The sequence below is a fragment of the Nesoenas mayeri genome (assembly GCF_963082525.1).
Source record: "Nesoenas mayeri genome assembly, chromosome: Z".
NCBI classification, from domain to species: Eukaryota; Metazoa; Chordata; class Aves; order Columbiformes; family Columbidae; genus Nesoenas; species Nesoenas mayeri.
Window position 1 is genome coordinate 23,543,672 of NC_137542.1, and position 65,403 is coordinate 23,609,074.

The 65,403-nt window shown below is 39.1% G+C and overlaps 2 protein-coding genes across 4 annotated transcripts; one reads left to right on the forward strand and one right to left on the reverse strand.

Annotated features, from left to right (window-relative positions):
• Nucleotides 1-15,113: 15,113 nt before the first annotated feature.
• On the reverse strand, nucleotides 15,114-30,051 carry LOC308052073 (uncharacterized protein C9orf85 homolog). Its single transcript, XM_080362836.1, has 4 exons — nucleotides 29,834-30,051; nucleotides 19,503-19,609; nucleotides 16,649-16,762; nucleotides 15,114-15,896 (listed from the first exon to the last, which is right to left on the reverse strand). The coding sequence occupies exons 1-4, from the start codon at nucleotides 29,933-29,935 to the stop codon at nucleotides 15,719-15,721; spliced, it is 501 nt and encodes a 166-aa protein (XP_080218962.1). The 5' UTR covers nucleotides 29,936-30,051; the 3' UTR covers nucleotides 15,114-15,718.
• A 213-nt stretch (nucleotides 30,052-30,264) lies between these two features.
• Nucleotides 30,265-48,105, forward strand: ABHD17B (abhydrolase domain containing 17B, depalmitoylase). 3 transcript variants are annotated; one of them, XM_080362584.1, is made up of 5 exons: nucleotides 30,265-30,494; nucleotides 31,143-31,215; nucleotides 36,667-37,141; nucleotides 45,441-45,620; nucleotides 46,515-48,105. In XM_080362584.1, exons 3-5 carry the CDS (start codon nucleotides 36,675-36,677, stop codon nucleotides 46,732-46,734), a joined length of 867 nt encoding a protein of 288 aa, XP_080218710.1. In that variant the 5' UTR covers nucleotides 30,265-30,494; nucleotides 31,143-31,215; nucleotides 36,667-36,674; the 3' UTR covers nucleotides 46,735-48,105. The 3 variants fall into 3 exon arrangements, with proteins under 3 accessions (XP_080218710.1, XP_080218709.1, XP_080218711.1); XM_080362585.1 differs by lacking the exon at nucleotides 30,265-30,494 and adding an exon at nucleotides 30,694-30,767; XM_080362583.1 differs by lacking the exon at nucleotides 31,143-31,215.
• The last annotated feature ends 17,298 nt before the right edge of the window (nucleotides 48,106-65,403 follow it).

Sequence of the window (65,403 nt, forward strand, 5' to 3'; positions counted from 1 at the left end):
TATCAGCATCATGTTATGGAGCAGCAGTTATTTTGGCAAGGTAATCCTTTTTGGGAGGCTAACGAGGGAGAAAAGCTCTGAGAGATGACAATCTCAGAATCTGTGCAGAAGTTAAGCTTTTGCAGTCACCATGGTTACCTACTTTTAAGTCAGAAACAGAGAGATGAGATATAATTTATTTCTTAAAACTGGCCTGCACCATTGAAACTATATTGTGTTCTGGGTTGACCCCACTTCAGGTCCTGTGTTAGATGTGAAACACGCCAGGCACTTATCAGAGTGTTCCTGCACTCTGCAAACAGCAATTGTAAAAAAAAAAGGAACTGATAAGAAGAGCAAAAGAAAATGAACCAACCAAGTCAAGGCTTTTTTTTTTTTTTTCTTTTTAAGGTGGCACTAAAATAGATTTCATTCTTTTCAAAAGGTGAAACTAAACTCCAGTTGATTGTCTCCATATGACCAAGAGGACTATTTAGGCTTTTAAAGCAAGGCTTTGTGGTGTGTGGAACATTTTCTTGACCTTCTGCATTGATGTGTTTGTTCTTGTAGCTATCAGGAAAATTTGCTAATAAGGAAGTTAGTGCCTGAAAGTTATGATTAAGTGAGTATTAATGACAACAGTATTTCTGTTTATGAATTTCTATCTACCAGCCGAAGGAAGGACTTTCTCTCTTCTTGTCCACTTGCTCAAATTCACATAAATTCACTCCTAATTAGGAAGGAAAAAAGTTGGTAGTTCTGGGAGAAGGATTTTTCTTCCACATTTATTCTACTTGAATTTAGGAAATTCTTCAACAGCAGTCACTTCTTAATTAAGTGGGAAATACCTGTCTACAAATTAAATCTTCACTACCAGTTTCAACCAACTCATGTAAGCAGCAGTAAGTCCACATTGTAGTTGCATCATCAGCTTATTTAGCTGCCAATTAAGGCACTTATTAATAAACAACATTGTCACTTTGCTATACATTTTCTTAATTAACTAAGAAACAATCTAGAGAGGAGAACACAGTTTTCTTTCACTATTTCCTATTTGATCAACTATATTAGACAAGCAATTTGATGCTAGACCACCTTGGCAATAGGCAGGGTCTGGCTGCACAAAACGATGCAAGGATAAAACTGTCAGTCTAGGCCTGTAGAGAGATATATTATCTTTTATTAGATAAAAATTAAGTGAATGACCAATACAAATGTCTGCCATTTGATAACCTGAAGTCCTTCTGTTACACATTATTTTATGTAAACCTGCAAGAATTTGCACAGAGAAATAAATTGCCTGTTTTACATCCAATTGCTAAAAAGTTATATTGCTTCTCTTTACGGAATATGGTTTGCTCCATCTTCATGCACTTAATGTAACAATATTCTGTTCCATATGCAGTTTACTTATGTGATCTCCCATGTCTTTTACTACAGTACCAGCCATTTGCCACACAAGAAGCACAGTGGATTAAATTCAAGTATTTCTTGAAAAAAATCTGCTTTCAACACTTAATAGAGACCTAGCCACTGCATTATCCATTTGTAAAAGCATTAGAAATATGTCTACTTACTATATCTGATAAGACACTGGTAGATTCATTCTGTGATAAAAATATTAATTTTACATAATTTTAATAGTAATGATTTTATTTGTACATTTACTACTAATACTAACACTAAATCAGAACTGCATTGTGAAAGCTGTAGCTTTCATGTGCATTTTAATTTTGTGCTTTTGATTTGGTCTTTGGTTATAAATGCTTGCATCATAGCTCCTGGTACAAACATGGTGACATCATCAGCTATGACTGTGACCAGACATTTGATTTTGACACTTTTATGATTTCCATTATGTGAAGGAAGAGTTATTGACAGCTGAACACTGCTAGTGTTGCTAATCCAGTCATCACATTTACTGCAGTCAAGGTGAGTGATTCACGAGCTAAATTGTGAACAAGAATGAACTTTTTGTCTGCTACATCTCCCCTACAAATTCAAACAATAAAAAATGTAGCATTTGTTTTAAGGAAGTCTTAGACTTTACCTATTATGGTTCAATGGCAAACACGTTTCAACAGAGAAAAGCACTGATGCCCACCCCCAGTGTGATGTTATAAATATAGAAATACTGTTCTGCCGTTACCATAGAAATCGTTTAAGAACACGACAAAAAAATATTGTGGAATTTAGGGAAGATTTAACTGATGCTGTTAAATTTCACCTATTTTGCTTTCAGTGCACCAAATACCCTCAGAGGCAAAAAACAATCAAGCCTCTATTCATTGAGAGTGTCATAACAGGACCTAGAGATTGTTGTGACAATGTGAAGTTGTGTAGATAGTGGCCACTGGATAGTACACAGAGGTGTCAGGAGGCCTGGTCAGCAACAGAAGGGATGTTCTCCCTTCTGGAAATTTTTGGTGGTATCATTTCCCCAGAAAGGGCTAGAAAAACAGAAGCATGGCTGGCAGCCATCTTATCCAACTCCTCTCTGCCCATAAGCCTTACACCATTGGAAGATGGATCCTTCAGCTCAAATTTCCTGAGATTTGGGTCAGAGAATACGCTTAACAGATCAACAGGAGTTATGTGAGTTTGTTGGGTTGGAAGGAGCTTCGCCTCAAAATCTACCTCATTGGAGAGTTGAGACCTCATCTGGAACAACAGCATCTCCGAGAAGAAGACTTCACATCAGAAATATATACTGATATAATAATTTTTCAAAATAGTTTATTTGTCACCAGTTTGGATAAACAAGGTTGTAACCATTTGTGTGCATACACCCTTGTGAATCATCACCCTGTAGTGAGGCTCCACATGCCAATGAGATCTCAGCAGAAGGAAGTTCCATTCTAAGTTTCTGCAACTGCCTGAAGCTTTAAAGTCAAAATCACCATTAGCACAGTACAAATTCTACAATGCCAGCTCCAGAGACCATTAGATTTAGTAGCAAAACTGACAATGATTTTTATACAGTCTGTATTTGACCCAGGATAAATGAACAATTCCATATTTCTCAGAAAATGCTTCGGTGCTTCCAGAGCAAAAATCTTCCGCAGTGCTCATCTGTGAAGACCTTTGATACTACTTAAAACAACATGCTGGTGCAGATCTTAATGCTCTTACACACATGGCTAGCTGCCAGAGAAAAACAAACAGAGTACGAAAAGAATTGTGAAAGGAATAAAAAAGGAGCTGTCTTTTCAGGAGTAGCCAAGAAGTAATTTCCAGATTTCTATTCCCAAGCACTTACAGTTGTAACTTGTCCTGCTGATGATCACCCTCATATTTTAACTTCTCCAGAACACATACATCTGTGAAGTGATCCACAAACTCCTAAAAAGAGAAATCACCTGCTCTCCACAAACTCGAATGTCAGTCATTGATTCCTAATATTCAAATCCTAAACATCCAGCAACTTAAAAGTATTTTTTTCCCAGAGTCTTCAAATACCAAACTAATGATGAAGACATTGACTTTTTTTAAAAAATACAGGTTTAGATCTTCCTTTCACGAAAATAGTTACTTATGCATTTTACTCCTTACTGAATTTTACCCCTTAGTGAATTTCTTCAAGTAGATCAGAAGCAGAAGGAAGGTTAGGGGATATGTAGGTCCATGGCTGAATGATGAGGGTACCCTGATGGTGGGTGATACAGAGGAGGCAGAGTTACTGAATGCATTCTTCATTTCCATCTTGACTGCTAAAACCAGCCCTCAGGAATCCCAGACCCTAGACATGGAAGAAAAATTCTGTCAAAAGGAAGACTTGCCCTTGCTTGAGGAAGATCAGGTTAGAGATCATTTACATAAACTGGACATCCACAAATCCATGGGCCCCAAGAGGATGCACCCACGAATGCTGAGAGAGTTGGCAGATGTTATTTCAAAGCCACTCTCCATCATTTCTGAAAGGTCTTGGAGAACAGGAGAGGTGCTGAGGACTGGAAGAAAGCCAATGTCACTCCAGTCTTCAAAAAGGGCAGGAAGAGCAGAAATCCAGGAAACTACAGGCCAGTCAGCCTCACCTCCTTCACCTGGAAAAGTGATGGAACAGCTCATTCAGAAGACCATCTCCAAGCATGTGGAGGAAAAGAAGGTCATGAGGAGTAGTCAGCATGGGTCCACCAAAGGGAAATCATGTTTGACCAAACTTCTGTAATGGTATGACTGGCTGGGTAGACGAGGGGAGATGAGTGGATGTTGTCTACCTTGACTTCAGCAAGGCTTTCAGCACCATTTCTCACAACCTCCTCATAGGCAAGCTCAGGAAGTGTGGGTGAACGTGCTGGGAAGTAGAACTGCAGAGAAGGATTTGTGAGTTCTGGCTGACCATGAGTCAACAATGTGCCCTTGTGGCCAGGAAGGCCAATGGCATCCTGGGGTGTATTACAAGGGGGGTGGTTAGTAGATCGAGAAAGGTCCTCCTTCCCCTCTACTCCGCCCTGGTGAGACCACATCTCGAATATTGTGTCCAGTTCTGGGCCCCTCAGTTCAAGAAGCACAGAGAACTGCTGGAGAGAGTCCAGCGTAGGGCAACAAAGATGATTAAGGGAGTGGAGCATCTCCCTTATGAGGAAAGGCTGAGGGAGCTGGGTCTCTTTAGTTTGGAGAAGAGGAGACTAAGGGGGGACCTTATTAATGTTTATAAATATATAAAGGGTGAGTGCCATGAAGATGGAGCCAGGCTCTTCTTGGTGGCAAACAATGATAGGACAAGGGATAATGGGATCAAGCTAGAACAAAAGAGGTTCCACTTAAATTTGAGAAAAAACTTCTCAGTGAGGGTGACAGAGCACTGGAACAGGCTGCCCAGGGGGGTTGTGGAGTCTCCTTCTCTGGAGACATTCAAAACCCGCCTGGACATGTTCCTGTGCAACCTCACCTAGGCGTTCCTGCTCCAGCAGGGGGATTGGACTAGATGATCTTTTGAGGTCCCTTCCAATCCCAAACATACTGTGATACTGTGAGTCCAGCAGCGGGCTACAAATATGATTAGGGGCCTAGAGCACCTTTCTTATGAGGAGAGACTGAGAGAGCTGGGTCTGTTCAGCCTGGAGAAGAGAAGGCTGAGAGGGGATCTCATAAATGTTTATATCAAGGGTGAGGGTCAAGTGGATGAGACCAGACTGCTTTCAGTGGTGCCCAACAATAGGATGAGGGACAACAGGCTTAAACTGAAGCACAGAAGGTTCCATCTGAATATGAGGAGAAACTTCTTTACTTTGAGGGTGACAGAGCACTGGAACAGGCTGCCCAGAGAGGTTGTGGAGTCTCTTTCTCTGGAGACATTCAAGACCCACCTGGACACATTCCTGTGTGATCTGCTTTAGGTGAAAATGCTTTGGCAGGTGGGTCAGACTAGAAGATCTCCAGAGGTCACTTCCAACCCAAACCGTTCTGTGATTCTGTGAACCCAGCCCCAGTGAGAGGCAAACATTTCATCAGATTGCTGCATATGGATCCCCATGTGTATACTCATAAATTTTCTCATGAATTTCTTCAGTCTGTGCTTAGAAAGGTTTGTACTGACAATTTAACAATAATTAATATTTTTGACACTGTCACAGACACACCCAAAAATTACTCCAAGCAAATGATAAGCTTGAAACAATTTTAGTTAGCAACCAAAAGCAAAAACAAATGACAGAAACTGATGAGAAACAGCAGTAAACCAAAACCAATCAACTCTCCAATAACATTTATCAAACTACCAGTTTGATATATCAGTCAAGGTTATTATTACTACATGACAACACACAGAACGATGATCCAAAGCATGCACACACTCATTCCCAAAGACAAACTCTCACTCAAGGGTACTCAGAAGACAGATCACTCACCCATGGGCAGGAGGGGGCAAGGGCGCCCACAAGGATATATCCAGAAGAAATAATCACTCACCCAGGGGGTGGTGGTGAGTACACTCAGTCCGAGGAATTTTCCTCAAATGGTGTCCCTGACCTGAAGGCAGAATCTCTGATTGCAGTCCCACTGCTCCAAGGAAACCACACATAGAGGGCTTCTGGTGTGAGCCCCCTTTATAACCCAGTTGGATCTGAGCTGTGGTCATTTATGGGCATGATCAAGAAGCTTCTCTGGGCTGGGGCATCTTGTTGGCTGAGGACCCTGTCAGTCAACCAAAGGGGCCTCACCTCTGCTCCTCCCCAAGCTGAGGGGTGTATGTGACTGGAGCTACTGTGCTCCAGGAGGGTGATGTGATGGTCAGCAGCCAACCGAGGTGCACACATGACAGTAGCCATGGTGGGGTACGAAAGGTGCCAAATAGTGGTAGGAAAGATCCAGAGGCTGGTATGTTGAAAGCCCTTGTCCCTGTCATGGCAGGTGCACCTGCCACATGCAGTCAGAACTGAGGTTGCTGTAACACTGAGACAGTGCAGAAAGCAAACTCACTACATAAATGTACTGGATCTGGCTGGGATGGGGTTGGCTTTCTCCACAGCAGCCTGTATGGTGCTGAGCTTTGCATTTGTGACCAAAACAGTGTTGACTGCACACCCATGTTTTGGCTGTTGCTGGACAGTCCTCATACAGAGTTAAGGCTCTCTCTCATTCACACTCTGCTCCCCATCAAGATGCAAGCCAAGGGTGAGCAGGAGGCTGAGGGAGGACACAGCTGGGACAGCTGAAATGTTTGATGGTGTTTGTCTTCTCAAGAAACTACTACGTGTGTTAAAGTCCTGCTCTACAGGAAGCAGCTAAACATCCACCTGCCCGCAGAAAGTGGTGAGTTCCTCTTTTTGCTTTCCTTGCATGCACAGCTTTTGCTGTCTCTGTTAAGCTGTCATTATCTCGATCCACAAGTCTCCTTGCCTTCTTTCTACTTCTGCCATGCTGTGGGAGAGGGGAACAAGCAAGCAGTTGTGTGGATGTTCAGATCTTAGCCGAGTCTGACCTACCATGGTAAAGAAAGGGGTTCTTATTAAGGTGGAATTCAACACAGGAAGCCAAACTAACTCATTTTCATCTACTGTTGTTCTTGATTAACTGAAGAATAAAAATTCTGTTGACCCTGACACACACCTGCTTCGATGCCCTGTTGACCAGCAGCTCAGAAGTGCCCTTGAGAAGCTGCTGTTCTGTGACAAATGTCATTTGCTGGCAATATTTTTCATTTTCAGGCATCTTCCTCTCTCAGCCACTCTACACCAGTTTTCCAAGACTTCTGAGCTGAGCTTAATATATCAATGTGAAATCCTATCTTTGGTGTGATTTATACGTGGTTCATGCTGTGCTGTTTTGTTTGGTTGGTTTGTTTGTTTTTGTTTTTTAATTCACATGACAGGGGTTCAGAGTACTGAATGAGCACTTCAGCTCTGACTTTTGAAAATTCAGTATTTGGCTACTTCTGGTATAGCAGCTGCAGGTGTGGAGACCAGGCTGGGAAGTACAGCCTTTTAAGCTTTCCCTAAAAACAAACTCCAAATTAAAGGCAGAATTCCCAGTTCAGGGGTCCACCCTTGATCCCAGCTGCTCTCCTGAGTAGCCTGCTAGTAGTGCAGACCATCTGAGTGGCAGCTTGCTGGGCACATCAGGGAGGGCTGCATCCCTCCTAGACAAAAGCTGGTCAGCCTTTCCGGAGCATGAAAGCAAAGCTCTTTCCATATACCCAGCCTGAAGCCGTGAGGTTCGCTGGAAGTTTTTAAAGCCGTTATCACCATGCAGTGTGAAGCCGTCTTCAAATTCAACTTTTTCACTTTGCTATAGTGACACCTGGTGTTGCACGGGAGATTTTTCGTAAGAGAAGCGAGAGGACCTCATCAAAAGCCGCACCAGAAGGGTTTGCATCTTTGCTCAGCCATTCACCATATATCACTGGCAAGCAAATGTGCCGCTTTTGGAACACAAAGAGGTTTTTTTCAGCGCTGTTTTCTCTGTTTCACACCTAAGGGCCAAGAAAAACCGTAACTTTTTAAAAATATATATTTTTAATATTATTATTTAAGATTCTTAGTCTACACAAGGTCATACCTCTCACTTGTACATTATGTGTAGAAGTCACATGGTGGGCAGCAAAATCAAATGGTTAAGGCACACAAGTAAGAGGATGTAAGAGTTTTGTGTTCTCTTCCTAGTCTCTCACTGACTTTGTAGAGCTTGTAACCTCATGCATCTACCCTAACTGCTTTATGCAGTACAATCCGTAACAGCAGCTGCCACACAGATTTGGGGCCCCACTCTATAATGAAGTAGGAAAGCACTGCTGTAAACAAATCCACACACAAAAATAAAACCTACACCTCAGTAAAGTCAAACATGAAGCCCAGTGGGCTATTTTGATGTTAATTATGGAACATTTATTTAATGACCAGTATAGTTTACTCAAGATCAGCAGATGAAACTTCCTTGTAACACTACTTACCTTGAGGAAGGAGCAAAGCAGTCCCAATTGCAGAATCACATGATTCAGTAGTCTTCTTAAAGCACTAGCTTTGTGCAGAACAGAGCTACACTAAATAGTGTAACTAATGGTAAACAGCTTTAACATGATCAAAAAAAAAAGGGGGGCGGGGAGGGGATTCATAAAAAGCCCATCAAATTACAGAGGTAAAATGGTGAGAACTCTGTATTTTGTCACTAAGTTCTAGCCTCAGTTCCAGGAACGGGATTCTTAATCTGAACTACTCTTTTTAGGTAACTTTGATTTAGGCCCCGGGAGAGCAAGTACATTACAGAACAGTTATGGTCCATTACAAAGTTTCATTTAAGTTGCTTTCATTTTCACATAAAATTAACAAAGTCGAAGAGCAACAAGGTATTTCAGTCCTTGGAGCCTGCTTGCAAATCTCATTTAACATGCTAGGGGGCAATAAACACTAACTTGTCAGGCTAATTATGGTAGAGCTGTAGGTCTATTATGTGGATTAATTTCCATGCACATTACAGTGACAGCTGGTGACTGTGAAGTTGAAGAGAGAGGCAGTTGCAGGCTCTGTGAACCTCTGTATTTCCATACTCACAAGCTCAGTGCTCTATTTTGGTTAGAAGCTTTTTTCTTTTTTCCCCCTTCTAAATGGCATTTTGGACAGACATGGCTTGGGCACCTCGCCTGACACCCTCAGATATTTGGCAGAGACCCCTCTCTCCATGTAAAGACAAGAGGCATATACATTACCCTTCCTTTTGACTCATACACTTTCTCATCAATGATAAGCAAAACGTCACTGCTCAGTGGGGGAACAATGCACACTTTTAATTCGAGCCTCTGTAGTAGAGAGACATCTGGACTGCCACTTGCTTGGAGTGGCAGGGGAGAAGAATGCCCAAAGGGACGCATTTCTGAAGTGCAGTGGGTAAGCACTATAGTCCTCTTTTTGTCACAGCCAGTCAGCTGCTAATGTGAATTTTTGAAGTAACAATGACAGCCATCATGTTTGTTTGGTCTCCACAGACCTTAGAGAGTTCAGCCATGAGGATGTGAAAGGAGCGACTAGCTGAATGAGGTGATCCAAAATGTAATTGTGTCTTGGTGTGAAGACGCCATGTCAGTACTACTTGCACAAAAATGCAATCCAACAAACAAACAAAAAAAAAAGCACAGAAAACTTCCTGCTGAAATACAGTAAAAACAATAGTTCTGAAGTTCCAGTCACTGCATAGTTTTGAGATGGCTTAATCATTCATGTAACACGTTCCTAAATTAGGTAGATTCGGTATAACAGCATCAGCCTTTCTAGACATGTGTGCAAAATTCCTTATGGTCTTTTCAAAGCATAGGATCACAGTTTTATAACAAAAATAATACACTGTGTCTTTTCTCCAAATAATGCATGTACAAGCTTGTTCCATTCTGGAACATCCCATCACTAAATTATTATAAGAAAGGCTGAGCCGCTACTGAGGAGTCATTATCTTTCGAGTACAAAATATCAGCAGTTCCTAGAGAAAGACTTTTAAAATCTTTGTCATGTAAGCAATAGTAAACGTGGTGTTGCTAAGAGAACAGGTGTAGTCTGATATTATAGGGTATATTTTCCTTGAAAATGGGAGGTTTGGGTTTATTCTACATTTCCCTACCATTAAAAATAAATAAATAAGTAAATCTTGCAGTGCCCTTTTTCTGAAGACCTGCAGCTTCATTTCACTTCACATACATCTCACGAACATCACTACTTTGAAGCAAGCAGTTTGTTTTATGGTTCTGGCATCAACTCTGCTGCTGTTACTGGGAATAACCCAGAGTAATCTGTTGCTGCTGTCAGTCAGGGGCTGTATCAGCTCTCATTCAAGCTAGCAACTTCTACAGTTCTACAGCACAGAACCACACTGTGGGAAAAAGACCAACATAATGCTAAAAGGAACAAAAGAGTCAGGAGACAGAGTAAGGTCTACAAGAAAAAAAAAAATCAAACAGTTACACATATAGCTTGCAATTACTGATTCAATAAATGGTACAAATTTCACTACTGTGACATACATCAATATGTAAAATATGGATACTTTTTACAGATTCTTTTTAGACATTATGTCGCGCTTCCTCACACAGGATTTAGGAAACAGCAAGGCAAGTGCAAGGAGCATAGCTGTGACAAACATGAGACTCAGAAATGCAAGCTGTTCTGAAAAGAGAGATTTCAAGTGAGTGCTATTATTCAGGAATGTGCATAACCCATATATATATATATATATATGTACAAAAACATAGTCTTATGGCTACACCAGACCCTTTTAACTTGGGTTTCTAAAGATATATCAAAGTCAAATGAAAGCACAGATACTACACATATCTGAAGTTCAGGTCAGATTTTAATGTGTTTGAAGTGGTCTTCAGCCCCTGATTTCAAATCCTCAAATTCAAGCTTTTTCTTGATGACTGGATTTTGAGTCCTACCTCTATGTTACCAAAAGTTGTTTTCTCACTGATTTCAGTAGGAAAAAATATAACTCCCATGTGATTTTATCTTAACTATTTTAGAGGCTCCAACAAGACAATCTGCTACCTGAAATATGCCAAGTATTTAATTTCCAGTCTGTTACAGGTGATTTGTCTGAGAACATGTTATCAATGCCTAGGCCAATATACCTCACTTCAAATAATACTGTATTTTTCAACTGTTTTGAGGTTTAAGAACCCTACTTTAAACATCCATTCTATGTGATGAGCATGTATGCAGAGCACATTCTTTCTTTTTCATCTATATTTTCGTCTTTTAATAGCTTTCAGGTAAAAGGCAGGCAGAGGAATGAAGTGAAACAGATGCTGACAGTGTGTATAAATAGCTCCCTAAACATCCGATTGTCTCTCCCTGCTACTTACAAACCTTTCCTCATTAACTCTGTAAGTCAGCCTGATGCTTCCTATAAAGAGGCAGCTTTGCATTTTCTACCAGCATCCGTTTACTTGTGAGAACCCCTGAACAAAACATAATTGTAGGCCTAGAGGGTTACAAGGTGGCTCACATTTGATTACCTGCTATATATTCCTCTATTTTCCTTGCTAATTCTATGATTTGCATCTCAGCACCCAAGTACGTGTCCACTGTAGGGAGAAAACAAGCCATGCTTTTCCTAATTAACCAGTAGTCCTGTAAACCTTCAGAAGCTGGTATTATTTTAGTACCTTAAAGGAATATATATTAATCAGTTGCCAAGATAAGAAGAGCCAAGCCCATGCAAAACTAAAAGTACATCATCGAGCAGTGTTTTTTATATCACCTGATACTTCAAAACATTTGATGACTGGATGTCTCAGAGATGCCTGTGTACTTCGACAGAGACGACTGTTAAGGAATTATTCTAGGAGGCACCACTCTGTCTATGCTAGACTCTCCTCATACTGCAATGAATCCAGGTTGTCCTAAGAAATCCTTATATATGGGAATTTGGCTTTCTCGAAACTTGTACAAGTCATCAATGACAAGTTCTAACAGTTCAAGCTATGATAAGCATTTCCCCTTGTGAAGTGAGAAGCAACTTGCATGCCTGCCTTAGGCATGCTGACAGTCCATTATCTAATTAATTACTGTCAGTGTTGAGTCACACTAAATGAGAATTAGTAACACTCTTAAGGACAATCAGTCAACAGGAATCCAAGTGTGACAGCAGCATCACCGCATCTCCCTTTATTCTTTGGATGACGAATTATTAATATCTATCATTCTTTTCTTCAGTAATGTACTCAGTAAGGACCCACAAGGTCCAGTTGAATTCCTAAAATCTCCCATCAGTCATCCTAGCTAGACAGTTTTAAATGCATCTCAGTATCTGGCAGGCATGTCAGTATTACTATTTTACCTCTTTCAAAGTTTACTAACACAGATTAATTATTCTTGGTGAAAGAAGAGTTAGAAACCTTTCAAAATCTCCATTAAAAACTCTAAAGATTGTTCCTTTTATGCAACTACCCTAAAGATTCCTAAAGGAATCTCTTTGATGACTTTTGATCTACTCCCTTTTTTAAAAAATGTATCATCTATGTAACATTTTACTGAAGATCAGAGTTGAAAGGGGTCCTGCCCCTGTATAAGTCTCTGTTCAACACATTCTTCACAAAAAACCCTTTGAAATTCAGAAATAGTACTTAGAAGTATAAGGCGAAAGTCTTATTGTAACTCCAAATTTGTTGTAACTTTAATCAAAATTAAACAAGGAAACTATAATTATTCTTCTATTCCTGTTAGAAGTTGTCTTCAGCAAAATACAAACTCCTTTTTCCTATAACAGCAAATGTGCCCAAACCCTAAGTTATCAATTTTGTGAGCTGACTCACAACCACCGTCATACGTGTGTTTAGTAGCAGCCATCATTTCCAGCAGCCTATCTTTTAGCTGCAGCTACGACCAAAGACAGAATGCACGCCAGAATGAAAAGCTGTCTACAGGGAGGCTGGACCAACACCAGCCAGCCACCACTGCAGCTGTGCTCACCCACAGCCAAGTTCCACCAGCTGGAGCACCAACTGCCCTTGTAAAATCCAAACAAAGCATTAGTTATGCAACATGAAGATGCTAAATTCAGAGGACTTTCCCTAATGTTTGTGGTTTGTTGGTACACGTTGCTCATCTGTGGGGCACTGTTCTTCTCCAGTACCAACAGCTTGTGTCACCACTTTGAGAGCCCTTGCCCTTATTTTCTCACTGTACATCTCCCTCCAGTTCCATGACACGTTTTCCTATCATTTCAGGATTTCCCCTCACCTTTGGGCAACGGGCTAAGCCATTATCTATTTTTTCCAAGTGGAAGAACATTTCCTATACGTGTGTCACTTTCAAAAGCCAAGTTCACTTTTGGTGACAGTCACAGTTTCCCCTCCAGAGACCCGTTCTGAAGCGAACTTCAGATCACTTACTAACTCGCCTCTACACTCCTGCCCAGTCACCTCAGCCCGTGGGAGGGATTTTCTTTGTTTATTCCATCTTTATCAATGTCAACTGGCAGGACAATGGGCAATGTCACATTAAGGCAGACGTCACTGCTGTCCTGTGCACTCCTGTTGGGAGGACTTATCTGTCAATACAACATGACCTTCAGACCAATTTCCAGTCACTTCTAAACATACCAGACAACCTCCTTTTCTGCCGTTAAGCACCTATTTGTCTCACTGAAAAGCCACAAAAGTCACAACGCATCACAGGAACAGAGAAAATCAGTAAAATGTTTTTTGATAGTTTACTGCTAGTGGTTATCACAAAACCTTAGCAAAAATCTACCTATGCAAAATATCTACCTGGGACAAAAAATTCAAATAATCTTAGGGAGTCAAATTCATCAACAGCAGATGGGCAGCATAAAAAAACCCAAACAAACAAACAAAAAGACCCCAGATTACTAGTCCTTAGAGATCATCACAAAATATAAATTTAAGATACAAACCAATAGTTTAGAAAATGCAAAAGGGTACTACAATGTACATTAAAAAGTGAAAGACAAGTATAAATAAATAAAAAATTATTTTAAAACATCTTAAGAGGTCTTATGTGCAGTGACAAGCACACATGGTTAAAAAAAAAAAAAAGAGTAAGAGCTGTTTCATGACTGATTACAAGAACTTTTGTGTTGCCTATTATTGTCAATACTAAATAATAAATTTGTCCTTTAAATTAGAACAGTTTCCAAGGTGTTTACTGTTGAATGCCTTAGTACTCCACATCTCAGTAACTACATTTTTTTTAAAGGCAACTACAGGAGGCACAGGGTGGCTATCTCTACGCAAAGGACAAAGTTTCAATATTTCCCCCATTGCAGGGAGAATGATGTCAGAGCTGAAGTCCCTTACAATTAATTTGAAGAAGGTAGCTTAGGAATAAAATTTTTCCATGCCTGTGCTGGTTTGACTGAAAATGGGTTAATTGTCTTCATGCAGTTGGACACCTTTTTTTTTTCCATAGCTAGCATGCTCATTATTTGGACTTAAGTTTGAGAACAAGAGATAACACCCCAGCACAGAGTTAATGATTTTAATTGCTCTGGTCTGAGAGCCAAAGATATACTGAGCACTCTGCCCACAGGTGTGAGGCATTGAGGTAGAGGCACATGGATGGGGCAGAGCTTCACTGACATCCATACTATCAATGAGAGCATTCCATCCCATTAGTGTCATGTTTCATATATAGTCAGGGCCTTACAGTTGGTTCTGCTCGTCTTGCTTGCTCTGGGGCACAGCTGAGGGAGTTTTTGGTGTGGGACATTTAGCCCAGCCTTTTGCCATTTTGCAGAGGCCTCTGGTCTTTTCTCCCCCCTACTACTAATCAGGTAGAACACCATAGCAGGTGTAGCTGTTATGCAGTTAGTTAAAATAGCATAGTATATTGTCACAGGCTAAACCGTCTAATTACTAGGAAGCACTTACTCAGCTTTATTCACAGAGGTAGCAGGCAATAGAGAAGAGATCAAACCATCTGGAATCACATGAAGACAGCTACTGCACATTCACAGAATCACAGAATGTTAGGGACTGGAAGAGATCTCGAAAGATCATCTAGTCGAATCCCCGCACCAGAGCAGGAAATTCAGCTAAGTTCTTCCTAGAGCTTAATCTACATTGAAATAACCCCCAGGAAAAACTGAAAAAGAGGAGGAGAGTAACTATATAAGCATCCCTACTCTAAAGAAGTGTTTTCATATCAGATCAAACTACCTTAGATCTGCAAAGGAAAAGGTGAGACCTGTTCAGGGAAATTCTAAATAGTCTTCAGATTGTTTATTTTCAAAACATTAGTAGTAACAAGGTCACAAATTTGTAATGCATACTTATATGTTGTACTGGTGATGGCACTCAGGGCCATTTTAGCACAGAAAAGAAACAAGAGGGTGAAGGGTAATGATCACTTGGTATTTTGACCCTGTTTGGAAACTCATTGACGGAAATCACAAGTTCTTCCTTCAGTAAACTATTACAGTTGGTTTAGCTCTTCCTTTGTATGACAAGACACTGTATTTATTCTAGACTTTCACAGAGCTTTCCAAGTAGCAATACAACAGTCATGTAATATCGAATTTATAACAATTACACAAACAGGCTTTATTCCAGAGAAACAGTAAGTTTTTACAGGTAAGAAATAAATATGCTTAAAGATTCAATTTCTGAAGGTTTTCACAAGAAATTCTGCTCTTAATACAAAAAAAACCTATTTATACAAAACTCCCAACATATGTCAAAATACAGTGCCAAGACCCATATGCAGGGACTTCAGAAGTCAAAACAGGTTTTCAGAGCAGTTTAAGGTAAACATTGGTTCACCATTTTTATTGCCTCTCATATAAACTCAACCTTTTAGATCTCTGTCCTTTGAAAATTCATACTTTTAAATCGTTCTTCAAGTACATCTGAATCTTCATCACTGTCTGTACTACTGAAGTTTGCATCAAAATTCAGATTATCCTCCAATCCACTGCTGTCTTGGTCATTTTTAGTAGTCACACTCTCAGTTCTGTCTTGTCCCTTGTTAATCCTGCAGAAAGCAAGAGGATGTTATCACCACACACTTTTCAAATTTACCTTTCTTTTAAAAAAGAATGGGATGGAGAGTAGAATATTCTACCAGGGATGAAAAGGGGTGGGGAGGAAGAGGAGAGGGACAATAACCTAAAGTTGCTTTCACATTAAATAGGAAAGATATAAAAGACAATAAAGGAAAAAGTTTGTGACTGAAAAAGAATAGATATATAAACAGTTTGACCAACTATGCAAAGGCTGGCCAGTTGTCATAAAATTAATACAGGATGTTCAATATGGAGAGAACTCTAGTAAAAGAAGAAGAAAAAACAAAAGCCTGCTAAATATATCGCAGAAACTGCTCAATATCAGCCCTTGTTTAGTTTTTCTGCTCACTAGTAACTAAATCATCAAATGACAGACAAAATGCAAACAGTAAATTGGCTTATGCATATTTTATGGTGCTCCAGACCAAAATCCATTTGAAATGCTTTGTTCCAAAGAAAGATTTCAATTTACCCTTTGGTATTAACACAAAGTGTCTTATCCTTTAAGTCTTTTTTTAGCCCAGCCCCACTATCATCAACAGGCATTTCATCCACAGTTTCAGCAGAAGAAAGTGAGGGTAATGACTCCTACTGACTCCTGTCAAGATTATTCAGAATATGGCACAAAGTACAACAGCTTCTTGGCAGTTTCCAAACAAGCTTTAATAAAAGCAGGATAAACAGTGCAGTAATGAAACTATGTAACCTATGAACTACTTACGGAATTACTATTTCTTCTTCTTTTCCACATTTCGCACAAACTTCTAGTTTACCAGCACATGGTCGACAAATAATATGGTAAGGATCTTTTACAGTCTTCTGGAGGCACTTCACACTGTGAAGAGAAAGAAAATACAATTAAAAAAATATTTGTGGACACTTATTGAACAGTCTGTGTTCAAAGACAAAATAGACAGACTCTTCAAAAGAGGAACAACATGTTACAAGCTGGTTTGATAAGAAACAATTGGTATTTTAACAGCAGCACTATTAAAATAATTGCCTGTCTTCTCTCTCCTGTACCTTTTTCAAGAAGAATTATTAAAACAAGAACTGAAGAGGAAACATAAAATCAAGAATTTTTATGTTTAAAGTAACCAAAGAAACCTTTCCATTAATTTCAGTAAGTAGTTTTACTTCAAAAGCTATGTAACAATTTCTGGTTTAATGATAAAAGAAAACAAGAATATGGTATAAAAAGATGCATACAATTTACAAGCAAAAAGCTTTCAGTTCAAACACGACAATGTCCTTCTCTTGAACTTCTAAATACGCAAGGCCAGTGCTGAAGTTTGCTTTCCGTGAACATAAGCCTCAATGAAACTGTATTCTGAACATAGCCAACATACCCAACCTAATTATGTATAGGGTTTTGCCTATTATTTTTCAAAATACAATAAAACTCTGTAGATTAAGTAACTTCTAAAATGCTACGGCTTAACATTCAGCTGACATTTCTAAAGTCTTGTATTTTTGAAGAACAGAACCCAAAACTATACATCCCATGTAAAGGTGCTGTCCTAAAAGTCACTTTTTCTTGGATCCTCAGGCATTCAAAATCTGTCAGGAAAGACTTAGCATACAGTTCTGAACAGTGGATTTGCAGACTTGGCTAAAACAGGCTGAAGGAAAATATCAAGTGGTTCTGCATGCCTTATAAGGAGAGATGCACTAACTGTCCCCTAGGAAATACCTGCAGTTAGATGCCACTGGAAATGCCTACCTAGGGTTTTGATTTATTTCTTCTATATTCAGTTGTGCTAGTATTAAAAAAATGTTTACAGTTCTTCCCAGCCATGTGACACCAAACAGGGGCACTTATCAATGCAAGGTGGATAAACTTTTTTTTTAAAATACTTTTATTTGTAATAATTAAATACTTGAAATAAAAGTAGAGTAGGGATAACTTGTGGTTTTTCTAACAACTATAATTTTGAAGAGTTAAAAAGCTAAAAATAAGTTGAGGTGTCGAGAAGTCCTCCATTCCCATTGTCTGTGACGTGAAGAATTAATTTTTTTCATATAGTCACATTTTGAATGTCCGTAATGTGTTTACTTAACCTAGAAGCTTTATCCATTGAAAAATCTTCGTACTCTTGTCCTCTCACTATAGCAGCCCATTCAGCCATTGTACTGCTGTAGTATGGCTAGAAACTGCCACCTGTAGAGCTAGAACATTCTGCAGCCCAATTTACTTGCTCAAAAATGACAGAAAACATCACATATTTTGTCATAAGCAGCTTTGCGACTTTTTCTATTTCCCATTTTTCTCTGATATGCATACTTTTTGCCTGCTTTTTTTTCCTTTGGGGATAGGCAGAGAAGAGGTAAAAGAAACAGATCCATCACAACATGATTTGTTACAGCTCAGTACTTTAAAACAGGATGCATACAGTCATTTGAGAAAGAGTTTAAAAAAGACAAATCCCAACTCCAACAGCACTGAATGAACACAGAATATTTACTTTGAGAACCAGTAAGACTTCTATCTAATATTTTCTTTTTACATGAAAGGATGAAATTGTTTACTAAAACCAAAATATTTGTTGCATACGGTTTCATATTAAAAACTGTTCACAAGTGGAAGATATAGCATGAACAAACATTCCTTCCCTTCTAACCTACTGAAAATAGAAAGAAAATACATTGTCATTCAGGGAACCGCACACATACATTTATAGAACCTCTTCAAGCAGTTCCTAGCTATTTCAGAAGTATGTGACTAAGCACAAAACACTAACACAGAGCAAACTACTCTGACAAAGCTGGCTGCATCATATACCATAGCCCAGCTGTAGTTGCTTTGAGTTCACTGTTGCACTGTTGAAACACTGTGCAGCGACAGAAGGTCCTCTGTAGGTGAGCAAGTAAGAAGGGAGCAGAGTGCCCACTTCAGAAAATTAATCCATCACAAACCCACAAATTAATTTAAGATGTTTATCACCTTTATTATGCACTTATCCAAAACCACTTAATACCGAACTGTATGCAAACAATGCTAAGCATTTAATATTTAGACTTATATTCAGTTTCATATACAAAAGGAGAAAACAAAGAGGTAACAAAATGCATGTATGGCAAACATTTTGTAGGAATTGAGGCCTCTGTAATGCTGAGAACAGTGTTGCTGATGAGTTTTGATATGACATAAAATTAAAACTTTCTGCATTTCTCTAACAGATAGTCTTTGTAAAATACAAATGTTAACAGAGGTGCAGATTCCTCTAGTACTGACTTGCAATGAGGCCTTAGAAAACCATGTTACAACTGGTTCACATTTCACTTTTTGTTCAGGAGGACTCACTGATGGTTTTAGAAATCTAGAGGTCCACAATTCAAGCATCTTAACAGCAAAAAGGGAAGCAGTTGCTTTTCCATTGTGTTTTCTTTTCAAAAGTTTTAATGACTACTGAATTAGAAAATTAACATTGCATACATATTGTAATTGCAGACTCCAAATTTGAAGAGCATCATATTGGTAGCAGTTACTACTTATGCATTTCCAAAAATACAATATTTTCTAAAAAGTTCACAAACTACACTATCAGCGATTAATAGAAAGTACATTAACTTACCATTTTTTTGGTTTTGATAGTAGTTTGTACTTGCTGAATTTTACACGCCACTCCAAGATACCTTTGCAATGCTGACACACTCCATCATGCAGCTTAGCATTTATTTTCTGGATAAATAAAAATTAAAATAAGAAAACATTGAAGATTTCCTACTTTTACAAGTATAATCTTGCTCAGAAAGCATTTGCATCCATCATGTGATTAATACAGTATGTAGAAAGTGGTTTGATATTAACATAAGCATTTCATATACATTTACTGCTAGTAATTTTCTTCAGTGGCAAGAGTGTTAAGGTAGTTATTTACCTCAAGGTAGTCTTCATTATTATTATAATAATCTTGTTAACAGTAGTAGTTATTTAGGGTATTATATTGTTAAAAGTAGATTATTATATTTTTTTCATCTCTAGAGATTTTACAAAACAGATTTAAGTAGAAATAAGCCCTTCAATATGCAGTTTTTATCAAAAGAAGACAGCTTCCAAGCTTTAACATTTAACTTGCTGTTGCTCAATCTACCATTGTACTACATACTTCAAGAAAGTAGTCTCAGAATTTTTTCTCAGATCACAATAAAGTAGAACCCACTCATTAATTGCAGTCAAATCATTCAATGTCTCTTTCATCAAAGTTTCATTTATGAAAATGTAACATATTTTTGTGCTCAAGTATCTAAGATAATATCCTCCAAATGATCATTTAAACTACAGTATATTTTCAAGACAATGCAAGGTTTACCTTAAGATCATCTACAACATTGTGGGTTGTTTCCTAAATAATACAATTATGTCAGCTGGCTACTACTCACAGTATCACAGTATGTTTGGGATTGGAAGGGACCTCAAAAGATCATCTAGTCCAATCCCCCTGCTGGAGCAGGAACGCCTAAGTGAGGTCGCACAGGAACATGTCCAGGCAGGTTTTGAATGTCTCCAGAGAAGGAGACTCCACAACCTCCCTGGGCAGCCTGTTCCAGTGCTCTGTCACCCTCACTGAGAAGAAGTTTTTTCTCAAATTTAAGTGGAACCTCTTGTGTTCCAGCTTGATCCCATTACCCCTTGTCCTATCATTGTTTGCCAGCGAGAAGAGCCCGGCTCCATCCTCATGGCACTCACCTTTTATATATTTATAAACATTAATAAGGTCACCCCTCAGCCTCCTCTTCTCCAAACTAAAGAGACCCAGCTCCCTCAGCCTTTCCTCATAAGGGAGATGCTCCACTCCCTTAATCATCTTCATTGCCCTACGCTGGACCCTCTCCAGCAGTTCCTTGTCCTTCTTGAACTGAGGGGCCCAGAACTGGACACAATATTCCAGATGTGGTCTCACCAGGGCGGAGTAGAGGGGAAGGAGAACCTCTCTCGATCTACTAACCACCCCCCTTCTAATACACCCCAGGATGCCATTGGCCTTCCTGGCCACAAGGGCACAGTGCTGGCTCATGGTCATCCTGTTGTCCACCAGGACCCCCAGGTCCCTTTCCCCTACACTGCTCTCTAATATGTAATTTCCCAACCGATACTGGAACCTGGGGTTGTTCCTGCCCAGATGCAGGACTCTACACTTTTCCTTGTTAAATTTCATTAGGTTATTCCCCGCCCAACTCTCCAGCCTGTCTAGGTCTCGCTGGATGGCAGCACAGCCTTCTGGCGTGTCAGCCACTCCTCCCAGCTTAGTGTCATCAGCAAACTTGCTGATAGTACACTCTATTCCCTCGTCTAAGTCGTTAATGAATATATTGAATAATACTGGCCCCAGTACTGACCCCTGAGGTACTCCACTAGATACTGGTCTCCAACTAGACTCCGCACCATTGACTACCACTCTCTGGCTTCTCTCCTTAAGCCAGTTTGTAACCCACCTCACTACTCTATTGTCTAGACCACACCTCTGCAACTTAGCAACTAGGATGCTGTGGGAGACTGTGTCAAAGGCTTTACTGAAGTCAAGGTAGACCACATCCACGGCTCTGCCATCATCCATCCACCTTGTAACATTCTCATAAAAGGCTATGAGGTTGGTCAAGCATGACTTACTCTTGGTAAAGCCATGCTGACTGCCCCTAATAACCCTTTACACAAGAGAAGTTATTCTGAGATGGGAAGTAGCACCAAACTACATGTTATCTTATACAACAAGCAACATACACTTGTATATTCAACCTGCTTATATTTGTTCTCTATCTAAAAATGCCAGCAGCAACTTTATCTATCATACTGTTTTGTGTAGTAATTCAGAACTTCAGATGTAGAAACCTCATAATTTAAAAAATGCATATAGCAAAAAAATTATGTTGTGCCTTTTTTTAGATAGCTTAAAAATGGCTACTGTACCAAAATTACATTATTAACATGGTCTAAAACACATCTATTTCTTAGAATGCCTACAAGTTCATTGGAATACATTCTGCATTAATTGGGATTAGAGTTTTCATTTTATTTGTAAAAGAATAACATAAAGTCATTCTACGCATTCTGAAGCTTCTGAAGTAACTTCCTGGTTTTAGGACCCACAAGAGCTTCTTACTACTCCAAAAAGTTCTACTTCAATACACTAGACAAAAGAACAAGCCTAGCTTTAAAAACATAGTATCTTATTCTACTCCGAAAAATGTATGTGGCAGAGGAAATGCTACTTAAAAATAAGACTGTACCATGGGACTTATTTCCCATTGTTTTCATTTTTATTAAACTTCAAGCATTCAGTATGAATTTTCCCACAGTGTAGTTAAGTAAAGGTGTGATGCTTTTGGCTGGTTCAGTTAAAAGACAGTAAACTTTTTTCAAATGATCAAATACAGACTTGAAAGAAACAAGGTTTTGCAGAATGCTTGAATACTGAATATGAAAAGCTCTGGTTCTGATGTCAGTCATGCATTATGAACTAAATTTTCCAAGAAACACAAACGTTTCACTAATATGGAAACTTTCTGAGAAAAGAAAATCATTGGTAAGTTATCAGCAGATATTTGTTAAATGGCTGGCAATTCAAACTGCTGCCAACACTGACTGTTCATTCTTTCAAAATTCATGCAATTTGAAGATTAGCCTTCTTTTCAGTGCTTAACTAGCACAAAGTAAGGCTCCAAGTAATATAGCCTGAATAAGCTTCTAATAACCTGCAAGCTGTCCCAAACTTCCCAGTTCTCCCTCTCACTCTCCCGATTTGCATTCATTAGTAATGTAGGAGGGGAGAAAGACATAAACACTGTAATTTCTATTCCCAGGTATACTTTATTGTGATCAACGATTTTTACTGTTGCTAAGGCAGAACCAAATAAATACCAAGACTGCAAGAGTTCAAGTTGAAGACAGCTGGCTGTCTTTCCAAAGGGAGTTAGCTTCCTTGCTGAAAACTACCTTGTTTCAAATAATACCTCCTGACATCACAGCTGAGGATGGGAGTGTTGTTCTTAAGTGATGCAGGGACAGGCTCAGCAACACATAATACACTTGGAATGCAAGAGGCCACACTCAGGACTGCATGTGGCATAAACAGTGTCAAAGAAGAAAATAGGAGCTACTTTCACCTCTCATGTAAAGGAAATGCAAAGTTTGTCAAACAGGCAGCCTGCTAAACATTTGCTAAAGGAACAAGGAAATATGCATAGTTATTATTAATGGAGCTTTATAAAGTTCTTCCCTCTCCCGATATGCTTATCATCTGGCTTCAGAATATACAACAATCATACGGTGATTAATTTATTTTCTACTTTTGTTTTTTATCAGACAAACTAAACCACAGACCATCCCAAATTCCAAGGATGCCTTTTCATGTTACTCATACTCTTTGCATGAAAATACCACCTCATATCATGGCCAAGAGACTAGCAATGTGAGATAAAGACTATATTACTGGGACTTCTTCACTTTTGCTTCAAACAATAAAGCCCTACATCTTATTTGATGCCCTCATCCCACTGTGAAGGGACAATTTGTAATGCCTTTAAAGTAAAAGAGGGAAGATTCAGGCCAGACATGAGGAAGAAATGTTTTACAATGAGGGTGGTGAAACACTGGCCCAGGTTGCCCAAAGAGGTGGTAGATGCCCTATCCCTGGATACAATCAAGGCCAGGCTGGACGGCGCTCTGAGCAACCTGATCTAGTTGCACATGTCCCTGCTCATTGCAGGGGGGCTGGACTGGATGATCTTTAAAGGTCCCTTCCAGCCCAAACTATTCTATGATTAGTCCTCCCTCTGCATTAATGCATTGTTTCGCTGCTGAAAAAGGTCTTTGGAAGACAAGTAATATACAACAAGCTCTAAAATAAAATAATGTCATTTTATTGCACAGCAACAATCACATTATCCACATAAAGCCAATGAATTTCTATCAAACTGGTCTGTGTATTTAGATTACATCTACACAGTCACATCTGAACTGTTCCATTTTCTTGGTGACACTTTAAATATCCAGTGCAAAGATAAAGATGAAAAACATTGACCAAAATGCTGCCTAAGAGTTTTTACACCAAATTAGATTGTAGCTATGAAGGTCACATTTATGTGTAACTTAAGATCCTGATCCAGGCATAAAGATGACTGGATTTTTCAACCTAGCCACCTGTAGGATCACAAATATTACACAGCAAGTAAAAAAAATCACATGGGATCTGCTCAAAAGGTAGCAACTGGAAGACAGATGACTTTCAAGTTCTAATTTCCTCCTAACAGGCACATATACAGCACAGTCTCTTCCCCCTCTTCAGCATTTTCCTGTATTTTTTACTCAATGTTAGCACTTCAAGTATGGGGTGGTGTAGTTAAGTCATTGTCCCAGCACATTTGACTATGAGAGAGACTATGATTCTACAATACTTTTACCAGGCTTTTGATTTAGGAAGTCAAAAGAGAATGATGGATTGATGTAAAACAAGCAAACAGGGAGATTTACAGAGTTTGACCTTGACTTGTGTTTGCCTTCTAGGTTTATTTTGCTGAGAAAAAAAAAAAAAACAAAACAAAACTGATATTTAAATATTACTATTACTAAAACAAGTTGATAATTTACTCTGGTTTTTTTACATAAACTCAACACTTCCTTTGACCAAAAAAAGTATCATATCACTTTCAAAACCTGCACAGACCTGAAGAAGCAAAGAAAGTTGGCCCTAATTAAATCATTAGATTTGGATAAGCTGACTTTTCAGATCTTTGCAATCACCACAGAATATGTAAGTTCTCCTAATAAACTGGAATAGAAGCTTTCCTGGTATCCCAGTTTCCAGTCAGAATGGGGAAGCTATAAGTTAAATCAAATAAATCCTTCTGTTGCTTATTTTTCCTATTAATATTTACTTTTTACTATTCTGTACACTGTTTAAACTTTAATATATTCATATTTTCTTTCTTTTGTGCATTTAATAGCTTACTTTCCTTTAAGGGTACAAAACCACAACCTACATAGAGACCTGAACAGGGTTTGTAAATTTCATTATTCTCTTCCAACTTTTTTGACACAGCTTTTATGCAAGTAACTAGCTTTCACACACAAAGAGGTGGTAATGCTTATGGTCTAAAATGGATTTCTCTGAAAGGTTATATTATTTCTGCCACAGAACTTTCTCTTTTTTTTTCTTTTTTTTTTTTTTTACACTCACTTCCCTGTTTCAGCCAATAGATCTTTCCACTTTTCCTCTGCCACACTTCTGTTCAAGTGCAACTCATATAATGCTTAGAGTATGTCTACAAATTCTCCAGAGAAGCTACAATTATGCAAAACATACATACATAAGCAGTCTTAAATTATACAGTCACAAAATATTCCATGTGCACATTTTATATACACTGTCAGGTCAACTGCATTAAGGAAACAGCATCCTCTGTATGCTCATGTAACCCAGTATTAAATGATTTAACAACTCGCCAAAAGCAGTTCAGAATGTATTAAACACATGCACCTACACCTACTAACTTGGCACACAAAATAATCCCTAGCTTAACCCAGCATTAAAGCACTCACAAGCAAGATGTAATGATGGGGTTTCAAAGAAGCTTCACTACCTATTTTGAAGTTTCTAATTATGTGTGAACTCATGGGTATTTTGATTTCCTCTACTGAAAGCAGACTCCTAGTACTGAGCACACATCAGTGGTCTATTCTGCTGTAAATGAATGCCATGTCAATGCCATCCGTAAAATTCCTTGTCAGAAGCACAGGTGATAGTGCTTCAATCAACAAGGCTGAATGCAACATTTCTGAATAACTACACTTCTCAGAAAAACAAAACTCCACAGGATCTCCAGAGGATGACTACAAAGCAGAGTAGATCAGTGCAGACTAACAAACACAAAACTGTGATATGAGACACCAGCTTTTCAGGGTTCTAATACAGGTTTCAAAGCCCGAAATCAAGTCCCCCAAAGTACTTCACCTGATCTTGTATTATATCGGTATTACTTTAAATCCCATTTTCTACACAGATATCTTCTCATTTCTTTCTGAAAGTAAGTATATTTAACATTTTAGCCAAAACCTTAAAGTCTTCCTTGCATCCATTCTAGTCACATATGGATGGCTATACAGCTAGCATTTAAAGTCCATTCATGTTTTATTGCTATGGACTTTAAAACACATGAAATCAAAAGCTTTCTCTACACCCAATTCCAAACAGCCATCTTACAGATCGAGATGGTTAGGTTTTTTTCAGATCAGTGACCATGGATCTGAAAACATGCCAGTAATCAACAAGAGAATGTACACACTTGGAAGGACCAACAGTCAGCTCCCATCCTCTTCCCCACAAATAACTGAACACACCCCCACACACACTCTCTCTCCTTAGCCACGCACCCCACTCTGAGTTAGGCTGAAGTCCAGAATAGATGTTATGCTTGCTCCATGTCTCCATACATGAAAGGCTATAACCTAGACCTGCATGCACTTCTGAACCCAGATTAATAGGGGTGGCCAGAAAGTAGACTTTAGCCTACCAAGTAACTCTATGTTGCAGCAAGAACAGAAACTAACCAAACTCCAATAACTGTTATCTGACAATTCCAGTTTGCTAACGATTTATCTATATATCCTCTCTGAGCTTCAGGTCACAAACAGTGACTCAGCACTTAAGCTCTGTATTCACTGTTCTGTTCCTACTGCCTTCCCACAATCTTGACCAGCAACTCCACTGAAACAAGTTATTTATCCATACAGACAACTGAAGAAGTAGCTGACATCAACACCACAGTGAAATTGAGGTTCAGTTAATAACCTCTGAAAATTAGGGAAATGCAGATTATCATCTGGGATGCATTTAATGAGAGGAAAGAAATGGAGAAAGAGATCAGTTGTTTGGGTGTAAATATGAATCACTTTGTGGTTTACTATCTTATTACAATGGAGTTCTAAATGTTCTCATTGAATGCTACCTGCTTTCATCTCTAGAACTACTCCAGCATCCATGTTGACTTATGTAATATATTTTACATAAAATGTATATCCATATGACAATGTATATTCCTCATCTCAGTGCTGCAAACAGCTGTTTCTGGAACACACTGTGTAAAGCAAGCACCCATAAACAAATTACAAGATTCAATAACTAACAACACCATGCATCTTATCCTGTCTTCACTCTTCCTTCTTCAGTTCATCCTAGGATGCAAGCTTTCCCAGAACTGTTGTAGACAGCTACCCAAGTACAGTAGAGAGGCAGTGTACTTTACTGCAAGGGTGTTCCACTTCAACTAGCCTATCGCAAGGTAATGCTTCTTTACTAAGACTGATCATTAGGGGAAAGACAGATGGATCTTTCAGCAAGTTCTGTAAGCAATCAGATCTGTGGCCTTTAGAATTAGAAAACCGATACCGAAGTCAGTGTCACAAAGAGAGCACAAAAACTTTCTTAAAAACCCACAAAACAACTGAATAATGACTTCCAGCAGGGAAAAGTCAAAATACCATTAGATCATTTTTTTTTTTCTGCAGATACTGATTCACTGAAAGAAGCAGCAATAACACTGCAAATAACTACCTCAACTCCACCCACAGTACAACCTGAAGCTACTGCAGTTAATATTCAACATTTCTAATGCAGTAGGATAAAAATTTTAAACTCGAAAGCATTCTGCAGCCTATCAAGATAGTATTGCATTGCACAGTGTATAACAGCGGTCAAAGATAAGAGGATGACCCTCTTTCAGCAGCTCTGAGCATTCTTCTGCTAAGCTAGTGAGAGCTGGAAAGGAAGAATGTCCCACTCCTTTACCAACCCTTGTGATCAAATTGCTGCTATTTATTCCTCTCCCTCATCACACCTTGAATGCCTGTGGCCTATCTGATCATTCATGACTACACAAGACAAAGATGGAAAACTGTAATCACTCAGCATAGTCTGTATCTAAATTATGACATTAATCATCACTTAACCTTTCTCAGTCTAACTCTTTTTCAAATTTCTTGAATAGCAGAATCAGGCCTAGTCACCATTATAAAGGCCCCTGCATACCCCTTAGCATTAGAGTTTGTATATGATGGTACATTGAAAGAAAAATGCACCCTTTCCCTTTAAGACACACTATCTAACCCTGTAATAGGAAGTACCTTCTTCAAGAAGCTTCCTCCCTGTGTTCAGCCATCTCCATGAACTGGCAAGCACACAAAGAAAGCATTCACTTGAAATAGAAAGGAAAAAGACAGTCCCATATCACAGTTTTGCCCACAGTGAATCTTTGTGACATTCAAAAGCTTTAAAAAATTTTACTTATGAGTGCATAGTACTGTGTAGACAGTCCTATAAGATGTAAAATATTTAAAAAGGAAAGGAAAAACAGCCATGTGTGTATTACAGTGATTCTTTCCGTTACAAAACTGATGTCAGAATTCAGTTTTTCTTTGATGATTCTTCTGATAGACCAATTCTTGAGGATATTTTTGCATGTGTATGTGTGTAAAGGTCAGACAGGAAACTACTCTCCTATCAGGTATCATGTAATGACTCACACAATAAAACAAAACTGGTGCTGCTTTGAGCCCCAGGAAACCAGCCTGTTCAACTTGCAGAACCAGTCCTACAACATCTTTAAAAAACAAACAAAAAAACAACGCACAACCCAAAAAACAACACACACAGAAACACACACACGCTCCCTCTTTGGTGTTATTGCTTTAATTTAGTACTTTCTTCCCATCCTCTCAGTTCTTTTTGACAACCCAGTCAGGTTTAGTTAAAGGGATGCTGACATAAGAGCAATAGCACCACATGAGCCTCTTCTAGAATGCTCATTTTGCGTTTTGTTTTATTCATCTCTTTCAATTTACCTTGTAAGACAAAACATCCCACTTCCATTTTACTGCTCAGAGACACTGCTTGGTCTTCATCCTCTCCTGCACTGCTCTTTATGTTACCACAACTACAAGCATAGAGCTTGTTCCAAAAATAAAGTGTAAACCATTTCCTTTCCCTTGCTTAGAAACAACAACAAAAATACAACAATGGTCTTTTGTAACAATAGTGTGAAATATCAAACCATGATAATGTGTGTAACAAAAGAACTGATAAAACCTCTGAAGACACCTTTCTACATAACTTCTCAGAAAAGCCACTTAAGATTTTTTTTAAAGCCTTAAAGCAAACGTAAGTCTTTTCTAAGCTGTCTCAAAAGTACACATAGTGAAACATGATATTTATATGGATGATGGCAGGGTTGTTAAAAACATATTCTCAAAAGGTTAAGACACCTGAAGTAAGACCACGTCAAAAGGAAGAACAAACACCTTTCAAGAAATCACACGGACAACATCGCAAGGAACATTTACTCCTTGCATAAATGATTTATTTCAGTCTTCCCCTTAGTAATGTTTTGACTTAACGAGGGCCTTTCATATCATAAGTATGCTTCAGGTATCAAACCATGTATTTGCTTATGCAACAGCCTAAGACATGTGACCAGGTGACAGCTGACCGAGGCGGCTTGTAACAGATTAACAATCGCAGGGAACCTTATGGCCACTCATGGGCCAAAAGTTTCTCCGCCACTGAAACGCAGAGGTCTCCTGGCTCCCACCGCTGTCCGACTTCGGTTCTGATCCCGAAGCCCTTCCAGCAGTAGGCCGCAGAGGGACAGGCCACTGCTCCGAAGGCGCCTGTACGCCCAGCAGGCCACAGCAACTCCTCTTCGCGCTTTCGTGGCCAAACACCACCAAACCCCTCCCGCCGCTCCAACCCCCGACCGCTCCGCCGCCTCCAGAGAGGTGGCCCCTGCCGCCGCGTCTCCTCGCCCGCCCGCGAGGCGGGCCGGCCCGGCCCAGCGCAGCGCAGCGCCGGGAGAGGAGGGGCCAGCCCGGTCCGGTGCCGGTGCGGTGGGGTCCCGGGGCCGCCCCGCCACCTACCTTGCGCCGGGCGCTGGTGTCGTACTTGTCGTTCCTGAAGGCGTGCGCGTTCTGGTACCGCTGGGGCCGCGTGCGCGACACGTTCCCTTTCTCTGAGCTCATCCCCCGGGCAAAGGCCACTGCCGGCCACACTTGCCCCGGAACCGCTCCGCGCCCCCTCCACTCCGGCCCCGCCGCCTCGCCATTGGCCCGCGGGCGGTGTCTGTATAACCCTCTGCCAGCGACGGTTCGCTACCTCTTTGCTTCTTCCCGCCCACCCTCCCTCAGGCGGGGAGCCTCAGTGGCCGGAGCGGCGCTGCGGACTGCGCCCCCATTGGTCCCTTGCAGCCGGCGGCTGGTCACGCCCCGCCGCCCCCTTGGCCACTCAGGCAGCTGCTTGAGCCGATGAAGTCGCGGGATCCGGTGCAGCCGCTCGGCTCGGCGAGGGTGGCGCCGCTTCTCTAGGCCGCGCGGGGCGGGGAGCAGCTCTCCAGGGGCCTCGCGTTCTCTGCCGCCGAGCGCGGCTGCGGCGCTGCGGGCGCCGGCCGGGGCGCCGACGACCTCCCACCGCCGCGCCGTTACTCAGCACGACCGGCAACCCTCCCCGCGCCAGCTGGGCGGTCGAGCGCCGGCGGCGGTTGGGAAAGTGTGGGGCCGCCGCCGAGCGGAGCGTCAGGCGCAGGTACGGGATCCCCTCCCCCCGGCAGCGGCGGGGCCGGGCGGGTGGCGCTGAGGGGGTGCTGCGGAGCGGCCAGTGCGGCCCCGGCTCGGCGCTGGCGGCGGTTCGTGAATCCACTTCCCATGTGTGCCGGCGAGTTGACCCCTCGGCAAGTGCGGCCGTTTCTCTCCTGTCCTCCGCGGTCCTTCTCTGTCTGGGTCCGAGCGTGTGGCTGCCTCCCCCGCGGCTGCCGCGTGGGGCAGGAGGAAGGGCAGCCGCGGCAGTGGCTGCTTCTCGGTGAGGGAGGCGGCGGCTCAGTTCTCCGACCCGAAAGGGCAGGGAGGTGGCGGCCCCGGCGACCCCCCTGCCCGCGTCCCGGCTGTGGGCTCGGTGGCCTCTTCCCTGCTGCTCTCGGTGCCCCCAGCACCGGGGAGTGGGGGTGTCGCCTGCCTCAGAGGGCCCGGGGTGCTGCGGGCGGGCTGTTCCGGGGCTCCCGGCTTCGTGGTCTTGCCGTGGACGCCTTCGTTCGGGAAACGGGCAAGCTAACTTCTTAAACGCTTGTTAAATTCTGGCTTTTAGTGGATGTAAATAGTGCCTCCCTGTCAGCGTTGTACGCTTCTGCGAAACCGCTTTTAGATAGAGACATCTGAGGAGTTCATTTATTTCTCACAGGACTGATTCAGTGTATTCCTCCAGCTTCTGCTGTTGATGGTGGGAGCGACGCTGGCCTTAAAATTGCTCTAAGGTATTACTAATTTAAAAGTTTAAAGTGTTTGGCCAGAAGGTAGCTAGAAAAATACATGACTGCGGAAACCAAAATAATACCAACGGAACGTGGAGCAGTGTTAAAAGCGTGGCTTATTAGTGGTTGACGGACTGGTGCAGTGAAGGACCAGACTGATGTGGCTGAAATAGCGTGGGGGGCTTCAGTTCCTGTCAGTGTGCAGGTGATTTTAGCAGAGCAGTTCTGAGTCTTGCTTGGGGCATGCAAAACATGATGTAATCCCATATAATCCCGCAGTGTCTATCTGGGATCTTCAGAGGGTTGGTTGGCTCTTTAGGTGAGAAGAAATTACTGGTTTTTTCATACAGTGTTTCCTGTATTCCTTTTCATTTTCCAACTGTGCCATTAAGTTTTGAGGTATGTAAAGAAAGCAGCAGCAGAAGAATGTCTCTATATACAAGTTAAGCTTTATAATTTGCTAGAATTTGTGAGAATAGTAAACCTGTTTATTTGTTTAAAATCAAACTGACCACAATGAAGTTTTGGTCCTATCAGGCTTCTCTGGTGTTACGTTGCTTGATTTGCTCTTTGAAAACTACCTTAAAAAGTTACTTCATGGTATTTTTTGGTATGGCTTTTTCATTATTGAATAGACTTCCTCTGTATTCTTTTCCAGATGTACTGTGTATTCTTTCTTAACAATTTTATTAGTTTAATCATTTTATATAATACTTAATCAGACACAGATTTTTTTTTTTCAACTAAATATTTTGTTACTTTAGCTCGTGAAGTAGTTGAATGTTGATACGCTTCTGTTCCATTTTTAATATAATGCAGATGGTGAAAGAAATATTGTTTCAGTAGTGGCTTGAACTCAAGTTTTCATTGCATTGTGTTTGATGAAAGGGAAGCTACTTCAGAGTTTGTTATTTTAGCAGTACATAATGAAAAATGATGATTTAAAAAAAAAAAAAAAAAAACAGAAGAACCCAGCAATTTGAATAATTTGCCTCTTACAGTTAGAGCACCACTAAAATTTACAAACCAGCAGCTGTATTTATGAGTTTGACTTTGTTCTTGTGAATAGTTCCTGTGAAATAGTTAATTTAATTTTAATATAGAATTAGAGTAATTTATATTTAATGTAAATATAAGATTTCTAGATAAGTGTTTGCAACAGTTGGGCTTTTGAGGCTAATATGTAGTGAAGTACTCAAAGATGTGAATAATAGGAGCCACTTTCTTGTTATTCCTGTCTTCTCCCATCTGCACATCATAATTGCTTATGTGAAAGAACTGCAGTTGTGTTATCCTAGGAATCACAAAATAAATATGAGATGCTCTTTCAGATTAGACTTTCCCCCTCCTCTTCTTTCAGCCTTAAGGAAAAGGTTAATTGCTGAAGAATGGTTTGAAATTACTGCCTGTAGGCAGTTCTACATTTGTCATTTTCTATGTTACTTTTTTATTCATAAGAGCGCTGAAGAGATAAATTTGACAAAATTATCTTGCCTTCCTTTTAAAAGCTATCCCAGAAGGCATGGGTGATGCTGCTTGGGTCTGTTTTGTTTCTTAGCCTTCCTTGGTGCAATATTATAAGTTTATTAGTTTTCCACTATTTCTTCCACAGAATTTTCCTACTTAATTTATATGAAAAATGCAGTATAATTTTAAAGGATATATCTTTCCGTTATTATGTTCTTTTTGTTGTCAATAATTTTACCAGCATTGGGAACTGCATTTGCAGAACAGCACTGTATTCTTTATTAGTACTAAAGTGACAAATAGAAGGTGAAATAGATATGTTGTTGGGATGTGTTGATCTCTGTGTCTGGTGATGCTACTGTAATGAGCATGAAGATTTACATCATACACGCTCAGATATTAGACTATAACTTAGGTATTCACAACACATCTTAGGCAAATAGGTTCCCTTAAAGAGATTCATCTGTATGCACGGAACTGTATGTTTAAAGGTAATTTGTGGTCAATGGTGGTTTTGGCCTGGTTTCACTAAGAGTTCAGATAAAGCCTGTGTCAAGCCTGTTTGTTGTTGGAGTGTGTTGGGTTTTGGTGTTTTTTTTTTTTTTTAATGCAACTTCACTCATGATACCTTGTTTGCTTCCCTTAAATCATGTTTTAGACTTAATAAAGTAACTGGTCTCTCTTAAGACTGGTGGTCTCCAAAGCTTTTACTAAGCTTGGGTGATGCTAAATGAAGGGGGTTTTGTGACTTTAAATTATTACCATAATAATTTCTGGCTGTATGAATCATTAGGCAGTCATGTTAAATGTTTTATAACATTAAGAATGTTAAAGAAACGCTATTGAGGGTAACATTAAATTTAATCCCTCATTGAATTATCTGAACAGTATAAGTTTCGAAGAAAGATGATGCCTGTTTGTTTGAAGTTAAATTATGACATCTGGTGGATAACTACTACACTGAAATGCTAATTCAGTTGAACTTTTAAACGGTGATATCAGTCGTACTCTATACACCCTGGGGACTCTCGCACATCCTGGTTCTGTTCCAGATCCGGAGGCTGAGAACACGCTCATGAATACAATGGATGACAAACCAGTTCTAGTATAATAGAAACATTGTTCGAATTTAGTTGAAGGTATCCTTTGAGGAAGTTCAGTAGGTGTTTGTGTGAGATTTGTTCAGTTAGTGATGCTAGGAATCTGCTGTTTTTCTTGTGTCTTCCCAGTGAAGAAAGTAGCAAGTATTTGTTTTAAATAAGAGTTGGTGCACTTTGGATGGAGAACTCCTCTGGAGTAATAATCTTTATGGTCACTAGATAAGAGTTTCCATTCCATTGAGTGGACACTATACAAAGTCTACATTAATATAGGGGAGAAATAAGACTTTAGCCATGGTCTTCAGCATAATTCATTTGCCATATGTGGCAATAGCCCATTTTCTCAAGTTTTCTGAAATGACTTTGACAAATAGCAAATATTTTTGTAATGAGATTGTATTTCTGACAAGTGGATAGAGAAGCTAGTAAAAGATTCTGTAGCTTTCATCGTATTCTGGAATAGAGTGCAATTTTCTGTTCCTGGGCAGAACAGACTATTAATACCTCACTTTTGGAGTATGCTTCTAAATTTCTCATGTAAATTTTTTTTTTTTTTTTTCTTCTAGATAGAATAAATCATAGTATCTAGCTTTGTCCTTCATCTTTTCTGAAAAGATGGGAAAACTTATTCGGAACAGATTAGTTTAATAGTTTCTGATAGAAATAGAAGTGTAGTTGAATACTGGGTCATAAGCCCTTCTTGCAGAAAACAAAACAAAACACACAACAAAAACCTGTTGAGGCATCACAGCAGTTTCTCTGGGCTGTGAACATGAGCTTTCTATGTAGACGTGAAAGGAATTGCTCCTTTGGTGCTCACAACTGTAAGAGAAAAAGGAAAAAATTTATTGAATTTTTCCTGTGCATGAGATGGCCCAAGCCTTTTGCCAGTCCATAGACCTCTTCCATCGACCTCTTCCACTTTTTGTCCTGATTTGCAGGTTAAAATTAAGCATAATGTCCAGGTCATATAACCTGATGGGAAACAGATGAGACTTTTTGGATTTGAGTGACTACTTGTGCTGATTGCATAAATGCATGAGGTTGTTTTTTCTTTAGCTGGCAGAAACAATGGTTGTTTATTCAGGATCTTCTTTTAAGAGACCATCTACCTTTTTGTGGGAGGTGATCAGTATATTTTTCCTACCATCTCCTCTAAGTTGGCAGTGTCAGTCACCCATGTGTGATTTCCCTCTGTTTTTAGGAACACTGGAGACTAAGAGTGAAAGCACTTGGCTGTAGCAGCCTGCGAAAAAAGGGTTTTGTGGCCGACAAAGAGGAGTAGTATTCCAAGAATGATCATTCTGTTTATTGAACTGTCTTGCTGTGCCTATGTTTACTATTCTACAAGTGTAGTCTGTGTAACGTTGTGTGCAGTGTGAATTCATGATCTACTACAGGGAAGAGACATTCACACATTCAGAATGCAGGTAGTTGTTCTGTGATCTGTATTCAACAGTTTTACAGCAGTGTCCTTAAAGCTTTTCTAAACAGGATTTTGTACATGCATGTAAACTCTGCTTGTATATGAGTTAAAGAACAAACTTTGAAATATGATCTAAATATTGCCAAATATTATAGCTAGCAGTAAGATTTTATTGCTTGATTACCTAAGTAGTCCTGAAACAACATGGGACTGTAGACATCAGAAATCAGTTTGTTTTATTCCCATTTGTAACCTTGGATCTAGCAGTCAAAGTTGATACATGAAACTGTAAGAGCGTTTCTGTTTGCAGTGACCTGGCAGGAACTGAGTTTGAGACCTGTAGAGAGATTTGGGGTGGAAAAGTTTTTTAAGTTGAGATGAAACTTGAGATACCTTAACACAAGGAAAGTAGTGTAAATGCTTATCTTAGGTGTGCTGGTTTCCAGCATGGCTCTTGGCAGATTTCATTGCTCTTCCTACCTTTTAGGGAAAAGTATTGTCACAACAAAGGATCCCCCCGTCCCCACCACCTTCTCCAAACTGTAAATTAAAAAGACACAATGCCTGCTTTTCAGGGCATCTGTATCATTATCTAGCTTGCTTTGGGTGTATGTGTGTTTACCTTTTTTTTTTTTTTTTTTCTCTTCTACCACTCTGTTAACCAATGGTTTGAATTGATAGTATTGATTATATTGATTTTGCAAGTATCTGTGATAGAACATTTGTTTTGGGATATTTTTGTTAAAGCGCAGAAGAAAAATAGCCGTATCATTACTGTAATCCCAATTCCTATGTGCAGTGCAGGAAACCTTAACTAACAATTTATTTGAAGGGTTTGGAAACATGCTAGCCAGTATGTGGAGCAAGGAAAAGTTTATGACTGGATTGTAGTGTACAGTGTTTGCTAAGCCAGCAGAAGCATCTTGTTTTTCTTTCTAGGTTTTGACCTTCATGCACCTTTCATACGGCTGATAGTGCTTGCAAGAGCCCATAATTGATGCCTGCAAAACATATTCTATTTAGGAAATGCTATAGTGATTTTGAGCTGAATAACATTAGTATTGTGCAAACACTGGAACATATTTTAATTGTTCTTCATCATATGTATTTGTCAATGGCATGAACACTTCTCTTAAAGGCTCAAGATGGTGTACTTCATTTCCTCAAAAGAAACTCTCCAAAACTCATGTTTTCTTTCCCTGATTAATAATATTTTAGCTTTAATATCTGGCAGGGCTTTCAAGTTACCACTCTTTAATAATATGCTCACTCTAATAATATCTTTAATAATATGCTCATTCTAATAATATCAAATAAGCTATTATATATGTTTTGTTAAATGTTTCTACTAAAATGATGTATTATCTTCTAGAGAGGTTAATTTTACATTTTCCACATTTTTTTTTTTTAATATATAGGATTGTAACTAGAAACTGATACCATTCTCTTTTCCTGTTTCAGACTGGAAGATGAATAATCTTTCCTTTAGTGAACTGTGTTGCCTGTTCTGTTGTCCACCATGCCCAGGGAAAATTGCCTCCAAACTAGCATTCTTACCTCCTGATCCGACGTACACACTGATGTGTGATGAGAGTGGTAGTCGCTGGACTTTACATCTCTCAGAGCGAGCAGACTGGCAATATTCTTCTAGAGAAAAAGAGGCCATTGAGTGCTTCATGACTAGAACAAGTAAAGGTAACAGGATTGCCTGTATGTTTGTGCGTTGTTCGCCTAACGCCAAGTATACTTTGCTCTTCTCACACGGAAATGCTGTTGACTTGGGTCAGATGAGCAGCTTTTACATAGGACTGGGTTCACGGATTAATTGCAACATATTCTCGTATGATTATTCTGGATATGGTGCAAGTTCTGGGAAGCCAACAGAGAAGAATCTGTATGCTGATATTGATGCTGCTTGGGTGGCTCTTAGGACAAGGTAAGACCTTAGTTGCCATTTTTCTTTTACATCATGCATTTCAAATGGTTGTGCTTGGTCTGCGTTGGTCGTTTAAACAGAAATGCTTTATTTTAGGATTAATGAATTTGTATCCAAGCTGACTGGTGGTGCCTTATGCTGCAGACATTGTCAGTATTGCGCAGGATCAGTACTGATATACTAGAAAAATTAAAATGGGATGAAATTTAAGAAGGTATGTTTCAGTCTTGAATGATGAGAAGATAATCCTTATTGTTACAGTTTGAGATCTTCTCAGTTGGAAATGTCAAAAGACAGGAAAAAACTATAATAATCAGTTTTCCAGTAACTGAGCTGCTGGTGTGATGTGGGTCAGAGAAAATGCAGGTTGGTTTTCTAGATAATTCCATGACCTACTGTGTTTTGTAGGAGGAGCAGCAGAAAAGCTGGTCCTGACCCAGGTAGAACCTGGTAAGACTCTGATTGGATTTCTGTATGGTGTTCAGACCACCTTCGTTTCAGAATTCAGACTAGGGGCTACAGAATTTCCTAAGATAGCTTTCTATGTAAAACAAAAAGATTATTTTCTATTAGGAAAAGATAGTGTGTGGGAGAGATTGTAACTGATCTGTGTAAATACATTATGGTGGGAACAAAACCAAGAATTAGTTATGTTAGGTCAAATACATTGAAACTGTACAAGGAAAAAGTGCAAATAGGAAGAATGTTGCTTCATCAATTTCTGTATTCTAAACCTGTGGTTTTAGGGAATTAAAATAGTAAGATGAAAGATTATGGAGGCATTCTTTGACACAGGTAAGAATCCCAGGCGTCAAATAAGTGCAGCACTGAATACCCAATTCCTAAATTCAAGAGCATTTTTCACCATGGTTTGTTCCATTTACACCAATATGCCTCTTGTGTTACAGGTACCCAAACTACAGAGAGATTATTTTTAAAATTCTATATTATCATAAGAATAGATTTTCACCAAAAGAACACCCATCATATTATGCATTTTGAACCAAAAAAGCTGTGAACCTGAATTTAATATAGAGCACCATGTTATGGTTCAATCAGTGCAACTTGAGCATACTGTTTAATAACATAATATCAATTACGTGACTTGGTGGAAGGACATGCGTAAAGACTCGAAGTCCTGGAGCCGATTAGTTATCACAGTGCATGTAGAACTTGATCAATGTGATATTAACTATTTTCCTATTACTTTTAAGAGAATTATCCCTTTTCAGTGTTTTAAATACACATATTGTCTTGCATCTCTTTTACATTCTAACAAAGCTATAGTACTTGTTTTTAAAGTAGAATATTTTATTCATATATTTAAGTAGGGGGAATGCTTATTATCATAAATCTCATACAACCACAGGGGACAGGTATTCAGCCTCACCTTCGAAAACATGCGTACTCTGTTGTTAGAGTATCTTTTGGCATTTCTTTTGATTACAGTGGAAAGCTGAGATATAACTGGACATCCGTTCTGTAAGCCAAAAGCTGTGGCAGGTGCTCTGGTGACTGTGATTTGTAGCTGATAGATGATCTAGAAGATAGACAGTAAAATTGACCAAAATTATAATATGGTTTGTGAACAGTGTGAGAGATGGTCTGAATTGTTTACCAGAAAATTGAAGAGAGCTAGATGGTGAAACTTAATCGTTTGTTAATTGTCAGTTTACAGGCTCTGGTTTATGAACCGATTTGTAATTTTTGTGTCTTCCTCCCCCATGATGATTTCTGATTGAAAACCTAGAAGGAAATGTGATTGCAGCTGGAATTCTTGCCTCCATTCTTGACCAATTCATAGTGTACCTTTCCTAATCAAGTAAGGTGGTTCATTATAATATCCCAAGTGAGCATGCCCTTTGCTGAACAGTCATTGTTGGGCAGAGCTCTAAGTACATATGGATCTATCGGATTTTCTCTTTTCCATTCAGGAATGACCTCACCTCTGTCCAGTTTGCTGCCTGCACTTATTTTTTGTGCCAAAACTTCCTTTAGAAGTACAGAATTCTGTATAGTGTGTAGAGCTTGGATTGGTCTGCCTAACTTGTGGATTTCACAAATATGAACTGAATAGTTTTTATGTTGGTGGTGATTGGTACTACTAGTTTCCACTGTGGTACTGTAAGCAACTTTCCAGTTGACAGACCTGGTCTTGCCTTTGTGTCTGAATGTAGCAGGGAGAAATTCAACATGTGACTTTGGACATACTGGCTCACACAGTCCATGGTGTCATTTTGAGCCCTGGAACAGTGCTCAGTTGTGTTTAAATACTTGATGAATATCTGGACCAGAATGTAGCCTCTGCACACTTGCTGTGACATTGGTTCACTTTTCTAGCATAGACTGTTCCGTCAGTGTCACGTTGCCACTGTCTTTAACATTTTATAAAAAAAATGCTCTGCAAAAACAAATTATTCAGTGAATTGTTTGCAGGATAGATTTCAGTGTAGCTGTAACTCTTTGTAATTCATATTGAGATGGGATGAGAGAAGAAAGGGACCTAGACTTTTAAACAGTGCCTCATGGATTTTTACAGGGTGAAGAAAAGAATGGAGAAATGCCCTTTGCAGGTTGATCACAACCACTCACAGCTCCGTGGATTCCTTGTTATGAGAAATAGCATCAGAGAATTGAGCGCTAAAAGGTGTTTCTGGGGTAACTGAAGTGCTGATGTGGGCTTCATTTTACAGTTAACCCAGTTGCTTGTGGTCGAGTATTGTTTGTCTTAAGTTTTATATCTTGGAAGGACAGTCCAGCTGGTCATCTGTAAATGGGCACAACCGTCGAGAGGAGGCTGGACACCTGGGGTGAAATAGTCTGGAACGCTTTTTTAAATGTGGTTGCTCTAAGGGTATTTGAATATTATCGTTCCTGTAAATGAATACAGAAAGCTAATTTGGCAGCATATCAGAAGAGGTAAACAGTAGATACAGATGCTGAATTGTGTCCCTATTCTTTACCTGCTTTGAGTTAATTGGAAGCAGTAGCTATGCGTGTGGATGCTGACTGTGGAAGAAGGCAAGGTGATTCACTGCCATCATGTTTAGGAAAGCTGAACATTATCACATTCATGTACATAGGTCTATGTAAAAGATGCAAGTAAGGACATTCTTTTTCTGACTGTCAGAGCTGCAAAGTGTTGAAATGGCAGAAGTCATTCTGGGATACGCCTATTTTCTGCCTTCCTGGTCTATGAAGGCCTTTGATGACACCCTAGCAAGGGTGGAAAGGTTTAACCAGCCCCAGGCAAATGCAGGGCAAGTGATCCTCATTCAGAAACCTGAAGACTTGCCAGAATTGCCTCATGACCAGATTTACCTTTTTAAAAAAACGAACAGCTTTTTCATTGCTGTTTATCATGGACTGTATAATAATTGAAAAATTGAAAGGCGAATATCAACATCAGACTGTGTCAAAGTGAACAGAATGTTCATCATTTGAACAGCTAAATATAGGAATAATATGTAATCTATTTGGATGTTGGCCCAAAAGTGTTGTTTTGAGTGTTCCCAAGTTGTTTGTTTTCATTCAAAAGTAGAGTTTGTTTGCTGGTGTGTTTTTGTTTTGTTTGGCTGCTTTTTTTTTTTCATAGAAGAAAAAGTGCCTTAACTTTTACCTTTTTGGAGAGAAACTGAGCTTTATTTAAGTTGATAGGGGCAAGTATCTCAATTTATCATTAAGAGAACTTTTGCCAATAAAATAAGTGTAGTAGCATTGTAAGGTTTAGAAAAGAACAAACCATCATGAGAAAGGCAGAGGAGGTGCAGTTTGATTACTACATGTGTGGTCAATGGGCTTACCTCTCATAAAACATAGTTCCCTATTTCTTCTAGTAATGTTACACGTATACACAAGAAGGGGAACATGCATGTGAGTTGAGGAAGAGCTGTACGCTCATGAATTTTATTCATGACATGGAATGTTGATAGTTAAAGGTGTGGAGGATGTTCATGCCCTTCATGTTCTGCAATTTGCAGCTCTAATTTTGTGTATTATGTGTGTGATGACAAAAGGTTTTGAAATGACATGTGCATTGAAAATTACTCGGGATGTTCTCCCTTGTTCCTTGTGCCCCAAGCACTGCCGTTGGTTAAATGTGTGTGTTGCAATAGCTTCACAAGCAGTAGCCTCTCTAAAGCATCTGTTGCACCTCTTCATTAGTGTGAACCTGGGAAGTACTATTGGAAATGTAGCCTTTCTTCTAAGGTTTATTTTCCAGACGCTTTATTTTGTTGTTGTAAAGTGAGAAAGTCTTCTAGATTAACAGTAGTAGTATAGAAGTAAAATGATAAATTGCATTCTGTCTCCCTTAGGTGTATCAAGGGCAAATGGCAGGTAATCTAAGAGCCTGCAACTATAGAATGGTAATTTCAGCTCGTATTTCGTTGTTAAAAGTAACTGAAGTTCAAAAGAGAAAAAATAAAGTCAGTCCTTAAAGCCAGACATGTAGTTTGCATAGTGCACATCATGGTAATGTGATGTATATCCTATGAAAAGTATATAATATAATATAATGTGATGAATATTCAACGTAAGTGATGTATGATATATATCAAATTAAAGGGTTTGAGGTAAGGTAGATGAGACTTTGAGCAACCCAGTTTAGTTAAAGATGTCCCTGCCTGTGGTAGGGGACTGGACTAGATTGTCATCCAACCCTAACTGTTTTATGATTCTGTGAAAACAAAAAATGAAGTGGGACATGGGCAGGTAAGAGGTGGACTGCCACTATAGATAAGTGTTTAGTGAAGTGCAGAAAAGGTCTTGTTACAGAGAAATAAAAAGTAAACCATGAGAGAGTTTCTGCTACATCACATTGTGAAGTTTGTCACAAATCGGGGAAAAAACCCACTATTTCATTGTTGTTTAGCAGTTATTTTCCTGCCAGAACCTGAAGAGATCAGGCAGGAGTGTTCAGGGTTGCCTCTTTCACAAAAGAATATGTATATCTTGTCAGCATACATAAGTTCACAGAAGAGGATACTGGCTTCATTAGTCACCCAGTGTTAGCTTGGGCCCTGATTCTAGGGAGTGGTCTGTTGGCGTAGTTACAACAATTTATTGACTAGTATGATGATAGGGCAGAAGGCTGTGAGTGCTCAGACAGTCGTGTGGATGCTAGCAAGCTTATGGCAACCGCTGTACGTCTAGTTCTACATAAAAACTACTCTTCACGTTCCATGTGCTTTCCAGGCAGATAGCCCTTAGGTGTGTTAACATAAAGGATAAATCAGGTGTTAAAAGGAATTGAAATCTCAGTTGCTGTGGGAGGGAATAATGTTGTGGGCAACCTTTAAACTGCAGAAAATATCTATCTGATTTTTATACCAGGTTCAGTCCAGAATAACTTGTCCCTGAGGAAGAGTGCTTTCTCTGAGAAGGTACATCTGTGCACAGCTACTTGTAATGTTTTGTTCTAGGGTCTTTTCTGGTGATTATGGCTTATAAAAAAACCCAAACATAAAAAACCCCACCATTACTACACCAACAAACGGAAGGCCTGTCTATTCTCACACAAGTTATTTAAGATTACTTGAGTAGACAGTAGCGTTTACATTATTTCTATGATCAACATCATGAACACTCAAAGATATCAACAGTTTTTACAACATGTCTTTGAGCTCCTGTCACCGGAAGAGCTGCTTAGAGCTTATGGCTCTGTAATTGTCATGTTCCACTTCCTCAGGATAGCCTGTAATTCTAATGCACTGATTAAGAGAACAATATTACTGCCACTTTTTCCTCTTCATCTGACACTCCCTCATTTGGGAGACCAGGTGTTTAGTCAACTAATATCGAACTTCTTGAAGTTTACCCGGAGTTTACAGGACTGACAAAAGGAGGCTTAGGTGAATTTTATGACTAGGAAACTTACCAACAGTTGTCTTTTCAATAATTCTTCTGTTTTAGATGAGAAAGTGATACTTTTGGAAGAGGGGAACAGTTGGGCTCTTCATTTTTCTCTGGACTTTTCAGAAGCCTACTCAAGAGAAGAGACAAGTCTGGAGACAGACAAAGCAGATGATGCTCTCTGGTTTCCAGACTTCTTGGGATTTTTTTGCTGTTGTTGTGGGTGTTTTGTATTTGTTTTGTTTTTCCAAACCAGAATATTAAGAAGTCTGACTGCTTTGAACCACCACTTCTAGTGATTGACCTATTTTATTTTCCAGACAGTGAAACAAATAGTGTTTGGTGGGTGCTGTGATGGAGAAACTATTACTTTAATCCAAATATAGTACATGCTTTTCTTAGACTACATTTTGTAGCTAAGATTTAGCTATCTTTAGACTGAAGGATTTGGATCCAAAAATAGAGGGAAGAATAATGAGAAAGAGGAGAATATATGCTCCAAAATACACTGTAAAGTTTTGCTTTAAATTTCTGTGCACTGGCCTGCATCTTGTAAAAATATCTGAGGAAATGTGTGATAATTTGGAAGGTTTTCTATTTGAGAACTAAATTATGTCATAATGTGCTGTGTGAAAGGGGTAGAAGGCCATAATTTCAGAGTGAACAAATGTGATTTGAATGATTTTGAATTGGGAGATTAATTGTAAATTTCCAGGTGTTTGGCTGTACTTAGGTGTTTCCGAAGACATACAAAAATACGATTCTGTTTCAAAGCTTTAATTGATTGTATTTTTGTGTGTTGGAATGTTGAGAAAATCTTTCTTAATCAGAGTGCTTGAATTGTTTTTTATTCTTTGAGAACTGTTATGAGGTGGAGGGCTTGCCTGTAGTTCCAGGCTGATGACTGAGTCTTAGTGGTTTAGAACTCTTAATTTGATTATGATCCTAGAAACTTTCTAGGAAACACTGATAGTAATTAAGTAGCCATGATACAGACAGATTCTGTGAAAGTGCCTGTGATAATACTTTTACAGCTTTTATGTTTTACTGTAGCAGAATACAATTTAAATAGATGGACAGTTAAATATGAATGGTGGATTTTAGCCTCAATTTAGAAAGCTTATTGTGGTGCCATGAGTTCTGCCAGTGATACTTACATCTGAGTAACATTTAGATGTGATTTTGTTTTTCTTGAAGTCATCCTTGATTTTTATTTTCTTTTAGTTGTCTGTCACATACTGATGTAGCACATAGGATGTTTTCTGGCTTATTGAAAAGTACTTGTGGATTCTGGGGTTTTGTTTGTTGGTAATTTGAATGTCTTGTTATGTGTGAAATATCTTAAAATCAGGAACATTAGGAAAAAAAGATTTTTAGACTTTACTAATTTTAGTATTTGGTGACCTATGCAGTTACCATACAGTTGTTTAGCCATATTTATAAGATACTGGACACTTCACCTCTGTTTCCGTGGATTTACTGGAGGTATGCAAAATGTACTAATTTGAGAACTCCTTTGTGGGCATGGGTGTTGTTATCTAGCTTTGACAGAAAAGATGAATGCATTTATTGTAGAAGAGGTAATGTTTGCGCGCAACTGAAAATAGTTGACGGTCAGTCCTTTTTAGGATTATAGTCACTTTTCAGGATTATAGTCACTTTTCCAGTGTTACTTGGGAACCACCTGCTCTTTGTATCCATATTAATGCAGAAAAATACATTAGATCTGACTTGTATAAGTGTTAACTGGATGTTTCATTACTCTTTTGTTTACCTCAGTTAATTACAGAAGAAAATAGTGTTTTCTTTTTATGAGGATGGAATTTTTGACTTTAATTTTGTAGTGCTTATTGGACTGTCTTATTTGTGGGTTAGGTTTGGATATTTCTCTTGCTAGCTTCCATGTCAAATCACCTATAAGAAAGAAGAATGTCAGCTGTTACATAGAATGCATAATATTTTGGCCACTGTATGAGCATGCTTTAGGTCCCACTAAATTGCTGAGCAATGTGACCACCTTGCACTTTTTGTCAGGTATCAGTAGAGTAAAGCTTTACAAATCTTTGCAGATTTGACTGTGCTTCACTTGACGATAACCATAGAGCAAGTAAGTTTTAAGTCCACTAAAGTTACTAGCAAAGGCTTTCAACTACTATGCAAGTCACAACTGCATTCACAAATCCGTATTAAAAAAATAAACCCATATTTCATTCTCATTGAGACATAAGGCAAAAAAAGATTACTGTGAATATAGAGTAAATAATTGTCCCATTAGTCAGGAATGTTATAGAATATACTTGCTTGTTGTTCTACCAGCTTCTATTTCATAGTTTATCCTCTTCAGGAAATTTTAATCTTCAGAAATGCTTTTTTTGCCTTGCTGTGTAGTTGTGGTTTTGCTCGTTTCATTGATATGCCACTTTTGTTAACATTTTCAATTTTCTAGGTACGGAATCCGCCCTGAAAATGTGATTATATATGGCCAGAGTATAGGAACAGTACCATCTGTGGATCTTGCTGCTAGGTATGAAAGTGCTGCTGTAATTCTTCATTCTCCACTGACCTCAGGAATGCGGGTAGCTTTTCCTGATACGAAGAAGACCTATTGCTTTGATGCATTCCCGAAGTAAGTTGTAGTATTTTTTATTCTGTATGCATTTTTTTCTGTTACAGAAGTTTAGACTAGGTAAACAAGTAATATGGCAGATTTCTTTCAAGGGTTAAAAAAAAAAAAAAAAAAAAAACACACCAGAGAAAAATCAGAGTGAATAACAACGAGGAACATTTGATTTGAGGGAGTTTACAGAGCTCCATAAATCTTCTAGGTTTTTCACATCTCTAATCATTTCAGTGAGTATCTGTTAAAGAAGTGATTTGTTTTCCTATATGTTACCCCTAATATCACTAATTCTAACAAGCAGTTCTGGTTCAATGAATTGGTGACTGACCAACTCCGGGGAAAGCCTTTTGCATTTGTTGCTATAAATAGCAAAGACTAGAAAACCAAATAGACCTTAATTGAAGAAAATTCCTGTCACATGTTTCAGAATTATGTCACTAGTTGACCATTACAAGCTGGTACACTTCTCTCAAAGAATTGCGTACATTTTGGAAGTCTAACTTCAAAGACTTGTTTTCCCTGTAGATGATAAAATTTTAAGTGCTAAAATACTTCTACATCTGACAAGCACTTTTTTACTGAAAAACTCTCAAGTAACATTTTCATCAGTCCAGTGACTGGTTTTTTTTAGGTGAACAATGTAATGAATACCACTTTAAGATGGATTGTTCTGTTATTCAACGCTAATAGTTTCCAGTTTCCTTTCTGTGTGGCTTTACATGTACTACAGTAGTGGCTTCAAGGGTGTTGATAAGATCCAACTTTCTAATGATTTAAACAACTTCAGAATTAAATCTTTAAAACTATAATGTGTAATTAAAAAGTGGAATTAACAGTCCAGTCCTTCAAAAAAATTTAATACAGCTCATTGTGTTCATAGATATAATCTTTTTCTTACAGCATTGACAAAATTTCTAAAATAACTTCTCCTGTGTTAATAATCCATGGAACTGAAGATGAAGTAATTGACTTTTCACATGGCCTAGCATTATTTGAGCGTTGCCAGAGACCTGTAGAACCACTGTGGGTAGAAGGAGCGGGACATAATGACGTGGAACTCTATGGACAGTACCTTGAAAGATTAAAACAGTTTGTGTCACATGAACTGAAGAACTTGTAATTTTCTTTGTATATTTACATGCTTTTTCATTTCACTTCAGAACTGCACGCCTTGATAAATACATAACATAAAACCTGAAAGTTGTGTTTTCAAATCTTCTTGGTTGCCTTCATTAAATGTACAGGTAATGATTTGTCAACACAATTAATGAAGGTTTTAATGCCAGTATTATAAACTGGAATTACATGATCATGCAGTCAGGCTTGACAGTTTATATTACTTTGTGTTTGTTTTTTTCTTCTTAGATGTTAAAAAAAATCACAAGGAGTACTGTATGAAATTTCGATTATATAAAATCGAATGCTGTAAAAGTGTTGCCAAATGCTTTAGCATATCAAAAACAAGTTTATAAATATTTTTTAAACATCTCAAAATGTACTGTGACTTACTCTGTTGCACAGGTGTGAATTAAAATCCAGACTTCTAAGCAGTTGTTCTGTACAAATGTAATAGCCATGAAATTTGAGCAGATACTAATGTATGTAATAAGAATAGACAGTCACTGGAAGTGACCCTTGCCCTGTTATAGGGGGAGGGGTTCAAAATAGATCTTTTTTTTCCATATTTTTTCATATCTTCTGTGCTTAGTTTTACTTCAGTTGTTCTGTTTTTGTTTAACCTGAAAGGTAAGGGGCAACACAAATTTAGCCACTCATCTTCTCAGCAGCCCAATCTTGCCAAAATAATGCCACAAGTTATCATTGTTGTAATGTAAATGTCATTCACGTGATTGCTGCTGAGGCCAGTAAGTACTTCTCTGAAACCAGGAAGATTTTTAGAACCTAGAAGGCTTTGTGGACAACGTAGTTTTTAACACTGATTGTGTAGAGATGCAACATTTCATTAGAAAGAACCTGGAAGTTTATCCAACTGTGTAGTAAACAATTTGCAAGTTTACAGTTGTCTGATTTGGCTTACTTTTGGATGTTTAGTGTAAAAGCTTACTGTTTTTCGAGTATTATATGGAAATTTTACTAATTGCGCCTGGATGAGGTGGGGGAAGGGTAAGAAGGGAATGACATTTTTCTATTAACTGGTAGTAAAATAAACTTTGTAAGCTGCCTTTCCCTTGGATGCATTTTGCTTGAATAAAACTACGAAAAATAAACTTATATGTAGCCTATTTGTAAACAAAGTACTATTCCAACAATACACACTGTGCTTCTAATTTTCAGGCCTTATGTAGTTTAATTGTTCTGCTTGTTTTTTGTGACTGAGAAAATTGTATACTTAAATGTAGCTCCAGGTATTGATAAAACTTTGGTTAAGATGTGTTGATTCACAGTAAACAATATTCAACACACTTGCTGTTCTTCCTTTCCTTTTTAAAAAACGAAATAGCAACTGTTGTTTGTGATATCAAAATAGTCATTCCCCACTTACTTTAGGAAATCAGAAGTAAAGCAGTAACACATTTCTACAAATTGTTGGCAAGTTTCTTTATCAGCAGCTACTGTTCTGATCATCCTCCCACCAGCATGCCTTATTTCTTTCTGCTGCTCAGCATACAGGCTTTGTGTTGCAGAGCTACTTATAAATATTCTTCTGTAAAGAATTCAAATGTAGCTTGCTTTGAAATCATCAGTGATGTCTTGTGCTCTTTGGTTTGTTAATTTAATAGAAAGAAATTTGAATTGCTTCTCAAGGAATTGGATTCTTGTCTTTTTGATCAAGTGTGCTTCATTATGTTCTGAACTTCAGTTTAGTATTCAGGCAGAACAGTATTAGACTTAGATGTTCATAGTAATCCAAGATTTTGCAATTGAAAGTGTATTTAAATAGATACGTCACTCAGGTTTATTACATCATACTGTATACATGGTTTGATATAATTTTCTTACTGCCTTCCAGCCACTATCTCTGATTTATATGGAAGTCATTATCACCAAGTGTTAAAGTGCTTTCTTAGTTATGAATGAAGTCCATTGTGAGAGTTCTCTTCAGAAATTCACAAATCAAGAATGTAGAACTGCAATCACTGATACAGACTGGCTGATGGTACTGCAAATTGCAGACGAATGATCAAGTGTCATCACAAGATCTGATTGTGCTTGGGAATATTATGGTACCCCGTAGCTGAAAAGACAGAAAAGGTGGCATAGTGGGTGTGCTGCTTTTGTTTCTGTGTTTTGTTGAAGCAGAACAAAAGGCCTGACTAACAGTGTTTTGTCTTCAGTAGTTGCAGCTGTGCTGGATTACATTGGTGGTTAAAGATTCTGGTCTCCCTGGCACCACTTATATGTGGTTAATTATTGCCAGTTTGTTCTGATTTCTATTTTACACTTAGATTTTTCCGACAAGTTGTTTACTGAAGGAATTAAAATTGGTTTTAGGCACAACCTGAGGTGTATTCAGAGTCATATTATGGCAGTATATCTGTAACTGACATAAAGCAACTGAGGTATTGCAGCTAGGAGGAAAATATTTGACATGGTGGTTGTCTTGTCCCTAGGCCATCCTTTTGGTGGAATTGACAATAGGCTGCTGTTTTATGTTATAAATTCAGTTGTCTCATGATAAATAAAAGTTGATTCAGCATTAATTAACAAGACAATGTCTCTATTTTAGGGAAAAAGAAAAGAGCATTTTGTGAACCACGTGGTCTCATTCTGTTTTCGTTGGGTTTTTTATTTGTTTTTTTGGTCTTTGAGATGCAAATATTCGACAGTTAACTGTCTTTCAGTTCTGGAATTCTTGGTAAATCAACTTTAAAAACACTTTGTTACATGAGATTACCTTCTAAAGGTGGGGTCTTTTTGGACCTGTTTTGCTGTCTCACATTCCCAGCTACCCATTAAGAAAAAAAACCAACACACACCAAAACTTTCTATGTTTTTACTGTCTGGTTGTGGCAGCAAAGAATTGTAATGTATGTTCAGTTAGCTAGTCTTATTGACTGATTTCAAACGTGCTTTCATTTTGAAGCTTTTTTAGTGAAGAAAAAAAAAATCATGTTTACTTTTGGGTCCCTTTAATTGGATGGCATTATGCAACAGGGATAGTACTTGGTGCATCTTGCTATGGAATATCCCAGGTCCTACAGATAGGAGTTTTTCTCACTATACTATGGGCATTGTTAATATTTTGAAGACAAAAATAAGGAAAGAATGTTTGAGAACTAGAGGAAAAAGCATCCCGTGTAAGTAGGGGGCTTGTAGCTTGAAAGCAGCTTTGCAGAAAGAGTTGGTGACCCTGGCAAACAACAGGCTGACCACCAGCCAGTAATGTACCCTTGCAGCAAAGATCACCAAGAGCATCTTCAGCTGCATTAGGCAGGGACTTGCCAGCAGGTCGAGGGACGTGGTTCTCCCCCTCCACTCAGCACTGCAAGCAGAGACACATCTGGAGTGCTGGGTCCATTTTTGGGCTCTTCAGTGTTAAGGAAGGTATGGATGGACTCAGCCAAGTCCAGTGTGGGGCCACAGCTATGACTGGAGTATGTGTCGTAGGAAGGGAGGCTGAGAAAGCCGGGACTGTTCAGTCTGGAGAAGAAAGGGTTTGGGAGGATCTTAACCATGTGTGAATATCTGATGGAGGGAGGGATTGGAGAGAACTAGACTTTCCTCAGTACTGCCCACTGAGAGGACAAGAGGCAAAGAGAACACACTGAAAAAAAGAAAATCCAATCTGAATACCAGAAAACTTTTTTTTGTGAGGATGGTCAAACACTGGAACTGACTGTGAAGGTCCCATTTTTACGGATATTCAGAACCCAGCTGAACCACAGCCTTGGGGAACCTCCTGTAGATGACTGCTCTGAGCACAAGACTTGGACCGGATGATCTCGAGGGGTTCCTTTCAACCTCAGCCTTTCTGTGTTGTTGTGAAACATGCCATGCAAATCCCTTAGATGGCTGGCACTACCACGTACTTGCACTCCATCACCATACACCAGCTCTCAAGTGGAGACTAAGTTACAGGAATTATCTTCATTTAATGCTCTGTACATTTGATGGCTTATTTTTCAGCAACAGAAAGACACAAAAAGACCGCTATGGAAAAAATTGTTTCATCTCTTAATCCTGAGACTATCACTGATGTGTTGTACATAAGACTGGCTCCAGTAGCAAAATTTATACCACTGACAATGTCATCAGAGATCACATTGCTACCCTACTACGAAAGAATGATGATTGAAAAGCTAGATGTAAAGTATAGGCATGCTATTCTGAAAAGAGAAAAAAATGCTTGAAAGATGTCTTAAACATTCTCGAAGATGGGAATGTTGCAGTCACAACTATAATCCTATGTGCTTGGCAAGCAGCAGACTGAAGATAGGGTTGTTTTGAGTTATTTTAATAAGATTAGTTAATAAAGCTAGTTCTACTTCACTTGAATAGTGTTTATAAACCAAAAACTGAAAGTTCTTTATCTTCTCATTGGAGAAAAACAAAACAAAACAACGTTTTTCATGAGCTGCTAACTGTGCATCAGGGTTGCTCCACTTTTATTTAAACAGTTCAGTAATATCTGACTCTCTTCAGTTGTTACAAGTTAGTGTAAAATCTCATTTCAATCTGGTGCTGCTCACGGTCAATGTCAGCATGAAATAGCCTTAGACCTCTTAACATGTGAAACTTCTTAAACAATTTGCATTGAGAGAATATTAATTGTAAAACAGCCATAGAAGAAAATGGTTTCCCTGTGAAGAAATTCCATTGTGTGGTGATAATAAATTGCACGCTATACCTTCTTCCTTTAAAAAAAAAAAAGGGTTTTTATTTCTCAGGTAAGATCTCTTGCTCTTTCCGTGAAAGGAAGTAAAATTCTAGCATATTTCTGGTAAAATTGCAAGGAAGATGCTTTAAGAAAGAGCTCAGTGTGAAGAGGAAAAAAAAAATTACTCTGCCACTGAGGAAAGGGGCATCCTTAAAAAAAAGTATCTCAGTATCAGCATTTCCCTAGAGGTATTACTAAAGTATAGTAGTCTAATTATTTGAAAATAATCAGAAAACCTTAAAAGGGTTTTTTGCCTAGAAGAGGTTTTGTGTTTAGTGAATGAGGCATTGTACAAATAATTGTAATTTTAATGTTTCATTTTCAAATAGTTTTGTAACCTTCAGCACTGAGGAGCAGACATGGAAGAGAAGTGACTGAAGATGGGAAAATCAATTTAACTTCCTGTTATGATAGACAATATGCACATCTCAGGTAGCTGTGCTCTGTCTCCTGCAGCATAGGGTATACCCACATGAATGGAATCATGCTTTCATACTGGGACTTTTTTTTTTCCAAAACTACAACACCAGAAACCTTTTTTCCTAAAGTTTTCTTAAATGAGTAGTAGATTTACTATATTGTTCTAAAACAAAATTATACCGAAGCTTCAAATGAGCCTTAAGCTAGAACAGCATTTTAAGTTTGATCAATAACCCATCTAGTACCTTGAAGAACTATAACAGCAGTGCAAGGTGTTTTTAAGCATCTTAAGCATTGCAAAGGTCCTTGGTTTGGGCAAGTCATCTGCTTATGAATATTATACAGTCTTAAGTATACTCCATACATAAAAGGGTTGTAAGCCATCCTAAGGAGACCAAGGAGGGTATGGACTGGAAATCACTAGCAGCTTTGTTAAGTGTGTTACTGATTCGGAGGCACATATGATGTGTTGTGATTTTTGCAACAAATCTTGGCTAAAATAAGGTTTTGTAGGTCCATTTGGTAGATGCTGCACTCTACAGGAACAGAACTGTGCTGGTCACTGGTTTGAAACAGTCTCCCAGGATGGTGCTATTTTGTTATGTTAATGGCAATGTTTTAATTCATTAGAAGCATGTTCACAAAATATTTGGGTCATAAAACCGAAATGCTAACAAGAGACATCATGGTTTTCAGATATTTCTGCTGCCCAAGGTGGCATGTGGTGGTGCTAAATATATAGTTTACTTCATTATTTGATATTTGGCCAACTCTTTCATAGCATGCTGTACAGAGAAGGGCAAGGTGTTGCATGGTTTACTTACCGAAATTCTGTTTGTGTTGTAGCATGATTTATAGTTAGCAACAAGCTTGAATAAAAGCCGCTACCTGCCAAAGGTTTTGTGGCCGTTCAAGTGGTATAACACAGACCATATGCTGTATGCTTGGAACCAAAACAGGAGCATAGATGAAGAGTACCGTCTTGAAAAAGTGTGTGAGCTCCTGTTCTGCTGTAGTTGTAGAAGATATGTAACAGCTAACCTGTTATTCTGTCATTTATGATTCCTAAACAAAAAGAATTGGAGTAATTCTAAAAGTTAGGATGATATATTGTCTGTGTTTTATGTGTTTCTATGCAGTCACAAAGTCTAGAGGGTTTTAAGGAAAAGCTGAGATTTGCTTGTCAGTAACTGAAGCTCTTCACAGAAACGAGGTATCATAAGACATCTTAAAACCATGAAGACTGGCAAATCTGAAAATGCAGTCCTGGAGGCACATCCAGAATAATGCAGACAAGGAAAATGTTAAATCTAAGCCATGACCATTTCAGACCATGCTGTTACAATGTATTATTGCCATGCTAAATTTTAATTTGGTAATGGTAAGGAGATGCTTTTTATGTAAGGCATTGTTCGTGAATAACAAAATCACATTGTATTTGCCCATGACTCTCTGGTCTGTGATATTTATCCTTGCTCTCTACAGAAATTTGCATAAGCAGGTTCGTTTACATGGATATTTGGCGAATAGCTACTCTAAAAACCAATAATGTGAACGAGAATGTTCATGTGTGAACTAAGCATTATGACTCATTTCTATTTATTGCTTTGTCAGTGTTCAACAGCTCATCTGGGACGAGTTGTCTCTTTCTGTGTACAGTGTGTGAGGACTTGGCCACCCGTGAAAATGTATGTTTTTAATAATAATTTTGTTGTTCTTTTATTTAAACTTTATCAATTGTTCTGAATTGTAATTAGTACTGTATGACTTTGGTGACAATTGGATTTTATAAGGAATCATTAAGGTACAGGTGTGTGTTTATTCAAGTATTTGATCAATATTTTTTTAATATACACATCTCCATATAGGACACTCAGCACACAGAAGACTATTAAGAGACCTAGCTGTTGTATAATTGTATGGTTTCATTGAAGCAAATAGTGTGATCATTTATGATAGCCAAGGGTTTGAATCTTATTCATAGTGAGTGATTTGACTGGCTGCAGTGCTCTTCTGTGCTTCTCTTTTATGGTTCATGGTGGGTTTTTTTCCTGTTACGTAGACATAATTAAAGAAGCAATTTGGTTATAATGACGGGAGCTAATCCACTCCATTAAGCTTCCATGAAACATACATCCATTTCCATATCTAAATTTTTTATTATTATTGCAGTTTTCTGGGCTATGTAGATTGCATGCACAGCAACAGGATATGGATGTGCAATAAAGCAAACGTATCACTTTCTTATATATCAGTTTTCCTGCAATAACCCTGTGACCTTACCCACAATAAATGCAGGATTACTTGTGCTTCTTGTATCACACTTACACATGGGTCAGAACATGCAAACAGAATTAGCAACTAATGCACAGTAAATGCTTTCCTTGCAGTAAATTATTTTTAAAAGTGCCTTAGTGTGTCAGGTAAGTTGTCCATCTGTCCCAGTAATCTGTTTGCAACAGTGATAGTCGGAGATGCTGTTTAAGAAGAGCTTGAAGACCTGGATATGCTCAGTTGTCACATCTCATACTCCACTGACATCCTAAATTACAGAACTAGAAAGGTTAAAGGGTACATCCAAACCTATGCCCTTTAAAATCTATTTATCTTTTTATGCGAATTTGTTTATCCCCTTCTTGAACTGTTGTTACATGACTACAAATCCAAGAATTTAATTACTCTCTCTAGCAGAAGTACTTTCTTTTCTCTGTTTTAAATCTTTCTCCTAAAAATTTCACTCCAAAATGAGTGTCTTCCATTTTGTGTTTGCGGGATTTGGGGAACAGTTCTGCCATCATCTTGCACCTAGCAGATTTCACTCTGTTTTTCTTTGTAAAGCAAGTTCACCCTCATCTTAATCATTTTAGTTGTCCTCTGCTATGTCCCGTTTGATAAGCAGTAACTAGAGTGCACAAAGAGACTGCATTACTGAAAATATGTGTACATGCTTCCAAATTATCTGTTACAGAGAGAAGACCCAAAATGTATATAGATTATTTTTTTAATACAGTTAAAGCTGTAAAACCATGTATCAGCACATATATTGAGGACTAATTTAAATAATCACCTATAACATGTTAGTAAAGTTATCTGGTATGTACCATAATACTTTGCGATATTTTTGGTCAAAGGTGTGTGTATACATTGATAATTCCTGTAGTGGCCCTTTCTTTTAGCTCCCAGATTTTTTCTAAGAAAAAAAAAATACTGAGTGCCTACATTATTTTTAGCTTACACTTCACTGATGATTTCTTGTGCCATTTTATATGCTGAAACACTTAATGACTTCCGGAAAATTGCAGCAGCAGGCAAACAACTAAACAAATAATCTCAGACTGCAAAGACTTTTGACCACTAAGTTGCCACACTTCTTATTGTAACAACAGCTGCTGTGACAATACTTGAATTAATGTCTTCTGGAATGTAATTGCCAGCTGCGAATGGAGGAAGTCTTTCCTTGAGTTCAGAATGTCTTGCTCCAATGCACATGGGCCCATTTCTTGCTGTGGATTCTTACCCCCTGCTCCCTTTTTTCACCCCTGCGCTCTGTCTGGCTGTCCCTGCCCTGCTCTTGGTGCTTCACAAGCCAGCACATCTTCCCAGAAATCTTCCAACCTGCTGCCAGATGTGGATGAGGCTCCAGTGGCTGCATTTCGGTAACGCAGAGGACCTCAGACAGGAGGGGCCTTGCTGCAGCGAGTGGTGAGCTGCTCCTGCTCTCACAAGGGCAGGTTTGCTGCCAAGGAAAAGGGCATCCGGAAGGCTGCAGGAAACAGAACACCACAAAGGCATGTCTCTACTCCCAAGTATTTCTCTTCCATCTTTTTATGGGAAAAGAAAATAACAGGAAAGAGAGGATGTGGAAAATATGGAGTCCCACTGGGGAAAAGAAAAGGTTACGGTTGGTGGGGAAGGGGAGGGGGAGGAAACACGCAATGGGAAGAGCCAAAGATGGGTCCGCAAATCAGATAACGGGGGCTTCTGGTTAGGTGGAGAAGGGAAAAAAATGTAGGGTGAGACGGATAGTGGGGAGATGCCGGGAGTATGGGGAGATTGTGACAGAACTAGGCAAAATGAGAAAAACAAACAAAAAAAACTTAAAAAGACAAAAGCACCTAAAAGCTTTTGGCTTTATAAAATAAAATATTTTTGAAAGAAAAATTAACTTATCCAAATGGGAGTGGAGAAGTTCGTAGATGGAGACATGCCAAATGTAATGAAAAACAGAGGGGAAGAAGGAAAATAGAAAAATAAAAGGAAGTGGAAAGGAGAGAATGGGGGGAAACACCCTATGAATATGCTTGTTTTTTCCATATCCTGTGTTTTGTTATATGTCCCTGGGGAATCCATTTGTTCTGATAAAAGGATTTAAGTGTAATGGTGGCACATCATCTACTTTTATTCATTGACACCATTCCTGGACTTAGAACTAAGCCAGTGGTCTCCAAACAGTTTTGACGACGCACCTCTGTCAGTAAAACATTTTTGAGAATGCACTCCAATAGGTGTATATTTAGTTATTTATGAAGAATAACCATGTTCTGTTGTACTAATATACTACATACATTATAAAGCACATACAAATATAGAAATTTTAAAAGTAAGGTATACAGACAAAACAAACACTATTTTAAAAATATTTTATTTCATTTATTAATGGTACAAAACATATTCCTGAACCCCAGCAGATGGTCTTGCACACACCCTGGGGTGTACTCACCCCCACCACACACATACACTTGGGAGATCACTGGGCCAGATCCTAATCCAATGTCTAAAGCTTTGTGATGAGCTCTTTCCAAAGCTTAGTGTATCACAGGGTGCAGAGCTGTCTTTGCTCTTTGTGTCAATGTAATCTAACTGTTTCCAGTACTGCACGGGAACAGATCCTCATATAGCTAGTTACAACACTCAAAATCAATATATGGTCCTTTAGTCTGACCACACTTGAATTTTCTAGGTTCTTGGCATTTTTACCAGCTACGAGGGCAGAAATTACAGTCTTCAAAAAATATGCCCATCTTACTGAAAACAGTAGCCACGACTACAGAAGTGTCTAGTCCTGCCACAACGAAATCAGACCTACAAGTGTTTGCTAGAGACACTGAAAATTTTATTACAATTAAGGTCTTTTTTATTTTTATAATATTCTTCTCAAAGTACGATCAGTCAGTTAAAATCAGTTGTGTAAGTCCTTTGAATTATACCTACAATCATTCTTTCAGTTGCACAGATAAGGTTAGATTAACTGCTTCAGGAATAACTTTATTTACATGTGTTGATTCTTAATTTTCAAATGTATTTAATGTAATACAATGTGAAATTCAAAACTTCAGTAATAAATCGCACTGGGCTTTCTTGAAAAGGGTAAGTCTGCAAACACCTGCCTTCGTTTTGTCATCTTCCAATGTGCTTTCCTGTGGAAATCCATATAACAAAGGTTATGGGAGGGTAACAGCTGTAAGAAGATAAGCAGAGAGTTCTTCTTAAATAATATTTCTTTATTTTTAACACTTACATTTAATGTTCATGAAATTAATTTTCTTATCCCTAGAAGCAGCAATTTCAAGCAGTAACAAAAGGTCGATGTTGATAGTGAAACAAAAGTATGCTAAAACAGTGATTATTGCAAGGTATTTTTAGATTAGAATACAACTGAAAGCTTTCTGACTGTCTTTGTGCCCTCTGCTGACATACATCTGAATTACCAGACATTAATACATTTAATATGCTAGGCTGAAAAGTCTTTGTTAGAACGCAGATGACTTGACACAATCTTCGATTCAATGGAAAGGCTCTGGGTTTGACTGCTCTAGGAAGGTAGGAATTTATGCCAGTACAAAAATTCGTAAATAATATTACCCTATTTAGATGAATTTATACTCATGTTTCAAATAGGTACTTCCAGTTTAGTGGGTTTTTTTCTGACTTCATTGTTATTTTACACGTTTTCTTGAAAGAGTCTGTCAATGGTATTGACTGTCTTTATGACAATCAGTTACAATGGTAATGATGTAAGGACCAGAACAGGTAGATCCCAAGAAGGTGTGTTTAATCTTCCTGGGTTTGACCTTTCTGCTGAGAATATCAAATAAGACTAATTGTTACAGAACAGACATAGGCTTGCATAGAATTGGATTGAGAAGGTTGCTTGCCTTCAGTCTGCTTCCCCACAGTGGCATCAGGCAATTTCTCTGCACTTTGTTGTTAATGCAGTTTATAAACACAAATCCATCATTCTTTTGAACTATTGGAGTACTGGTTGAAGTTGACTGAAACATGAAAGGGTCTGTTTCCTGTTAGCTGTCCACTACCCTCTAAGTAGTAGTTAATGATTGTACTGTTTGTTAGACAATACTGGCAGAATTATATGAAGACAATACTGCATTGTGAAGTAGAAATGATATTATCAAGAAGATAGTTTAAAAAAAATAAAGAAGTTCCCTGTGGAGCTGTGTGTAGATAGTGTGTCTGGAATGTAGTTCCAAATAGAATGCATTCTGTAAAGGTTTATAAGTGATCTGTTTCCCTGAGGATGTTTATGAGTCTTTTCAACAAGGAAGAACTAGTGAACTCAAGCCCAGCCCAATCTGGTATATTAAAAACATATGTTGGACCGCAAAAACTCCTGAGCTTATCCTTCTCCTTCAAGACACACTAGCACAAGCCTTGTCCTTTTGATTTACCTCCTGCATTTTGAACCTGCAAAGGACACAGAAATTGTATTTCCAAGCTCCAGCTTCAAAACAGAAGCTAAAAATACTTCATTTTTAAAAGAAAGCTTCGATTCTGATGTAGTCATGTAGTCTTTCTGGAAAGAACAGAGAATCTTGAGACTGGAAGGCAAACATTTAATTAAACTTCAAGCTAATGAAAGAGGCCTGAGGTCATCACTGATTAATACCTTGGGGTACGTGACAGGAGAGAACACAACTTCAGCTTCTGCAGTTCCACAGCTTCTCTGAGTTTATGCCGTTTGTAATCCACAGGGGATTTCAGTGCTGCAACTGGAAGACCAAACATGTTGCTAAGCGTCAGCCAGCCATCAGATGTAGCAGACTCATGCTCTAGATTGCCTGGTCCATAGTAAGATGCAGCTTTTCCTTTGATAGCATTATCTGATGTTTAAAAGAGCCTTAAGCCATAACTTCCTCCTAAGCTTCTGTGGCTTCCAGTTCCTGTGCAAAGCCTAGGAATCATCATCTTTTCCAGGGGTCTCTTATGCCTTGGCCATGTTCAAGTCCAAGGGAAACAAAAATGACCTTCACCTGACAGTTTTGTTCAGATCTTAAATAGTTCTTAAGTTCTAGTTCAAGGGTAGTACAAAGAAAGAAACAGGCCTCCTGTGAAGTTTCAGGTGTTGTCCACTCTATGTGAAAAAGTCAGCATTTTATTGACGAAGTAAGAAAGAAAGCTTGAGGCTATCTGCCTTCCTTATTGAGTAAACATTTGAAAATTTGGCTAGTAAAAGGAACATCCCGTATACCAGGATGAAAGTTAAATGCTTTTAAAGGGAGGAAGAAATCTCTTTCTCCAGGCAAGCAATTCCAAAGAGCAAGTATCTGCTCCACTCCAGTTTTGGATTGGAATATGGCACTAATGAACAGTGATGGGGAGTTATCAACCATACCAACTTTTTTTTTTTCCCCAATCAGGAGTATAGTAATTACTAATATTTCCCTTTAAAATGTCATTGCTGAACTTCAGGATTAGCACCCATGGGACGTATGGGAGCCATTCACTTCTCATGGCTTTTGTTGTACCAGTCAGCAATCTCTGTCATTAAGCTGATAAGCAGTCTGTATTTGAAACTTAATTGTAGGGCTGCAGGCTTTCCAAAGCAGATATTAAGACTGCCTGAATAGATTTCTGTAGTATCTCACAAAAACCTTAAAGACACTGAATTGTAAATACATCAAATAAAATAGGATTCATTTGTGGAGGGGGGGATGAGAGAGGAGTGGTAACCCAAAACTTAAAACTTTGGAGACCATATACAGACATATCTTTCCAAAAAAGAGGTCATTATTAATGAATAGTCCTTTAGATTTGTATCTAGCAACAAGTCACTGAGTATTTAATATACAGGATAGATGGATTAGGTAATACTGCTTCAAATTTGATTATAGTCTATGAGAAGAGATCTGAAATACTCTATGCAAAGACATTTGTGTCCATTATCTCATTTTAATTCATTATCTCTACAGCAAGTGCACCTTTTACATTGAGAAGGAAATTTTAAAAGTGGAAGTGATTTCTGTATTTTCTGTCTTTCAGACAATTTATGATTTATTGTCATGTTCCTCTGATTCTGAAAAAGTGTTTTCTTTCCCTGGTTACTTGTGGCAGACAAAACAAATTGTGAAGCTGACTAGAAGTAAGCTGTTATCAGAACCATGAAATGAACAGGGAAAAGCCTTTTTAAAATTCTGTCAGTGAAAGTGACATGCCACCAAGAATGAAACTACTGTGTAATCATGGTGGGTTGACCTTGGCTGGCTGCCTGGTGTCCCACCAGTGGCTCTCTCACTACCCTCCTCAACTGAACAGGGAGAGAAAATACAATTAAGGGCTTGTAGGCTGAGATCAGGACAGAAGGGATCACTCGACAATCACTGCCACAGGCGAAACAGACTCAGCTTGAGGAAACTGATCCAATTTATTACCAAACAAATCAGAAAAGTGAATGCAAATCTTGAACAGCCTTCCCTCCACCCCTCCATTCTTTCTGGACTCAATTCCATGTCTGGCTTCACCACGCCCTCCCTCCCATCAGTGTAGCAGGACAGGGAATGGGGTTTGTGGTCAGTTCATCACACGTTGTCTCTGCTACTCCTTACTCCTCACTCTCTTCCCCTGCTGCAGCCTGGGGTCCCTCCCACAGGAGACAGTTCTCCTCCGACTTCTCCAAGCTGGTTCCTTCCCATGGGCTGCAGTTCTTCACAAACTGCTCCAGCATGGGTGGCTTCCACAGGTTGCAGTCCTTCAGGAACAGACTGCTCCAGCCTGGATCCCCCGTGGGGTCACAAGTCCTGCCAGCAAACCTGCTCCAGTCTGGGCTCCTCTCTCCATGGAACCACAGGTGCTGCCAGGAGCCTGCTTCAGCATGGGCTTTCCCATCAGGTCACAGCCTCCTTCGGGCATCCACCTGCTCTGGAGTGGGGTCCTCCATGGGCTGCAGGTGGGTCTCTGCTCCCCCATGGACCTCTATGGGCTGCAGGGAACAGCTGGCGTCACCATGGTCTGCACCACGAGCTGCAGGGGAATCTCTGCTCCAGCGCCTGGAGCACCTCCTGCCCTCCTGCTCCACTGAGCTCGGTGTCTGCAGAGTTGCTTCTCTCACATGTTCTCAGTCCTCTCTCACAGCTGCTGTTACTCAGTTGTTTGTTTGTTTGTTTTCCCTTCTTAAATATGTTATAGCAGAGGTGCTACCACCATCACTGATAGACTCAGCGGTGGGTCTGTCTTGGAGTCAGACAGAATTTGCTCTATTGGACATGGGGGATCTTCTGGTGTCTTCTCACAGAAGCCGCCCCTGCATTCCCTGCTACCCAACCTTACCCAGCAAACCCAAACCAGTAATTTACATGTAAGATATGTTTTTTTGTCTCCTGAAAAGTGTATGAGTTGAAACAGTAATGTCAAAAGTTTTAGATATTAGACAACTGAAATTAAGTAAAATAACAAACATCCTGAGAATCTCTATAACTGTGTAGTAGACAATGCTTTGTGTATAGCAAGTGATTTGATCTGAAAGCACTCATAGCTTTGGCAAAAAAGAGTATCAGACTCTTTGCCTTTTTGGTTAGCAGGACTGTGAATGTCTAAGGGCTGGTGTTCCAACTGCTGAGACTTTCAAGGAGAGCACACAAATTTTTCCAGTCTCAACTTCTTGTTCTGACCAGTGCTGCTCAAGAACTCCTCCTTTTCTGCAAGTGTAAGTAGCTCTCAACATATGGTTTATGTAATTTTTACCAAGTTCAACTCTTGACACCTTTGTTCTTAATTTCTTAGGATCAGAGCATGATTCTGGATCATGTATAGGTGGAGGTTTAGTCCAAAGACTGCATGAAGCTCATCTCTGCAGCAGAGGCCAATGAGAAGCTTCTGCACTGCTTAGCCCCCTCCTGAGTTTTAGTCTGAACCCATGGAAGGGTCTCATCATTGTAATAGCTCAGCACCATTGGTGATTCTTTGTGCTTGTAAATGTAAAGGAATGGTAGAGAACACCATGGTTAGTGGCAAATGTTGGCCAAACAAGTCTCGTAGGCAGGTTGTGCAATACATAAAGCCAGCAGGACCTTTTCTGTTCCATGTCTGTTCCTGTGCAGTCATTATCTCTGATTCTCTAAAGGCTTGGTTGTGTGGGGTTTTTTTGTAGACCCACACCTTTAGCATTGTTTTTCCCAGGGATTGCTTTAAATTACAGCTGAGTTTTTAATCAGTACTGTTTAATATCTTAATCAATGACATAGTGGGATCAAGTGCACCCCCACCAAGTCTGCAGATGACACCAAGCTGAGTGGTGAGGTTGATACCTGAGGGACAGGATTCCATCCAGAGATAACCAGACAAGCTCGAGAAGTGGGCCCATGTGAACCTCACGAGGTTCAACAAGACCAAGTGCAAGGTCCTGCACTTGAGGCGGGGCAATGCCCAGTATCAGTACAGGCTGGGGGGGTGTGAAGGGATTGAGAGCAGACCTGCAGAGAAGGACTTGGGGGTACTGGTGGGTAAAAACCTGGACATGACCTGGCAATGTGCAGTTGCAGCCCTGAAAGCCAGTTGTGTCCTGGGGTGCATCGAAAAGAGCGTGGCCAGCAGGTTGAGGGAGGTGATTCTGCCCCTCTCTTCTGCTCTGATGAGACCCCACCTGCAGTCCTGCGTCCGTCTCAGGAGCCCTCAATACAGGAAAGACATGGACCTGTTGGAGAGGGTCCAAAGGAGGACCAAGAAAATAATCAGAGGTCTGGAACAGCTCTGCTGTGAGGACAGACTGAGAGAGTTGGGTTTGTTCAGCCTGGAGAAGGCTACAAGGAGACCTTATTGCGGCCTTTAGGTACTTAAAATTGGCCTGTAAGAAGGATGGGGACGGACTTTTTAACAGGACCTGTTGTGGTAGGACAATGGGTAATAGTTTTAAACTAAAGGAGGGGAGATTGAAACAAAATAAGGAAGTATTTTTTTTACAATGTGGGTGGTGAGACGCTGGAACAGGTTGCCCGAAGAGGCAGTAGATGCTCCATCTATTGAAACATTCAAAGTCAGGTTGGATCTAGTTGAAGATGTCCCTGCTCATTGCAGGGAGGTTGGACTAGATGACTTTCCAACCCACACCGTTTTGTGATTCTATGATCTCCATAAAGTTTTAACTCTAAGTCAGTCATGGAGAAAATTACTTTGACAGATATTTTGCCATCTGTATGATCAGTTTGAAGTTTCAGCTGAGAAATTCTTGTCTAAGAAAACTTTGCTGTCCGAGTTTTGGACTCAGTACAAACATGTAGTATGTTCCCAGCTGTAGTTTTTGGTGTGTGTTTGGGGTTTTTTTGTTTGTTTATTTGTTTGGGGTTTTTTTAAGCCTTTTGTTCCATAGAGCTTGCTCCATGGAATTTTGTGGAGGTAGAACTTAACTATAAAATGTTGGTGTCGGTCCAACATCTACATCTGGCTTGCTTAGTAAATGTGCTTCTACTGCAATAAAATAGGCAACAGGGGAAGGGAGTGGAACCAAAAAGCAAGAGAGAAACAATAGTCTGGTAGCAGGAAAACTTGAAGGAAAATTAAGGGGTCAGCAGAAAATAACTTTCCTGATCTAGTGGTATCTAGCCTGAAGTGAATAAAGAGTGGCGAGCTTGCACTGAGAACACTCTTGCCTTGAGCATGTTGTATACTTTATTTGGTATTTTTCCTGTTTTATTTTCCGCTCATTGTTCATCTAAAATTAAATGACAGTGTTTGAGGAGACAACAAGGGTGTTCTATTTTCTTAAAAGAGCTGGTGTGTTGCAAAGGTTATCATTTTTGCATTGTTACTGTTTTGTAACTGACACAGAGTAGGGACATGCAATTAATCTGAACGTCCATTTCTTCTTAAAAACTTGCTGGTCTGATTGTGGTAGTATATGGTACTTACAAGCTGTTGGGAAATCCTAAGTAAAGTTTATGTACACAGTTACGGGCTCTGAACAGTTATTGTGCAGATACAAGATCTTAGCATTACAATGAATACTACGTAAACATCAGCTCAATATTTAGTGGTGGCCAACAAAGCAAGAAGACTTTAGAGATTATTTGGGGAGAGAAGAGAATAAAAAGAAAGTAGATTTTTTAATCCAAAGCACCCATATTCTAGAGCCTACTACAGTTCTGGTTCTGTCATGCTTTTAAAAAGGTGCAGCAAAAATGGCAAAAGAGCAATAAGGATGGCAAGATATGAAACGGCTTCCATGTAAAGAACAAAGAAATATATTTTGTTAATATGTTTAGACTTGGGGAAAAAAAAAAAAAAGAGAACGAGAGAATGTGATGGTGAGTCATGAAGAAGGTGTTTCTTTCAACATAGGAACTATGGGGTATGATATGAAACAAGTGGAAGCTCCAAACCCAACAGAAAGAGGTATTTCTTCTTATGAGAAGCAGCTATGCTGCAGAACTCCTTGTCACAGCATGTCATGGATTCTATGAAGTTATGTGAGTTCAGAAAGCAACAGGGCTTTTTTAACAGAAGCTGGTAAAAAGAAGTATATCAATGGTGACACAGAGCTGGAAATCACTGGAAGATGAGGTAGCAGTCAACCAATTGTTGATGTATGTTTACTTTTTTTTTTTTTTTAATATTCTTGTCATCATCAGCTACTGTTGGAAACAGGCTACATTTCTAGATGAAACTCTGCTCTGGTATAGGGAGTCCTATCTTATGATCACTTTGTGTTGTTTTTTAAAGAAATATATCTGCAAAACCAGTAATTGTCATTATGCTTTCACCTCAAGCTCTTATTTTAGGAGCTGACCCTGAAAAAGTGTGATTTAGGATTACTGAATATCTCAACCTGAACTTCCAGTTGTTTAAGGTAATGCATGTTCTGCAGCACTGAAAATGCACCTCTGAGAATCAAAGGATTAATGTCTGATGGACAAACAAATACTTCTTGTTTTTACATTTGGCTGTCATTCATATGAGACTCTTCAATTCCTGTTTTTGTAAAAAACAAAAGGTCAGGATGATATCCTACACACGGACCCAACAGATAACTTTTCCTGTAAGAGTGATTGGCCTTTGTATTTGTTCTTTCCCAAAAGGAAAAAGGTTCAGTCAGCCATTTGGTGACACGGTGTGTTGACAGAAAACTGAAAATTTACTGGAAAGAAACCCCTTCAGTTTTACATGTGCATATGATTGCTTTAGTACAAAACAAGGTAAGGAACATAACTGCCTTATTCTACAATATTACTTGAAAGTGTCTCAGATGTGTTTTCACTGAATTTTAGATAAGTTTTTTAAGAGTATAATTTTGAGGACTGTCGTATG

Coding starts and splice junctions, on each gene's coding strand:
- LOC308052073 (XM_080362836.1), bottom strand. CDS start 29,935: ATGAGCTCAGAGAAAGGGAACGTGTCGCGCACGCGGCCCCAGCGGTAC. Junction 16,763..19,502: donor CTATCAAAACCAAAAAAATG/GTAAGTTAATGT, acceptor TTCTCTTCACAG/TGTGAAGTGCCTCCAGAAGA. Junction 15,897..16,648: donor GAAGAAGAAATAGTAATTCC/GTAAGTAGTTCA, acceptor TGCTTTCTGCAG/GATTAACAAGGGACAAGACA.
- ABHD17B (XM_080362584.1), top strand. CDS start 36,675: ATGAATAATCTTTCCTTTAGTGAACTGTGTTGCCTGTTCTGTTGTCCA. Junction 37,142..45,440: donor TGGGTGGCTCTTAGGACAAG/GTAAGACCTTAG, acceptor TCAATTTTCTAG/GTACGGAATCCGCCCTGAAA. Junction 45,621..46,514: donor TGCTTTGATGCATTCCCGAA/GTAAGTTGTAGT, acceptor TTTTTCTTACAG/CATTGACAAAATTTCTAAAA.